Source organism: Nannobrachium achirus, assembly GCF_963921795.1.
Source record: "Nannobrachium achirus genome assembly, chromosome: 21".
Classification (NCBI taxonomy): domain Eukaryota; kingdom Metazoa; phylum Chordata; class Actinopteri; order Myctophiformes; family Myctophidae; genus Nannobrachium; species Nannobrachium achirus.
This window is the reverse complement of record NC_137828.1, coordinates 9,680,377-9,752,465: the sequence shown is the minus strand read 5'-3', so window position 1 is coordinate 9,752,465 and position 72,089 is coordinate 9,680,377. Positions and strand designations below refer to the sequence as shown.

At 43.4% G+C, this 72,089-nt stretch overlaps 2 protein-coding genes across 2 annotated transcripts in view; both read right to left on the bottom strand.

Annotated features, from left to right (window-relative positions):
- dnah5l (dynein, axonemal, heavy chain 5 like) overlaps window positions 1-13,738 on the bottom strand; it is a gene marked incomplete at both ends in the record, with an annotated part of 142,853 nt that extends 129,115 nt beyond the window's left edge. Inside the window, 6 exons of the mRNA XM_080752420.1 lie at window positions 2,914-3,000; window positions 3,634-3,708; window positions 6,207-6,395; window positions 8,131-8,234; window positions 9,320-9,611; window positions 13,700-13,738. Of these exons, the coding sequence (XP_080608546.1) occupies window positions 2,914-3,000; window positions 3,634-3,708; window positions 6,207-6,395; window positions 8,131-8,234; window positions 9,320-9,611; window positions 13,700-13,738 (786 nt within the window). The remainder of the gene's footprint in view (window positions 1-2,913; window positions 3,001-3,633; window positions 3,709-6,206; window positions 6,396-8,130; window positions 8,235-9,319; window positions 9,612-13,699) is intronic.
- Window positions 13,739-16,216: 2,478 nt separating this feature from the next.
- Window positions 16,217-43,368, bottom strand: galnt11 (UDP-N-acetyl-alpha-D-galactosamine:polypeptide N-acetylgalactosaminyltransferase 11 (GalNAc-T11)). The gene is made up of 12 exons (XM_080752439.1): window positions 43,256-43,368; window positions 34,619-34,890; window positions 33,075-33,198; window positions 30,278-30,444; window positions 25,957-26,085; window positions 24,979-25,222; window positions 23,123-23,240; window positions 22,571-22,723; window positions 21,309-21,515; window positions 20,247-20,351; window positions 19,480-19,617; window positions 16,217-17,953 (listed from the first exon to the last, which is right to left on the bottom strand). The coding sequence occupies exons 2-12, from the start codon at window positions 34,854-34,856 to the stop codon at window positions 17,822-17,824; spliced, it is 1,755 nt and encodes a 584-aa protein (XP_080608565.1). The 5' UTR covers window positions 34,857-34,890; window positions 43,256-43,368; the 3' UTR covers window positions 16,217-17,821.
- Window positions 43,369-72,089: the final 28,721 nt, after the last annotated feature.

The window sequence follows — 72,089 nt, the reverse complement described above, 5'->3', positions numbered from 1 at the left end:
CTTTTACGCAAGCTCAACTCTTTCAGGGTGAGCAAGCACATTATGGAAACGTTTTATAAGAACCTCATAGAGGGAATCTTAACCTTCAACATGGCAATGTGTGGTACGGTAATCTTAACATGCAATGTAGAGGCAAGCTGCAGAGAATAGTAAATCTGGCATAAAAAATCATAGGGAAAAAACAAAAACAATTAAGTTGTATCTACAATGAAGTGCTTTGGAAAAAAGCTGTCAAGATAATAAATTACCCCTCTCACCCACTTCATAGGGAGTTCAATTTACTTCCCTCTGGTAGACACTATAGAACAACTTGGGCAGAATGGGCACACCGTAGCCGTAATATTTTTTAAACATTCATTCATTCCAAATGCCATTAAGGCATTGAATGATGTCATGTCTCGTTGATGTGCCTGTTTCTTCACCTTATATGCCACTGTTGTCCTTCTTGTTGCCTTAAAGGACCAGGTCACCTCTGGGACAACCAGATCTTATTTTATTGTTGGGACACGAATCACACGATCAACACAATCCTGAATAATCTTTTGTGTTCAATCTGTGTTTTTAGATATGTTAGTATTTCATCATATGACCAGTTGTAGCATGCTGAAATCGGCTGAAATACTAAAATATCTAAAAACACAGATTGAACACAAAAAATAACTCAGGATTGTGTTGATCGTGTCCCACACAACAATAAAATAAGATCTGGTTGTCCCAGAGGTGACCATTAAGATGTTTTGTGTGTAAGTGCTTGTTGCTGTTTATCTGTCATTTTAATGTTGTCTAAATGTATATGAGACAAAAGACACATTTCCACACTGTGGACAATAAAACTAACTAACTAACTAACTAACTAACTAACTCTCCCTCTCTCTCTTTAAAAGAACACAGCAGTGAACAAGCATGTGATTAGACTCCAGAGACAATAGTGTGAATGGTAACCAGACACGGTTCATAGCATTAACACAACATTCCACAGGTGTGTTAAATTACCACCATGTATGTTCTGTGCCACGCTCATAATTTACACTTCTGAAATACGCTCTAGAGCAGGTGTGTAGGTTGCATACAATAGAAGGGGAAAACTTTAAAAACAAAAGGTGCACACTGCTCTGGCAAAGCATCACTTAGATTCGCATGGCAAGGTCATTATACACTAGTTTGGAATGTGTCATTCATACTGTACATCAGAAATAATCTATCCATTCATACATTGTCTTTATCCATTCATGAGTTGTCCTGACAGAACTGTAATAATCTAACTGTATTCTCCTTTTTATTCAACATAATTGAGTATGTGAGACAAATAACAGTATAAGTCCATATATATATTTTTTTGATATATATATTTTTGGATTTACCAGACTGTAAACCAAAAAACTAGTCATTTTTAATCTGTTAAATTGTTAATGCAATCCCCCCTCATTTTGTTTAATTGTCGGTAATGTTATTTTCTCCCTTTGTCTGCTGAATATTGCTTGTACGGACTTAAGGTGGTTGCACACTGCTGCGTTTTTCGTTGCGAAATGCGTTTTTCAGGGCAAGGAGAGAGAGAGAGATAGAGAGAGCAAGGGACCGAGTGGTGCGCGAAACGGGCGGCAGTGTGCAAACGTGACTGACATAACGTGAGGTTGAATTTTTTATTTGCGTGCTCCGAAATTCACTCCGATATTCGGCCCGAAAAACGCAGCAGTGTGCAACCACCTTTAGACTGTTGTTCCACAAACTGCTGGAGATATACTGTTTTTTTCCACTTTTCATAAGTATTATGTCTTATAATTCCTAACATATATGAGTTAAATAAAAAAAATCTAACCCAACAAAATGAGGGGGGGGGGGGGAAGTACATTAAGACTTTAAGAAATTAAAAACTTCTAGTTTGTGGTTTACAGTCTGGTAAATCAAAAAAATGTTTTTATCCAAAATTTTAAAATACGGACTGTTATTCGTCTCAGGTACTCAATTGTATTCATTCATTACATGTTTTGCTCTCTAGGTCCTGTAATATGTGACGGAGCGCTATGGTCAGGGACCGTCACTGATGTCCAGGCACAGTTTGGTATCTGGCAATGTTGTTTTTGACAGCACATTTTGATTTAGTTTTAGTCATAGTCTTTTGAATAAAATGTTTTAGTCATAATTTAGTCACTGGAAATCGAGCGCCTTCCTAGGAAGGTCCTCGATGCACGTCCCACTGGGAGGAGACCCCGTGGCAGACCTAAGACCAGATGGAAGGATTATATCTCCAGACTGGCCTGGGAACGCCTTGGTATACTCCCAGAGGGAGTGGAGGAAGTTGCGCAGGATAAGGAAATCTGGAAGTCTCAGTTGGAGCTGTTACCCCCGCGACCCGATTCCGGATAAGCGGTTGAAGATGGATGGATGGATGGATGGAAAAGTTTTAGTTTTAGTCTAATTTTAGTCGACTAAATATCATAAGATTTTAGGCGACTAAATCTACAGTTGATTTAGTCAACTGAAATGTATTTTGGCAGGCCTTGATGGCATGTAATGACTGATTTTACACTTGGTTGCGTGCTGAAAATAGCCGATCTACAAGCTCACAACTCGTCGCAGCGCGGCGCGTTGTGAGCTTGTAGATCTGCTATTTTCAGCACGCAACACCTGAGAGCAACCAAACATAAAATGACTCTCTACTCCACTAGTCCCTCCCTAACGTTTTAGTCTAGTTTTTATTTTGTTGACGAAATTGTCAATATATTTAGTCTTAGTTTTAGTCATCACAGCTTAGTTTTTATTTCGTTTTCGTCAGTGAAAAAAACGCAGTCGACAAACATTTTTCGTCATAGTTTTAGTCGATGAAATCAAAGCCGTCCAAGTAGGCCCTTTGTACCAGGACTATAAGACAGTGTTTCTCAAAGTGTTTTCACTGTTACAAACAGTCACTCTCACCTCTGAAGATCCAGTAGTCAGGAACAGTCTTTTGTGATGAGAGGTGGAGCCAACATCGATAACAGAGGGATGAGTGGAGGCCAGTGCCTACAAACATGAACGCACAATTTAATGTTTGACTGCATTATTTAACACAGTGGTTCTCAACCTGTGGGTCGGGACCCCCAGGGGGGTCCTCAAATTATTTGGGGTGGGTCTCCAGATGATTAACTTAATGTGCAACATTGTTTTTTCAACAAAACCAACATACAGTTTAAGTGTATAGAGGGTATATACACACATACAAGTGACAATTTAAGGACTTTTTAATACCTCTAAAATGACAAATTAAACATTGGCCAAATTGTCAATCATTAGAGGCAGAAATGCCGATCTACATGCTCACAACGCCTCGCGTTGCGAGGCGTTGTGAGCATGTAGATCTGTTATTTTCACAATAGAACCGTGATATTCAAAATCTAATGCCTCTTAGTGCTTGTCAGGATGGGGGGTCACCGGTTAAAATGTGATTATTTTGGCGGTCGCAGCCTGAAAAGGTTGAGAACCACTGATTTAACATAATAGTCAGTATTAATACTACAATGATGGTTTCATGAGAAAAAAAGCTAAGTCAGACAAATGCAAAACATCCAAAACCAAACCTATTGTGTTAATTTGCAGGACTTCACAAATGCCTACACAAGTCCCTTTTTCTCTGGACCCAGAAGTATAATATACTACCTGAGAGGACCCCTGGTAGAAGAACATGAGCTTCCTAGATCCGTCGGCAGCAAAGAAGTCATCAATGAGACTGAACTGGAAAACACAATCATAATCGATAAAATTACCAAACGTTTTTTAGAAAGTGAAATATCCCTTTAAAGGGGAAGACCACCCATGTTCAATGTTGAACTGTCATTAATATAAGTTATATTATATAACTTAGAGGAGTTGTGTGGAAATAGAAAAAAAGTTCCCCCCCTTCTGTGTTGCCTAGAACTGGAGGATTGATTTTGGGGTTTGTATTGTAAAGTACGACGGTGTGATGTCATCAAGTTGTACTTTACAATACAAACCCCAAAATCAATCCTCCAGATCTAGGCAACACAGAAGGGGGGGAACTTTATTTCTATTTCCACACAACTCCTCTAAGGTGTATTAATGACATAGTGTAGCGTCACGGCCGGGAGGCGAACCCGGGACCCCGATTTGCCAGATATGCATGCTGACCAGTCAGCCAAAGTGCCAGGCACGTTGGCGAGAGCCAACGCACATACCGTATAGCCTACAGTCGTCCCCTCTACCTGGAAGCGCGACCACGCGCGCCGGCCAGGATCTAAGATCGACTTTGAAACCGGGGGGTTCAAACGCAACTCAGGGGGGAACAGTCGTCGACTACTAGCCGGACAGGTCTACACCGCCGCCGGGGATGAATACTTCCCCTCTGTACCGCTGCCACCAATGTAGCGTCACGGCCGGGAGGCGAACCCGGGACCCCGATTTGCCAGGTATCCACGCTGACCAGTCAGCCAAAGTGTCAGGCACGTTGGCGAGAGCCAACGCACATACCGTATAGCCTACAGTAGTTCAATATTGAAAATGGGCGATCTTCCCCTTTAAATACAATTTTGGAGTATTTCCAATTTTCAATACTGTCTTTTACGTCTAAGTCGTCTATTCAGGGACGTGCTGGGCCCCTGATTTAGCCCGGGAAAAATAGTTGGAGAGGCCCTCATTGCGCGCTATAGAGCTGCTGCTACTCAAAGATTTGCCATTTCAGATCATGACAAGTGACAAGCCAGTGGGCCAATTACATGAGTTATATTTCGTCATTGTCGGTTGGAAACCTTGTATGTCCAAAACCTTTTGTTTTGTATTTATCATTTTAAAAATGATTTAAATTAGTGAAAACAGACGATCTACAAGCCTACCTACAAGCCCACCGCGAGGCGTTGTGTGCTTGTAGATCTGCTGTTTTCACAAATTTTGTGCAACGGCCTTGTATGATGAAGCAGGGCTTTGCTTTGCGAAAAATTTACAAATTTGAAACTTGAAGATACAAGGTTTCTGCCCGACAGTGACGATTTACTTTGTTGGCTGCCCAGCCCCCAAAATGGAACGATGGCCAACATTTTATTTTTACTTTTTTCCTAATGGCCGGCCTGGACCGGCCGGGAATGAACCGGCCGTTCGGGAGTTGTCCCGCTTTTCCCAATGGCCAGCACGTCCCTGCGTCTATTCCACCATATCTCAGAGGCAAAAATCGTACTTTTACTCCACTTCAATTATTTGAAGACTTCAGTTACTAGTTACTTTTTAAATTAGAAATATTATTACAAAACATACATTAACCACTTCAGCCCTATTTAAACTTTGGCTCTTCGAAAATAGCCAATCTACAAGCTCACAACTGTGAGCTTGTAGGTGTGCTATTTTCAAAAGATTTTAATACATTTTAGACATGATACCTTGTGAAATGGACATTCTGCATAATGAGTATGTTTACTTGTCTTTTGGTGCTTTAAGTATATTTTGATGCCAATACTTTTATACTGTTTCTCAAGTAAATTGTGATTATTGGACTTTTATTTGTAACAGAGTAGTTCTACATTGCAGTATTGATAATTTTACTACTTCTTCCACCATTGAAATTGAATTGATACATTACATTACAGTCAATCTGGGAACCCATCGTCAAAGAAGAAAGGGCGACACCTATCGGTCGGCCTCTCTTAGCGTAGCGTTCTCTGAGGCTGTTCTTGAGAGACTACATTACAGTAGATCCAAACAGAGTAGTGGTATACCTCAGGGGTTTTCAAAGTGGGTGACGGGGCACCCTGGGGTGCCGCGACGGCAGTCCAGGGGTGCCGCGAGATCATTTGTTAATATATGGAACAAAGTTATTTTCAGTCAGTTCTAACCAAAATGGTTATTATCTCAACGTTTTCCTCGCAACATAATCACTAAAATATCGTCACTGTCGGGCAGAAACCTTGTATCTCCAAGTTTCAAATGTGTACATCTTTTGGTAAAGCAAAGCCTGCTTCAAGACTGTCGCACAAAACTAGTGAAAACAGACGATCTACAAGCACACAATGCCTCGCGGTGCGAGGCGTTGTGTGCTTGTAGATCTGCTGTTTTCACTAGTTTAGTACATTTTATAGATGATAAATACAAAACGAACCGTTTTGGACAAGGTTTCCACCCGACAACGACGATATGCTATAAATATAAGGTGCTGGAAGTGAAAATTATAGTGAAAAATATTTATGGGGTGCCCTGAGACAAAAAAAGTTTGGGAACCCCTGGTATACCTTGTCGTCAGAGACCAGGGCGTCCTGGACCTCCGTCTCCCCCAGGGTCAAAGCGCCCAGCAGTTTGCTCAGCAGGTATTTGTGCCGTGCGTCCAGCGTGGCGCGTCGCTCCTCCCTCATGGCTCTGCTCTGCTTCGCCCTCATCATCCTCACCTCGTTGGAGAGCAGCACGCTCCTCTGACCCGACACCTGCAACCAACAATGTGGAATTATTTTATAAGCTCTGTACCATGAGATCTGCATGTACTGTATTTAGTCTTATGGCGCCACCTAGTGGCTTACCTGACATTTAAAGGTGTAGTCAGTGATAATGAAAGTGGCAGGGGTCATCTTGAGACTGTGGCATTTTATGAGTTCAGTAGTTTACAATCTAGGCATTTAGCAGACGTTCTTAATTCAGAGCGACTGTGGTTCTCACAACCTTTATTTTGACCATCCTAACTAAACATCATAACATAACTACACAGCCATACTCTACCCTGATTGGTCGAGGACTGGCTGGCCACCTCTGAAACCTGAATCTAGCTATGCTCGTAACACTGGCCATGGTGGAAGTCTTTATATGGTCAGCACACATTCTAGTGAGGAGCATGAATGGAAACTGTACCAATTATATTTTTATTTGAATGAAATACAATCACTAAATATACCTTTAAAACTGCATAGAAAAAGGTTGCTATAAATATTTTAATTCATCATTATTTACCATACTTAGAGAAGAGCAACCCCACACATAGCTTGTACAATCTAGATCTATGGTAGGGGTCTTCAACGTTTTCAGGCCAAGGACCCCTTAGCTGAGAGAGTTGAAGCAGGGACCCCCATTCCATATAGTTTCATCGTTTGACAGCACAATCATCAGTGTATTTTCGATTCATGTCAATTTTAGATATGTAACCACTTGAACCATTAATACTTAATAAACTTGACCTTTCACTCTGTACTTAGTGTGCTCTTTTTTCCCCTCTACACCAAAACTCTTTGCCGAAAATAGCCGATCTACAAGCTCACAACGCCTCGCAGTTTGTAGATCTGCTATTTTTCAACTTTCATTGAAATGAATAGGTGGAGGCAGTCCGCACTCTAGATATATAATATATATTATTATAATATTATTATAACTATGTGTTTAAATAACATCCAAAATGAGTTTGGAACAGCGTCTTTCATAGTTCTCTGTGTTAAGGTGTTAGGTCCATTTGTGTTATCTTTTTAGCATATTCTTTTCAACTGTACTGCCATACAAACTTGGTAATAATAATAATAATCTTTATTGTCCCTGAAGGGAAATTTGTCTTCACAGTCTGTTCAAACAAGAAACAACACATAGCCAAAAACAACACAAACATATCACATAGACAAGTCATCAGTACCCCACTGTACACAGAAAAGACCCGCTTAGCGACGGGGGCGATTGTTTAGCAGATTGTTAAGTGCAGCAATGGCTGAGGGGACAAAACTCCTTTTAAACCGAACTTTGTGCCACGCCAAGGTTCTGTATCTTCGCCCAGGTGGCATTAGGTCAAAGTGGCGATGCAGAGGATGGTCAGTGTCACTTGTTATTGAGAGAGCTAAGCGTGTAATGGCCTTATCGTTCATATCAGACAGTGTGGGTGTGGGAAGTCCAATGATCTTGGAAGCAATACGGGTAATACTGTAAAGTTTGTTTCTGTTAGGCATGGACAGTATGGTGAAGAAACATGCAGAGCAGTACAACAGAACAGGTTGTATAATGCTTTTGTACAGTAATAACAGAAGATGGGGGGCAACAGATAGTGATCTTAGTTTACGGATTACATGAAGTCTTTGCTGAAAACGTTTATGGATAGATGTAATGTGTTGATCAAACCTCAGTTTATTGTCCAAAGTGAGTCCAAGATATGTAAAGCTATCAACTTGTTTGACTGAATAGGTCACTACTCACAGTGGTGCAGGCGCTGTGGGAGGGACCAGCAACTGGAGAAGCCACTTGATTGGTGGTTCTAGAGTTCTGGCCTCCAATTCGCCGATGGCCCCTGGCAGTTTTCTCTGTTGATTGGAGCAGACACATCACATAAATTATTTTAGATGTATTATTGATCATAATAATCAGTGGTGTAAAGCAGGGGTCTTCAACGTTTTCAGGCCAAGGACCCCTTAGTTGAGAGAGAGATGAAGCAGGGACCCCCACAACCTGTTCATAGATTCCATATAGTTTCATTGTTTGAGAGCACAATCATCAGTGTATTTTGGTTTCATGTCAATTTGTGTTTTCAGATATTTAACCTCTTGAACTGTCAATACTTAATAAACGCCTCGCACTGTGAGGCGTTGTTAAGTTGTAGATCCCGGACCCCCTGTTGAAGACCCTTGGTGTAAAGTAACCAAGTACATTTACTCAAGTACTGTACTTGAGTAACTGATTAGGTGTGCGGTCTACATGTTATTAATTGTATTCTTTTTTAGATTAATATTCCTATGCATTTGTTGTATTGTTGTTGATGTACTGACATATTATCTTGCTTATCATATTGATAAGTCGCTTTGGATAATAAGCATCTGATAAATGCCTAAACTACGGCATAAACTACTTTTATTTCTTTGGACTTTAAGTACTTCCAGATTTGTACTTGTAACAGAGTACTTCTAAATTGCAGTATTGATACATTTACTTAAAGGAGCTATAGTCAACTTTTTCTTGAAAAACGGATACTAAAATAAAAATAATGTTTCGAAAATATTTTATAAAAAGAATAAGCTTTATATGTGTTTCAATTAAAAATGACCACAAAAAGCATAAAATAATGATAAAATAATCATTTTGGCCATTGTCGGGCCGACACTTTGTTTACATCCTAGTCTAACACTATCAAAGAATAGACTAGAATGTAAACAAAGTGTCAGCCCGACAATTGCCAAAATGATTATTTTATCATTATTTTACGCTTTTTGTGGTCATTTTTGAATAGAAACATAATATGAAGCTTATTTTTTTAATAAAATACTTTCCAAACATTATTTTTATTTTAGCATCCGTTTTTCAAGAAAAAGTTGACTATAGCTCCTTTAATAAAACATTTGAGTACTTTTTCCACCACTGATAATAATATAATACAGCATTACATTAGTAGTACCTGTGAGGTTGTTACTCAGAGGTGAGTGTTTAGTGGAGGTGCCGTCGAGTCCTCCCTCCTCCTTCCCCACATTCACCCCTCCAGGGCTCTCCTCCTGTCTCTCCTGCCCAGCATCAAGCCTCTCTTCTGGGACACGTGTGGCCCCCAGCTCCCCTGGCTGGAGGTCTGATGTGCCCGGCGGGGAGGGACTGGAGCCCTTCAGCCCAGGATCAGAGCTCTCCGCTGGGGGGACGCAGGACACGTCCTCTACCTCTGCAACCTCGTCCGGAGGCTGGGACTCCATAGCAGTAATCTGGGAAGAGAGAAGGAGGGGGCAGAGAGAACTTATTTGTGAAAAAAAAAATGTTTGAAAAGATTTGAGACATTTCGCCTACGATGACAAAATAGTGACGCCAGGGTGAAAGTAGTGTACAGGGAAATTCCTCTTCCCGAATACAATGTACTATATTCAGGGTTGCATTATGTCAGCATCGACTTTAGAACAAATATTTTTTATATTTAGAAACAACTGCACTGTAGGGCATTCACCAAATATTCGAATAATCGAATATCAAAGTCACTATTCGACGTTGTTCACAAAGTCGAATGTTCGCTTATTTTTTAAATAGTTTTCTCTTTAAAAAAATATATAGTTTATAAAGCTTGGCTAGATAGGAAGTCATAAGAATGAGTTGTCAATGCCCCTGGTGGATGAATTTGTTAATGCTCTATACCAGGGCTTCTCAAATCTTTTTAGGCCGTGACCCCCAAAATAAACATATTTGAATTGGGGACCCCCACCCTGACAAGCACTTGGAATTGTAGCTATTACATTTAATGTGATTCGGTTCCACAGATAGCAGATCTACATGCCCGAGGCGTTGTGAGCATGTAGATCGGCTATTTTCACAATGTTTGCCTCTTGCTTACTTAATATTTGACAGTTTGTCTATAGTCTTGTTGAATATTCGACTATTCGGATACTTTGAGGTTGAACAATTCGAATACTAAAAATCACTATTCGTGAATGCCCTACTGCACTGCTAATTATTCTTATTAGTATTATTACTAATATATTATTAATAATTGGAATAGAATAGGAATAGAATAGACTTACCTGGCCAAATGCAGTCTTTACTCTCTCTATTCTGTGTCTTTGTTTGACCTTCTCTCTCGCTCAGTGTGTGTAATGAATCTTAGTTACACATACACACAACTCAGTGTGTGTAATGAATCTTAGTTACACATACACACAACACTGATCAGCAACTAGACAATCAAAAAAGAAAAAAGAAACTCTCTCTGCCCCCCCCCCTCTCTCTCTCCACTGAGACTGTTGACAATGTTAACCTAGGCAACCATAGTTGGTGCTAATAGATTGACAATGCAGTGTGTGTGTGTGTGTGTGTGTGTGTGTGTGTGTGTGTGTGTGTGTGTGTGTGTAGGGGGTCAGTGACTCAGCAACTCTATATTAACAATACATCACTGTTTGTTTGTAAGCTATACGGTTTAACAAGACATCAAAAATGTGTATGATTTAAACTGTTTATTCTATATTTCTTATTATATTATCACATTAGCAATCAATTCTCCATGTTTAACTTACTCGTTTTCAATAGTAATGTACTGTGTAGCCTATGTATGTATGTATGTATCTCTATTCAGTATCCATCTCTCTCTGTCTCGTCTCATACATGGTTTAACATAATTTACACGTTTAAAATGCAGGCTTTAGAAGACACTCCTATCCAGAGACATATACAGGTGGAAGGTCAGACATGAAACCAAACACCAACAGAGAACCAAGACAATGAAATTATTGACAAAAGGAGTTTTATTAGAGTCAAAAATGGCAGTTCCGTGACCGTGGAAGCAAAGGTCCGTTTCTCAATGGATTTGGAGGGGATCTAGGAGGATTATTAAACACATTTGGCCGGGGTGTATTTTTTAAAATGGTGGGGAAAATGTTTGACAGCTAGGGTAATTTTCAGTCTCATTCACTTACTATATACACTATACTATTAAGGAAAAAATGACTCCCAAAAAAACTGCTTTAAGTGGGATGTGAGGGGTCAAACTAAGGGTTTTAAATTATTCTGAATCCATTGCAAGCATTTGTTTTGCATTCCTTGGGCTAAAAACGGACCCCAAAAGACTGTGAAAATTGATGACTCATCACTAAACCATAGTTTTGTTGGCCGTTTTTTAGCCCAAGGAATGTTTTTCATGCAAAACAAATGCTTGCAATGGATTCAGAATAATGATAAAAAAAAACTAGTTTGACCCCTCACATCCCACTTAAAGCAGATTTTTTGGGAGTCATTTTTTCCTTTATAGTATAGCGTATAGTAAGTGAATGAGACTGAACATTACCCTAGCTGTCAAACATTTTCCCGGCCATTTAAAAAAAGACACCCCGGCCAAATGTGTTTAATAATCCTCCTAGATGACAAATCCATTGAGAAACAGACCTTTGCTCCCGTGGTCACGGAACTGAAGTTTTTTTACCTAACTATTTTATCTATAGTGGATGATAAACTGAAACATTTTTTAAATATATATTTAAAATTTAGGCTAAACGTTACCTTGTTAACTTTTTATGAATTGTGGTGTTTTTTAACAAAGCCATTGCAATATGTTTTCTTTCTGCCGTGAATCTCTGATGTAAAGTTATGAATGAAACAATAAAGTGGAACATGAACTGCTGTACACAGAAATTCAGATGTAATAAGCTATAATCCATAACTTCCATGTCCTTCCTGGGATTCGAACCCGTGTTCCCCATGTGGAGTGCCAGAAATTCAACTGCTGAGCTAATTATAGAGAGCCCGTTTTGGAAGCGTATGAGTGGCGCTTTGAACTTCATGCAATACAATATTTAAACCGAAACACTACTAATGAATGTTAATACACAATATGACTTTAAAATCAGGTTCATCACGTTTATTCAAACATTGTCATTTTGATTAAAAGCAACACACAGTGTCATGTTTTTTTTTTTTTACGTTACTTGTTGAGAACCAATCAGAAAAACAAAACAAAACACAAATTCTGAGTTTTAACCGTTTGTCTCCTGGAGTTGAACATCTTGATTTTACGTCATCTCTGCAAGGACAAAGGTGGAATTTATAACTTATAAACTCACCGTCCCGGCAAAGTATGGGATCAGACCAGGGTACACAAGTCTTGCCCAAATATGGAGTTCCAAGTTGACATCATCAGTATCACATCGGTCAAGTCCAAATAATGGATTTTCAGTCGGCCTGACGGAGACCTTTCTAGTTAGATGTTAGATGTGATATTAATTAAATTAAATATCATACGGAAATGTAAATATCACAAAATGTCTCATTTTCCTGTTTGAATTTTGTAACCCTGTAAGACCCAAAAATAGAAATACTTGAAAAATCAGATGGTGTTGTAGGAGTCCTAATCAGAGGAAAATGTAAAGGTTTTATAGCCTAAATCATAAATCATGCTCCAATTTACATATGGGGGATATGCTTCACAATAATAACATATGTACATGTTCTAGACATTCTAATGATCACCAAAAAATATATATATTACAGGCATTTTACTTATGTTTTTGTGAGGGATAGCTTCGGTGAAAAAGTGAGATGTTGTCCGTCCAGACTCTGGACTCCAGAGATCTTGAAGTTGTGTGAATGTCAGCCTCTGTGGGGGGTATTTATATGCAAATATCGTGGCCAATGCCATTGTAATACTAAACAACAGGATCCAATGGTGATGTTTAGGTGGTAGGGGGAGCAAAAATAAAATCATTTAAACCTTTTTTTGGATAAAATACAAATGTTGTAATATTACAACAGTGGGTCTTACAGGGTTAAAGGGAAACTAGGCAAGTCAGTGTGTGGTTTAATTGATTAGAGAGATGGGGGAATTTAATTGATTAGAGAGATCACTAAAGAGCACTTGACACTTTTATGGCCCAATCAATCAACTCAGTGCACAACCCCAGTTTGAAGTTCAAAGGGAGCTTCCCCACACAGACTTCTCTGTCCCTGCAAATGGATGAATGTCAACATAAACAGTGGAACAAAACCAAAATACAACCAGAGGGATGTGTCTTTCTGCAGGGAAACACCCCAAAACAATAACATAGTGACTGATAAAGGGAAACGATTGCTAAAAAGTGTATTAAAATAGTCAAAGTTAAGGTTACCTAGTTTCCCTTTAACCACTTCATCATATGATAAAAAAAATGTGTTTGTTTTGAGCACCCGTCTCAAGGTGAATTATTTCTTTGGGGTAAAAGGACAACATCCCCTCCACTACATATTCATTTGCTTTGAACAGGAAATGTAATTTCCGGGAGAGGCTGGTTCACAAGGCCATTCAAGACCCAGACATGGTTTCAAATGGATGGATGAACTGCACCCAGAACTCATCTGTTGTTGCCAAGCTACACAGCTCCATGTTGAAAAAATAAATTGCCGAAAATGGTCATCCTGTACAACCAATCATCCAATAATAATTTGCTATTATCCTTTTTTTCTTTATTTTTTACATTGGAATAAGTTATGTTCTACAGGGGCCACAAGAAAGCTCTGCTAGAGCCGAATTTGGACCACGGGCCGCCAGTTGAATATCACTGATCTAAGAGCCCACACCTTGATGTGTCTTTAGCCTGTAGATGTGCTATTTTAACTATTTTTTGGAGTATTTTCACCCATAATGACAAGCCCGACAAAGGGAAGCCAGGTTGAAAGTGGGAGACAAAACAGTTAAAACGTGAGTTTAGGATAAAAAAACGACGAGGAAAACAAAAACTAAAACAGGATAAGTTCATGAGCTCATCACTAGTAGGGCCTGAAGACACTTCACTGTTCAGACACATTAAAAAGGTGCTATAAACAACATTCAGCCACTAGATGTCACTCTCAACACATCTGTAGCACAAGGTTCCTTAAAGGACAACTCCTCCCTAAAACACTTCTAGGCTCATTTTCCTACTTATATTGATCCCAAAAGACTGTCCATGGGGTCTATTAGGCAGAAATGCCCCTGTTGTCCAGTTTCCCCAGCAGAACCCAGCAGCTCTCATAGCATAGAGTGGAGCCTATAAGCCTATCGCTTTTACACTATTTGTTGTACACAAAAGTGTTTTTATTTTTCATGAATCTGGTACTAGTTGTCATTACAAACACATCCATGTCATCGTTGTCCCACACAAGCCCTCACACTCTGCTAAACAGATGTTATGCTTGAATGTGTTTTGCCACGTCCCGGAAAAGATACCCTGTGATTGGCCATTACAGTCACTTTGATTGGCACCTTTGCCGAATGCTCACCCCAAAACATGATTTATGAGATTGTGGTGGCTTGTGTGGGACAACCAAGGCATGGATGTGTTTGTAATGCCAACTAGTAAGACATTCATGAAAAAGAAAATCACTTTTGAACACAACAAATAGTGTAAAAGCGATAGGCTTATAGGCTCCACTCTATGCTATGACAGCTGCTGCATGGGTTCTGCTGGGGAAACTGGACAACAGGGGCATCTCTGCCTAATGGACCCCATGGACAGTCTTTATGGATCAATATAGGTAGGAAAATGAGCCTAGAAGTGTTTTAGGGAGGAGATGTCCTTTATTTCCCCGACTTGCATCTGTAAGGCAGCCATTATGCAGTTAGTTGTAGTGCGGCAGGCAGTCTCCAAGTGTCTCTTTAGGAGGGAAAAAAGCATCTTCTCCAACAAAAACGGCTGCCTTCAGTTTAAAGCAGAAATAAGCAGTTTTCTGCTGACATAAGCAGGAATCATGCAATTGCTTATTTTAAAAATAAATAGTAATTTTATTTTATTCAGGCGGCTAACAATGCTTCCTAAAGAAATGTTGTGTGTGTGACACTTCCTTGGGCTACAATCTGCCTCCAAAACTATTATTTTTATCTGTGAGAAGTTCTGTCATTGGTCGATTAAACTGGGTGCCCATCCAAAATAACAGACCAATCAGGACCGCCTCTTGTTCTTGTTCAGATTGGTTGACCTGTCTGTCAATCCTATTAGCCCCGGTCGGCTGGTTCATGCACCAATGAGCTGCTAATGACAGAGCTTCTTACAGATAAAATAATAGTTTTGGAGGCAGACTGCGGCTCCTAGAAGCGCCACAGAGACTAGATTTTTTTTAGGGAGCATTGTTAGCTGCCTGAATATAATAAGATAAAAATAAGCAATTGCATGATTCCTGCTTATGTCAGCAGAAAACTGCTTATTTATGCTTTAAATAGGTGAACAAAAACACCATTTGGATTGCATTGGATGCATTATTGTCTTTCTGTTATGAGACTACGTAAAAAGGTTATCAATATTGCCTTTAAAAATGATTTTCTCCAAATCAAACAAAACACGGCTGTACAAACAGGAAGCGATATCATCGCTACCACTTCCTTCCTTCCTTCTTCTGATAAAACATGATTGTCTCTCAAAGAAAAAACAAAAAAGGAGAAATTGATTTCCCCAAAAGGTCAAAGTTCACATGATCAGATACAGGACAGGGCTCTGTGACGTCCTCAACGTCAGGCCTCGTAGGGACAAGGTCCTGTGCGTGACTTCATCAGCGGCAGATCCATAGACATTAAAAGGTAGACACCACGTTGGATTCTGGGGCTACGTGTAATACGTCACCGCGGGTGCAATGTTGTAGAGCAGGGGTTCCCAAACTTTTGTTGTCTCAGGGCACCCATAAATATCTTTTTTCAATCCGAGGCACCCCTACATTGTAATTTTCACTCCCAGCACCTTATATTTATAGCACATCTTCGTTGTCGGGTGAAAGTCCAAAACCGTTCGTTTTGTATTTATCATCTATAAAATGTACTAATCTAGTGAAAACAGCAGATCTACAAGCACACAACGCCTCGCATCGCGAGGCGTTGTGTGCTTGTAGATCGGCTGTTTTCACTAGTTTTGTGTGACAGTCTTGTATGATGAAGCAGGGCTTTGCTTCACCAAAAGATGTACACATTTAAAACTTGGCGATACGAGGTTTCTGCCCGACAGTGACGATATTTTAGTGATTATGTTGCGAGGAAAACGTTGAGATAATAGGCATTTTGGTTAGAACTGACTGAAAATAACTTTGTACTTCAAGTTTAAAATACTAAATATTTGTTCAAGTGTCTAAATAAATTCCAAATATTATCAAATTATCTCACAGCACCCCTGCACTGCCGTCACAGCACCCCAGGGTGCCCCGTCACCCACTTTGAAAACCCCTGTTGTAGAGGGGAGCTCATAAGGGGCATGCGGAGCGGCTTGGTTTACATCGTCGCTGTCGGGAAGAAAACCTTGTATCTCTGAGTTTCAAATTTGTGTTTTTTTCCGTAAAGCAAAGCCCTGGTTCATCACACAAGACTAGACTTGCACAAAACTAGTGAAAATAGCTGATCTACAAGCAGAGAATCTTGTCTACAAGCACACAACACCTCGCGCTGCGAGGCGGCTATTTTCACTAGTTTAGATCATTTTTATAACGATAAATACAAAACGAACGGTTTTGGACATACCCGACAACAGCGATATGTTGGCTATATTTTCATGCACACTGGCTAAGCCAGTTGAGTGTCTAAATGGAAGTACCAGAATTTGGCAGGAGTACCGTTCAATTTACAAATATGTGTTGTGATTGGCTTAAAAAAAAAAGAAAGAAATCCGGGGGAAATACATACCACTGAAGTCCCGGAGATGAGAAATGGATGGGAACTAGGCAAATTTCTATGCGACTATGCAGTACAAGGGGATAATACAAATTTTGGTACCACCCGTAACATTTTTGGATTTTCTTCTTCGTACATGTCTCTAGTTTATATTTTGGTATGATAACCCTTTCTGGGAAGTAGCTTAATTGATGTTATCACCCGCTATAGTCGGTGTCCCATTAACTTTACATTACAGGGAAAAAAAGGTAAAAAAAAAACTGCTTTAAGTAGCATTATGAGGAGTCAAACTAGGGGTTTTTCATGATTCTGAATCCATTGCAAGCATCTGTTTTGCACAAAAAACATTCCTTGTGCTAAAAACGACGGTTTAGTGGTTTGAAAAAGGGATGAAAAGATTTGAGGGGGCCGTTTTAGCCCAAGGAATGTTTTTCGTGCAAAACAAATGCTTGCAATGGATTCAGAATCATGAAAAAAAACCCTAGTTTGACCACTCATATGCTACTTAAAGCAGATTATTTTTAGCTTTTTTCCCTGTAATGTAAGGTTAATGGGACACCGACTCTAACGGCTGATAACATCAATTAAGCTACTTCTCAGAAAGGGTTATCATACCAAAATATAAACTAGAGACATGTAGGAAGACACAAATGTAAAAAACTTACGGTCACCGTGGGTGGTACCAATTTGTGAAAATATCAGTATTATCCCCTGGTCTAAATATACGTAGCGCCCGCGAAGAAAGACGCATCGCCCCGACAAACTCCAGCGGCCAACGAGGTGTCTACGTGTCTGTGTCTACGCGCAGCCCTCAAGGAACGACGTTCAGTGACCTCATCCACGTCAGCCCTCCAGCTGCCACTGCTGTGCCTCCGAGCCGTCACAGATCGCCATGGCCACGTAGCCCTTGGCTCCCATTGGCTGAAGTACGGACAGGCACTGACCAACCGAAACCTGGTACAGACGATTAGACTTCTACAGCAGAGAGAGAGAGAGAGAGAGAGAGAGAGAGAGAGAGAGAGAGAGAGGCAGTGACGAAGCATGCTTGTTACAATGCTTTACCTCACTCTTTAGTAACAGTAAACGTTTAAAACAGGGATCTTTATAACACACCGTTCCAGCCGTCATCTTGGATTAGATTAAGATTGATTACGATTGGACTTTTAGGGTTTTTTGAGTGGCATCTATTGTTAACACATCTGGTCCCAACCCCGAGTTTCCCGAGTTTGGGACGTTTTTTAAGATTCTTTTTTTTTTTTTGTAATGACCTCCAAAAATGTACTTAGCATGATCGCGATTGCGAAATTGCATGTTTAACCTCCATAACAAACCCCATCTTTCAAACATGGCAGCCATGTTTGTTTACATAATGTAAAAAAACATAATGGCTGATATCTCATGAATGCCTTAACGGATTTCCAAGCGGATTTTTTTTGTTTGAAAGCTGTGGACAGCGTGCACACACGTGGTGCATGATCTAGGCATGGGAGTGCATGATCCGTGCACTATGAATTACATGGAAGTCTATGGAGACCATGGCATCTTGGACCTTCAAAGATATTTAATTGATTGCAACAAATGTGTTAATTATGTCTCCATTATGACCACGGACATGCTCTAAAAGCATGCAAAATATAGTATTTTCATTTTGTGAGGTCATTAAATAAAATATAAATATCTGGGTCCCAGATATAAAAAATATAGAAATACAATGGAGGTCTGTGGCCAAATGCATTGCAAACTAGGGGTCCTTGAAATGAAGAAAGAAGAAAAATGGAGGGATAAAAAAAAAATCATTGTGTTATCTGACTGGTTCTTTATCCATTTATGTGTTGGCTATTAAAAAAAAAATACAGATCTACAAGGGCTCCGCTGGAATTTTCACAGGGTTCCCACACATTTTTACCAATTAATTTCCAAAACCTTTCCAAAACTTTTCCAGAATATTCAACCCAATTTCCAGGACTATATAACAATAATTCAGCTCAATAACAAGTCGCTTACTCTTATGTGCAATATGCCTAAAGACAGGTAGTGTATGCCAGTGGTTCTCAACCTTTTCAGGCTGTGACCCCTGAAATAATCATATTTTAACTGGGGACCCGGCACCCTGACGAGCACTAAGAGTTGAGGAATTTTGTATAACACGTTTCTATAGTGAAAATAGACGATCTACATGCTCACAACGCCTCGCAATTGTGAGCATGTAGATCGGCTATTTTCACAATTTCTGCCTCTAATATTTGACAATTTGGCCAATGTTTAATTTGTCATTTCAGAGGTATTAACAAAATCAATAACCAAAGACAATGCAAAGCTATTTTTTCCAGGACCTTCCAGGACCCCTTGATCAATTCCAAAACCTTTCCAGTACTGGAAAAATATTTTTCTAATTTCAAAATATTCCCAGGAATTTCATGACCGTGGGAACCCTGTCCATTTATGTGTTGGCTATTAAAAATAAAATACAGATCTACAAGGGCTCCGCATCATCATCTCACCCCCAGGTTCCACTGCTGAGAGCCTCCAGATCCGTGACACTTCATCAGGCGAGGCGTGTCCGAGGAGCGCACCTCAGACACGTCCAGACACAACAAGCCTGCAAGAACCAACTCACTGTCCTCGTTGTAGGACCACACCTGCACGCACGCACGCACGCAGGCACGCACACACACACGCACACACACACGCACGCACGCACACACGCACACATTTGAAATGTTTATTTATGTCCACATAAGCAGAAGTACAAGAATGCCTCGTACAAAGGACATAAACAATATCAGTGCAGTCAGATAATTAGGAAAACTGCCAGTTACAAAGTGCAGAACATTGTTACATACAATACTGTTAGCATACATGTCAAGCACAGCAGACAACAATCATGGGTAAAGATAACAACGCCTCTCCAAATGGAGCGGCTTCCTATAATAGCTGATACAGAGCAGTACCTTGCTAATTGTTTGGCTCTCCTTTTGGGGAGGCCGGCCATTTGAAGGCCCCTCACAACCAGCTTGTGCACATGCCCTAGGCTCCCAAAGATAAAAACCAAAAGTTTACATCTGTAGCCTAGCTGTGCGATGGTCTGCTCCAGCTGATGATATTTTAACACTTTGGTTAAGAAAGCTCACTCTCGGAAACACTCGGCTGACGCCTCGTGTTTCCCAACGCCTCTCAGCCGGTGTATACTACCCCGGTAACCACTCGCCTCTTGTGGCTTATTGCTTTAATATATATATTTTTCCCATAACAATGCGCGTGCGCCCACCTGTTCCGGGTCCCGCGGGTCACATGATCTCAGCACCACAGCCCCTCCCTTCTGACTGGCTCTGCCCTGAGCCACCAAACAATGACCTGAGAACACATTCACTAACTACACACACACACACACGCAGGCACGCACTTTGAAGTTGCACATGGCAGATACGACAGATAACATAAATATACAAAGAAATTATATCATATCTTTATTTTATACTATCTTTATATCTTTATAACTTTATACTTAAAAAAATAACATTGATAGTGGAAATAGCGATCTACAAGCTCACAACGCGTCGCAATGTGACGCGTTGTGAGCTTTTAGATCTGCTGTTTCCACTATTTTTCAACATGGAAACGATGATGACGATTATGAAATATAATCGCGATTATGTCAAATAATGGTTATTAGACAATTATGTCAAAATTGTGACAGCCAGAGTTCCCACACATTTTTACCAATTAATTTCCAAAACTTTTCCAAATATTTCCCAGAATATTTAACCCAATTTCCAGGACTATATAACAATAATTCAGCTCAATAACAAGTCGCTTACTCCTATGCGCAATGCCCAAAGACAGGTAGTGTATGCCAGTGGTTCTCAACCTTTTCAGGCTGTGACCCCTGAAATAATCATATTTTAACTGGGGACCCGGCACCCTGACGAGCACTAAGAGTTGAGGAATTGTGTATAACACTGTTCTATTGTGAAAATAGCAGATCTACATGCTCACAACGCCTCGCGTTTTGCGAGGCGTTGTGAGCATGTAGATCTGCTATTTTCACAATTTCTGCCTCTAATATTTGACAATTTGGCCCATGTTTAATTTGTCATTTCAGAGGTATTAACAAAATCAATAACCAAAGACAATGCATAGCTATTTTTTTCCAGGACCTTCCAGGACCCCTTGATCAATTCCAAAACTTTTCCAGTACTGGAAAAATATTTTTCTAATTTCAAAATATTTCTAGGAATTTCATGACCGTGGGAACCCTGGACAGCCCTAATGGGAACAGATTAAAACACACGATTTTCTGAGACAGACAGACAGACAGACAGACAGGTACCCGGCCAGCCTGCAGGACGGCAGCTCGTCTCAGACTCTTGTTGAACTGCTGTCGCTGTATCTTGTCGCTGTGGGCCATCTCTGGGTAGACGGTCTCCAGGTACCACCGGAAGGAGTGGCACTTCAGCCGGTCCCGGAGCGCCACGCGCTCGCTGATGTCGCCGTAGTCCCGCCCACGCAGCTCCGGACGCAGAGACAGATACTGCTCCTGATTGGATGGACCCACAGCACAGACAGTAAAGTAATAATGCTCCTGATTGGACCCACAGCACAGACAGTAATTACCCCCCATTTAGCCCCCAATGCACTTTAGATTTTAACCACTCTAACCATTATTTTATTACTATTAAAACAAAATAAAAAGCAGGTATACAAGCTCACAAGCGAGCTTGTAGATCTGCTGTTTTTGAAAAAATTGTGAACATTTGTGCTAGTTTTTTTCGACCCGACAATGTTAAAAAAATGACCTTTCAGAGCTGGTAGTCGGCAGCCATCTTGGATCGGTTTAAAAACAAGTTAAATCATTAAATCAACATCAATTATGGATTCCTCAACCCCAAAAAGTCGCAAAAAAAGATTCCCCGCCCTTTTTAAAAATACACCCCGGCTAAATTTGTTTAATAATCCTCCTAGATGACAAATCCATTGAGAAACGGACCTTTGCTCTCCACGGTCACGGAAGTGCCATAAACGACCCAACTATATTATTACCAGTAAGACTCCCTAAATCGGGAGATAAGCGACCGTCAGGTCGCATGTTAAAACCGGCCTGATGGTGGCGCTAAATGGGACAGATCCATGTTGATGACATAACTGTAGATATACTGTGTACCGCTTTGCGTGATTTTAGGGTAAAATCTGTAGGAGCAGTGTCCAAAAATGTGATCAGCCTGATGGTGGTACTATATGGGACAGATCCATGTTTATGACATGAGTGTAGACATACTGTGTACCGATTTGCATGATTTTAGGGCAAACATTGTAGGAGCAGTGTCCATACACGTGTTTTGCAAGAATCGGCCTCATGGTGGCGCTAGAAGAGGGTCAAGTGAGACTTGATGGTGGAGGTTGTGGTTTGGCAGGCAAGGAGTGTGTATGCAAAATTTGGCATGGATCGGGGCAACGGTTGCTGAGATATGAGCAGGCAAAGGTTTGTCGTGTGACGTGTGACAGACGGACTGACGGACGGACAGCTGGTCGAGGTTTTGATAGTACCCGCAACTGCGACCTGACGGTCGCAATTATTATTCTGCACGTGTGTACCTTATATTCGTCCATCCAAACGTGCGCTAGCCGCAGTGAATTGTGGGCCATGGTGTCCTGGCCCCCCGGGGACCCGTACGGACGTCTCTTCCTGAAGATGTGACCCACTCTGGAGCATGGAACTATTAGCAGCTGCCCTCCACACATCCAGATCTGAGACACACAGAGGAGCTATTCATTCATCTATTAAACTATTAGCAGCTGCCCTCCACACATCCAGATCTGAGACACACAGAAGAACTATTCATTCATCTATTAAACTATTAGCAGCTGCCCTCCAGTCCACACATCCAGATCTGAGACACACAGAGGAACTATTAGCAGCTGGCCTCCACACATCCAGATCTGAGACACACAGAGGAACTATTCATTCATCTGAATCAATTGTTAAAATGTGTGTGTGTGTGTGTGTGTGTGTGTGTGTGTGTGTGTGTGCGTGCGTGCGTGCGTGCGTGCGTGCGTGCGTGCGTGCGTGCGTGCGTGCGTGCGTGCGTGCGTGCGTGCGTGCGTGCGTGCGTGCGTGCGTGTGGATTATAGAAGTGGTGGCATCACCCTGAAGGAAATCTCCAAGTTCTCTCCGCCCCAAATGTCCATCCCGGCGTCGTATTGGCCCAGCTCGTTGAAATACTTCCTGTTTATGGCAAACAGACCACCTGCCATGGTGGGAGACCTGGGAGTCACACAGGTAGAGACAGATAGACCATTAGAAAAGCAGGGGGCGCCCGCTGGCCTAGGGTTTTTACTACTTTTCATTGGTTCAATATTATTTTAACCAACACTCAGATGTAAAGGGTGTTCAATAGCCCTTATCAGGGTTCCCAGTTCCCACACAATTTTACCAATTAATTTCCCAAACTTTTCCAGAATATTTAACCCAATTTCTAGGACTATATAACAATAATTCAGCTCAATAACAGGTTGCTTACTCCTATGCGCAATGCCCAAAGACAGGCAGTGTATGCCAGTGGTTCTCAACCTTTTCAGGCTGTGACCCCCGAAATAATCATGTTTTAACTGGGGACCCGGCACCCTGACGAGCACTAAGAGTTGAGGAATTTTGTATAACACGGTTCTATTGTGAAAATAGCAGATCTACATGCTCACAACGCCTCGCGGCATGTAGATCGGCTATTTTCACAAGTTCTGCCTCTAATATTTGACAATTTGGCCCATGTTTAATTTGTCATTTCAGAGGTATTAACAAAATCAATAACCAAAGACAATGCATAGCTATTTTTTTCCAGGACCTTCCAGGACCCTTTTGATCAATTCCAAAACTTTTCCAGTACTGGAAAAATATTTTTTCTAATTTCAAAATATTTCCAGGAATTTCATGACCGTGGGAACCCTGCCTGATTTATATTATGCCAAAAATCAAAAACCTCGAAAATGGAGTTAAGAGGTTTTGGCACGACAGTGACGACGGTGTCCCCGTAGTCCAGCTGGGACACGAAGTCTGTGCATGCTCTAGTTACCCAGGGGCATAGTTCCGCCGATTTAAAATGACTCCAATACGGAACTAAAACTTCCTATTGTCTTCCTAATCCTATCCTAAGAATTGCTCTCCATTGGATCCCATTCATTTTCCCCTTTCGTGTTCTAACCTTAATTACAATTTTCATGAATACTTTATGGTTCCTATCGCTAATTAAAAATTGCCTTTCAATCACCATGATATGTGTTTTGTGAAAAAAATAAGGTCCCATTTATGTTAAAATTGATGATAAAGTTGCGGGGGGGCGTGGCCAACTAAACTGATACCAGCCGGCTGTGTTCTTCTTTGTGTGTTGTATTTCGGGAGGCTCCGACCCCATTCTCCCATGTATCCCTGCGGTTGCACGTGACCGTTGGCAGCCAATAGCCTCCTCTGGTGCCTTTACAATCTATGATGGCAACACCCATGCCAAGGACCCATATTGTGACATTTGCGCTGCATAGAAACCAATGGCTTCGCTTTGTCCATATCTTTTATTCAGTCTATGTAGGGCTGTCACGATATGACATTTTACATGACGATTAATTGTCACTCAAATAATTGCGATTAACGATTTAATTGTGTTTTTGTCGTTGATAATTACATTTCTGTTTGGCTTTTAGGCTTTGAAGTTGCACATGGTAGATATGACACATAACCTAAATATACAAAGAAATAATGGACATATTTGACAACTTTCTACTTAAAAAATAACATTGATAGTGGAAATAGCCGATCTACAAGCTCACAAAGCGTCGCGATGCGACGCGTTGTGAGCTTGTAGATCTGCTATTTCCACTATTTTTTACTTATATATGAAACATTTTCAACATTCACGATTATGACGATTATGAAAAATAATCGCGATTATGTAAAATAATTGCGATTAGACGATTATGTAATAATTGTGACAGCCCTAAGTCTATGTCGTTACCTGATGGGCAGCGTGGGGTCGCGGTCCAGCTGGTTCTGGGGCAGCGGCTCCCACTTGAAGTGCAGCCCCCAGTTGAAGCCCCCCCTGACCAGGGGGGAGGGGCTGTAGGCCAGCGTGTCGGCCGAGATGATGTCGATCACCGGACAGACGGCCGTCCGTCTGTCCTGCTGCAGGACGGACAGCAGAGGCTCCAGCCACGCCTGGTTCACCTCACAGTGGCTGTCCAGGAACACCAGGACCTCACCTACACACACACGCACACACACACACACACACACACACACACACACACACACGCACACACACACACGCACACGCACACAGTTTACAGTTTAGGCATTTAGCAGACGCTTTTAATCCAAAGCGACTTACAATAAGCAGATAAAACATCACAATAATAAACAAGATAATATGTCAGTACATCAATAGCAATATAACAAATGCAAATGAATATCTATCTAGAAAACAATATAATCAGTCAAGAAAAAAAGGTTCTAAAAACCTAAAAACAAATGCTAACTAGCTTCATGTATGGTCATTGAGTGTTTCAGTAGTGCTATGGGTTTAGGTGGAGTCTGAAGAGGTGAGTCTTCAGTCCACCACGAAAGCTAGCGAGTGAGTCTGTTGTTCTAAGTGCGACAGGGAGTTTATTCCACAACTTTGGGGCCAGGAGGGCAAACTGTCTCGGACGAGTGGATTTTTGCCCTGGGGTTTTTAGCGAGGGTTCTGTCAGCACACACAAACACTAGGGCAGGGGTCTTCAACAGGGGGCCCGGGACCCCTAGGGGGTCCTCAGAGTTACTACAGGGGGTCCTCCAAATGTTTTTGTGATAGAAGCGCTCCCCAATTCCCCTGGCGCGGCAGGGTGAGAGCGGAAACCAGGACTACAGGTTAGGTAGTTGGCACTGGGTGAGAAAATGGGTTGCAAAACCGTGGGATAATTTTTTATTTTTTTTTAAAGGAGGGGTGAGGTCTCACCGGTAGCATGAGAGGCTCCAATCATGCGTCCTCGGATGAGGCCTTCTCTCTTCTGGTTCCTCACCACCTTCACCAGGTTCTTCTGGAGGGACTGCTGCACATACCTGTCCAAGGTCTCCTTCAGGTCCTCTGACACACAGCACAGTACACAACAGTCAACAACAGTCAACGCGCGTGTGTGTTATTTGATTTTATATGAGTGAGTGAATTTCCCCACAAGCAAATTAGAATTTCCTTTTCCCCTACAAGATTGTTTGAGTTTGTTTTATGATTAAAGGAGTAGTTCACCCCAAAAATGACTTTTTTTCTATTGATTACTCATGCCATGGAGAGTAGAGTTCAATAATATTTTTAGTTTTTTGTCGCATTCCTAAGACAAAAATTTGATAACAATAAATTTACCCCCATTCTTACCGGATGGGGACCCATTTCGATACGGGTCCCCATCCGGAATCAATGAATGGAGGTAAATTTACTCGAACCAATTTTGTCTTGAATGTCACATTCCTAAGACAAAATTTGGTTCGAGTAAATTTACCCCCATTCATTTTACAGGTTTTGTAACAATTTGGAAGAATTGTATAAATATTCAACCTTATTTGTCGAATGTTTAAAGCAATTATGACATGCTGTTTTTTCATGTCTTTGTCCTGGTCCTTAAAACGTGTATTAAAATGTTAAAACTGAAAACTCCACTCCAGTGAGCCATTGCATGTGTTTCTCTCTCTCTGTTCTGTTGCATTTAAATGGTAAAACATGGTGAATTGGAACGATACAAACAGTGCAAAGTAACAAGTAATGGTTAATTGGAACGATACAAACAGTGCAAAGTAACAAGTAATGGTTAATTGGAACGATGCAAACACAGTGGAAAGTTACCAGAAAAGGTGATACAATCACACCCTCCCCCTGGACGATGATGCGTTCGTCCAGAGACCAACCAATGAACTCACTTTTCTGAGCCTAAGTATTCAAAAAAATAAACTACAGATTACAGAAAAAAAATTAAAAAATCACACCCGTGTGAAGTGGAGCTGTGTGTGTGTGTGTGTGTGTGTGTGTGTGTGTGTGTGTGTGGATCATGTGTACCGATTTTTGTGACATTTGAAGAAAATATGTAGGAAAAGGAGGAAAAAGGGTGTTTTGGAGAAAATTCAAGATGGCGGAAAATCTATCATGGCACAAATGGGCGTGGCCTATATGGGGAGATGCGTCATGACCCAAGGAATCCAGGGAAAAAATATTTTTAATTTTCCGACCTACGGTTCAAGAGTTACAGGCCAAAACGTAAAGTGGGGTGTTATGGCGCCACCATGCGGCCAAATGACACAATTATTTTTTATTTAATCCTTGAAATCATTATGAACCTCCTCTCCAAGTCTTGAAACTCTAGCCCCTATGGTTTGCGAGAGACAAATAATTGAATGTGAGTTTTTGCGATTCCCATTATAAGTCAATGGGGAAAATTAATTCACTAATAAATTAATATCAATTAAACTATTGAACCTTTCTCTTAGCAAGTTACTAGCCCACGATTCCCGAGTAAGCCGGTCGATTTGACATATGGCGCGAGTGTGTGGTGGCAAAACTGTGGGACTAGTAGCGTGCCGAAGTTTAGGAAGTTTCACACAGCTCCAAAAAACTCTGAATGTTGAAAGTTCCATTTTTTGGGGTGTAATTGAGGTCAGGAAACATAAAAAAAAAAAAGCATAAAAAAATTAATGTCATGACCTTTATGATCTAATCGTGTCTACATTACAATAGTTCCAAATATCTGCCACTGTCAGGCAGAAACCTTGAATCTCCAAGTTTCAAATTTGTACGTTTTTTTCACAAGGTAAAGCCCTGCTTCATTAGCCTGGTTCAGACCCTGAATCGCTAGCCACACCCCTTTAAAATTGTGTTTGGGCGATGCAGGGCACAGATATAAAGAGCTAGATGCCTCGTTCGCCTCTGCAGTTCATTGGAGCGACGTGCAACAGTTGTAGTCCGGACATCCTGGAAAAACTAAGGGAACGCTGTCAGTCAAAGTGACTACTGGCCAATCACAGCGCGACTTTTCCGGGACTTATCCAAGGACTATAATTCAATTCAACAGAGCCAGTTCTGATGTTGCGCGGCTCAGCTGTTCTTACAGGCTGCGTACGTAAAGACCCGCCCCCACCTACCTCTGATTGGCCTAGCAACTTCCCTATGTGTGACGCACGTGGAAGCAATGCACACGTGATTCCCTTAGTCTCTCGATGCACATGCATCAGAGTCGAAGGAGGCGTCTACCTTTCTATGTCTATGATTCAGGGAGTCTGGTGTTGCTCTCGCTGAAGAGGTTTTCCTCGTTTGGAAATCCGTACGACGAATCAGCGTTGTGAATCAGCGTCTTGTGATCAGTGTGGGTGGGGTTTTCCCTGAACTCATGTGCGATTCGCCGCCGCCGGACCCGACGGTGCGAGGCGTTGTGTGCTTGAAGATCGGCTGTTTTCACTAGTTTAAATCATTCTTAAAATGATAAACGCAAAACAAAGAGTTTTGGACATAAAAGGTTTCCACCCGACAACGACGATATATATATTTTTGAGCGGTGGTCACACCGTCTCCTATACGTGGCCGTGTGTGTGGGAATGCGTGCGTGTCTGTCTGTCTGTGTATGTAGCCTGCAATACCTTTTCTGACCACACATGTTAAAGGAGTAGTTCACCCCCAAAATGACTTTTTTTCTATTGATTTCTCATGCCATGGAGAGTAGAGTTCAATAATATTTTTTGGTTTTTGTCACATTTCTAAGACAAAAATTTGATTTGAGTAAATTTACCCCCATTGATTCCGGATGGTGACCCGTTTCGAAACGGGTCACCATCCGAAATGAATGGGGGTAAATTTATTGTTATCACATTTATGTCTTAGGAATGTGACAAAAAACTACAAATATTATTGAACTCTACTCTCCATGGCATGAGTAATCAATAGAAAAAAAGTCATTTTGGGGGTGAACTACTCCTTTAAGGTAGGGGCGCTGTTGTTCAGGCCAGGCCATAGGGCCAGGCACACTTACGCACGCACACACGCACACACACACACACACACACACACACACACACACACACACACACACACACACACACACACACACACACACACACACACACACACACACACACACACACACACGCAGCCTCCACCGCTCAGTTCACACGAGTGTGATTTTTTTAAACATTTTGGGCACAACGAGGCGCCCACTCTCCCCGTTACCTGAGTGTGTCAGTGTGTGTACACACCCAGCTCCCCGTTACCTGAGTGTGTCAGTGTGTGTACACACCCAGCTCGTTGTGGTGTTACTTGAGTGTGTCAGTGTGTGTACACACCCATCTCTCTGTGGTGTTACCTGAGTGTGTCAGTGTGAGTACACACCCAGCTCGTTGTGGTGTTACCTGAGTGTGTCAGTGTGTGTACACACCCATCTCTCTGTGGTGTTACCTGAGTGTGTCAGTGTGTGTACACACCCAGCTCCCTGTTACCTGAGTGTGTCAGTGTGTGTACACACCCAGCTCGCTGTGGTGTTACCTGAGTGTGTCAGTGTGTGTACACACCCAGCTCCCTGTTACCTGAGTGTGTCAGTGTGTGTACAAACCCAGCTCGTTGTGGTGTTACCTGAGTGTGTCAGTGTGTGTACACACCCAGGTCGTTGTGGTGTTACCTGAGTGTGTCAGTGTGTGTACACACCCAGCTCGTTGTGGTGTTACCTGAGTGTGTCAGTGTGTGTACACACCCAGCTCGTTGTGGTGTTACCTGAGTGTGTCAGTGTGTGTACACACCCAGCTCGTTGTGGTGTTACCTGAGTGTGTCAGTGTGTGTACACACCCAGCTCGTGTGGTGTTACCTGAGTGTGTCAGTGTGTGTACACACCCAGCTCGTGTGGTGTTACCTGAGTGTGTCAGTGTGTGTACACACCCAGCTCGCTGTGTGTTACCTGAGTGTGTCAGTGTGTGTACACACCCAGCTCTCTGTGGTGTTACCTGAGTGTGTCAGTGTGTGTACACACCCAGCTCCCCGTTACCTGAGTGTGTCAGTGTGTGTACACACCCAGCTCGTTGTGGTGTTACCTGAGTGTGTCAGTGTGTGTACACACCCAGCTCCTACCTGAGTGTGTCAGTGTGTGTACACACCCAGCTCTCTGTGGTGTTACCTGAGTGTGTCAGTGTGTGTACACACCCAGCTCCTACCTGAGTGTGTCAGTGTGTGTACACACCCAGCTCTCTGTGGTGTTACCTGAGTGTGTCAGTGTGTGTACACACCCATCTCGTAGTGTGTCAGTGTGTGTACACACCCAGCTCGCTGTGGTCGTCCACCAGGATGACTTCGTGCAGCAGGTAGGCGGGCGTGCGGTCCACCACGCTGTGGACGGTGCGCAGCAGGGCCGACAGCGCCTCGTTGAAGAAGCAGATCACTACGCTCACAGAAGGTAGTCCCTCCGGGTACACTCTGCCCCTACACCTGCACACACAGACACAAACACATTTTAATTATTTTATTGGATTACGATTAGAGACATAAATCATCAAAATCCAATAGTAATAAGAGGCAATGCAGTACAGTACAAATGATCATGTTCACAAATAATGTCCTTGATTCCCTATGCTATAGGGCAGATCATGAAACACATAAACTATGGATATAGATGGCACCGTCTTTTCCAAATAAAGTGACTGCCAATGATGGCAGACACAGAACTTAGCCAATTGTTTTGCTGCTTTTTTTTGCCAGTCCAGCAAGTTGGAGTCCTCTCACACACATGGAATGAACATGCCCCAGGCTACCAAATATCAAAATGATAATTTTACAATTATAACCACAAGCAGAGATGGCATTTGCAAGGGGCTGATATTTTGACCATTTATAGCTAAAGCAGGTGTCCATGTACATGGGTTCCCACACACACACACAGACACACAGACACACACACACGCACACACGCAAACGCACACACACACACACACACATTAGGTGTCTTTTATTTTGAAGTGATCCCAGCAGTTAGTAGATTGCCGCGATTTCCTCCCATAGGCGGGCGCTTTTATTCTGAAGAGTCAAAGTGAAAAACGTGCAACGTTCCGTGCGACTTTACATATTTCCGGTGTCACATTACAAGTCTTGCGACTCAACATGGATCATGGCTGCCGACTCCCGACGAGTGTTTATGTTGCTATTTTGCCGTGAAAGAATTGGGTTTTGGGATAAAAAAAAATGTTTGGAGATAGAGGCTTCTTTGCAGCAAGATGAATGAGACTCAACGGAGGATTTTCGCTGCGTGTGCACGTCTTTGCCCAATGGTAAGTGATGCGCGAGTGTAGCGTCACACATGGAGTCCCTAGACAGTACTGTAAGGATTAATAATAAACATGTTATACTGTATATTTACTGATGATCTTCAGGATAGGCACATTACCGCCCTTCTTTTATATCCCGATGATCTTCAGGATAGGCATTAAAGTGTTAACAATATCTGACTTAACTTACCCACTGCCCCATGACAAGTTTGACGAGTTTTGGAGACTTTGATCGCTGCGATGTGGTTCCCATTTCACCTTATAAAAAGCACTTCCGCTCTGGTACCGGAAACTGATCCGTTTCCGTATCTGGGAGGGCGGGACTAAGTGTTCCTCAACGGCCGCATCTGGTTTTCATTTGTTTACGGAGAAAACATGGACGCTCGTAGCTCCGAGACGGCTCAATGGATTTCGCTCAGTTTTTTTATTTTTTTATTTTGTAACCGCGAAGGTGCGCTACGTAAAAGGTAAGAAAACTTCAGCAGTGAAGTGGAAAAGACGCTTTTTAAACCCTGCAGCCAATGAGTTATTAATCACATAAGTAAAATATCAAAGCTCTTTTCTTTGGCTTGATAATTACAGCAGGTGTTGTGTGCTTGTAGATCTGCTGTTTTCACTAGTTTAGTGCATTTTATAGATGATAAATACAAAACAAACGGTTTTGGACATACAAGGTTTCCACCCGACAACGATGATATGCTATAAATATCAGGAGCTGGGAGTGAAAATTATAATGTAGGGGTGCCTCAGATTAAAAAAATATTTATGGGGTGCCCTGAGACAAAAATGTTTGGGAACCCCTGGATTACAGAATATAGGCGTGTGTGTAGTCTTGTGCTTGAAACCCAACAGGCCCGCATGGATGCAGATTTTCTACCGCTCGGATGCACAGAGGCTCCACTCGCGCACGCGAAGATTCTTTTCTGCTGCAGGCGAAAAATGAAGTGAGCCGTGCCTTTTGAAGAGTTTAATTTCATTTAGCTATATGAACTAGAGCAGGGGTCTTCAACAGGGAGTCCAGGTCCTCAGAGTTACTACAGGGGGTCCTCCAAATCTTTGTGACTTTTTTATGTTAAGCACTTGTACCCTTGTGTCCATATTCTGAGAACTTTAGCCAAAAATAGCAGATCTACAAGCTCAAAACGCCGCGTTGTGAGCTTGTAGATCGGCTATTTTGGGCAAAGAGGTTTAGTGTAGAGGGGAAAAAGAGCAGACCTAAGTACAGAGTGAAAGGTCAAGTTTATTAACTCATTCGCTGCCTTTTCAAAATGGCACCAGGATGCCAAAGCATGTAATTTCTAGTGCACGGATCATGCACGCCCATGCCTAGATCATGCACCATGCACCGCTTGGAAATCCGTTCAGGCATTCATGAGATAGAAGCCATTATGTTCTCTGCCATGTTTGAAAGATGTGGTTGGTATGGGGGTTAAACATACAATTTTGCGATTGCGATCATGCCTACTACATTGTTGGAGGTCCAATTTTCTTTTTTGAAAAAAAACTATTCGATTTTTTTTTTCTTTTTTTTTCAAAATGTCTGCCAACTCAGGAAGCTCGGGCCCTGGCGGCCTCTAACAACTGTAATAACTCGGGAAACTCAGGAGGGGGCAGCAAATGAGTTAAGTATTGACGGTTCAAGTGGTTAAATATCTCAAAACATTAATTGACATGAATTCAAAATACACTGATGATTTTGCTGTCAAACAATGAAATTATATTGAATCTACGAAAAGGCTGAGGGGGTGTCTGTGTGTGTGTGTGTGTGTCTGTGCGCGCACGCACACACAGTCTTACTGTGAGTCTCTGGTGTCTGGTAGCTGTCTGTGTGATCCCAGTCTGTTGGAGATGAGAACATTGAAGGCGTGTTTGTGATAACCCTGATCTCTGACCTGCTGGTCTGATGCTGTATAGATCATACCTGGAGGGGAGGAAGAAAGAAAAGGTTATTTCCGAGCGTTCATACAAACACAATTCACCCTTTGTCAAGTCCCGCCCCTTGTCCGGCCCCTCTTCACACCCATCGGTTTCTGTGTCTTGGTGGGACATTCGGTGGGACACTCCATCCACTACCATTTTAATTCAGTTACTTTGCATTGTTATTCTGTGTGTTCAATTCTAATTTCAAACTTGGTTTCAGTCAAATGGAGCTGCTCAGTGGCAGTATAGTGACTCAGCATGTTTTTAAATGTTTTTATTTCTCCAAAACATATGTTTTAGCAACTTCAACATAAAAAAGGTGGAACCAGGGCGGGACAAGGCAGATAGAGCCTGCTGATTGGTCAGTCAGGGACCAACCAGAAGGCTAACAAAGGGTGAATTGACCTGTGCTTGGGGAAGGGAAGCAAGGCGGGGACGGTGAGTACTACAGGAGCTGTCCCGGTGGCTATTATGGAATGCGTAGGAGACGGTGGGGGAAGGAGCGCTTGTTTTCCGTTCACCAGCGTCGGCTGGTTAGCTACTCACCAGCGTCAGGGTTACTGAGGTTAGGGTTGGGATTTGGGTTAGGTTTAGGCATAGAGGTTAACATTCACCCGCACGGTCCAAGTGACCACAGCCGAGCGCTCCCGACCTCCGCTCCAGCCAATCACAAGCCGCACCTTCTAATTTATCCAACCCCGTCTCCTACGGATATCGTGTCCCGGTCAGAGGCACAGTTCCGCCAATTTAAAATGATTCCAATACGGAACGAAAACTTCCTATGATTGGCCGCTAGTTGCGCTGTTTCCCCCCCCCCCCCCCCGGCCGATCGCAAAAAGAATTGTTCTCCATTGGACCCCATTAATTTTCCCCTTTCGTTTTCTAACCTTAATTAACACTTTCATACATACTTTATGGTTCCTATCGCTAGTTAAAAATTGCCTTTCAATCACGATGATATGCGTTTTGTGAAAATAAGGTCCCATTTATGTTAAAATTGATGATAAAGTTGCGGGGGGCGTGGCCAACTAAACTGATACCAGCCGGCTGTGTTCTTCTTCGTGTGCTGTATTTCGGGAGGCTCCGACCACATTCTCGCATGTATCCCTGCGGTTGCACGTGACCGTTGGCAGCCAATAGCATCCTCTGGTGCCTTTACAATCTATGATGGCGACACCCATGCCAAGGACCCATATTGTGTCATTTGCGCTGCATAGAAACCAATGGCTTCGCTTTGTCCATATCTTTTATACAGTCTATGGTCCCGGTGGGAGCTCCTCACTGGCAGTTGAGCCAATAGGATACAACAGCAGTGACGACAGACAGAGATGTGTGTAGGGAGGGATTAACAGGCATAACGACTACATTGGGGAGAAAAAGTGATAAAAAGCAAAAAGCAAAAATAAAAAAAGGTCACTAACCCATCTCAGGGGACAGCTCTGCTCCCTTGTTGGCCCCCGGAGCCCTTCGGCCCGCCCTCTGAGGGACCTTAGTGATTGGCTGCTGCTGGTGGAAGGGTCCATTGTTGCGGGGGAACAGGGGGGTGCGGAGGCGGGCGGGGTCGCTCGCCAGGTTGAAGTAGAGGAAGAGGAGGAAGGACCAGGTGACCGAGGTGAAGAGGCAACCATAGAAGAAATACCTCCATGTTGCACCGGTCATGGTGGGCGAGAGAGCATCGTCTTACATTACACAGCTAGAGAGAGAGAGAGAGACTATTCAATTTGTATAAATAACAATTTTTTGGGGGGGTTGGAGATTTTCGTCAGTGTCGCTCAAAAATGCAAAAAAAAAGCATATCTAACAGCTTGCAAACATTATGCAATGCTTTGTGAGCTTGGAGATCGCCCGTTTCCGGTATTTTGGAGGGACACCGTTCTACAACACAGAATGAAATACTGAAATAGGGCTCAAGGCGTCATTCCCACCGGACACCATAAAGATAACAATATGTTGGCGTTCAGATCAATTATGACAGCTTCATCGTTGTGGTGTGGAGTCTGTGGACGCTGCCATCCACTTCAATTGAAATGGATATTTTTATTGTTATCTTTCTTTACCGTTATCGCACCCAGTGGGAAAGGGCCTTAAAGCTGGTTGCACACTGCTGAATTTTTATTTATTTTTTTCATTGCGTTTTGGAGTCAAGGAGAGAGAGAGAGGAGCGAGAGAGAGAGCAAGGGACGCAGTGGCTGTAGCTGTAATTGTGACACGCTGATGCCGTAATGGGGTCCACCCTATGTTCCCCAGGTTCTATGTTCCCCAGGTTCCATGTTCCCCAGGTTCCATGTTCCCCAGGTTCTATGTTCCCCAGGTTCTATGTTCCCCAGGTTCTATGTTCCCCAGGTTCCATGTTCCCCAGGTTCCATGTTCCCCAGGTTCCATGTTCCCCAGGTTCTATGTTCCCCAGGTTCTATATGTTCCCCAGGTTCTATGTTCCCCAGGTTCTATATGTTCCCCAGGTTCTATGTTCCCCAGGTTCTATGTTCCCCGGGTTCCATGTTCCCCAGGTTCTATGTTCCCCAGGTTCTATGTTCCCCAGGTTCTATGTTCCCCAGGTTCTATATGTTCCCCAGGTTCTATGTTCCCCAGGTTCTATATGTTCCCCAGGTTCTATGTTCCCCAGGTTCTGTTCCCCGGGTTCCATGTTCCCCAGGTTCTATGTTCCCCAGGTTCTATGTTCCCCGGGTTCCATGTTCCCCAGGTTCTATGTTCCCCAGGTTCTATGTTCCCCAGGTTCCATGTTCCCCAGGTTCTATGTTCCCCACCCACCCTACCCCAAAAAGGTTTTATGTTCCCCAGGTTCTATGTATGTTCCCCACCTCCATCCCAAAAAGGTTCTATGTTCCCCAGGTTCTATGTTCCCCACCTCCACCCCAAAAAGGTTCTATGTTCCCCAGTTTCTATGTATGTTCCCCACCTCCACCCCAAAAAGGTTCTATGTTCCCCAGGTTCTATGTTCCCCACCTCCACCCCAAAAAGGTTCTATGTTCCCCAGTTTCTATGTATGTTCCCCACCTCCACCCCAAAAAGGTTCTATGTTCCCCAGGTTCTATGTTCCCCACCTCCACCCCAAAAAGGCTCTATGTTCCCCAGGTTCTATGTTCCCCACCTCCGGCTCCAACCCAAAAAGGTTCTATGTTCCCCAGGTTCTATGTTCCCCACCCACCCTACCCCAAAAAAGGTTCTATGTTCCCCACTCAACCAAAAAAAATGATCTACTGTATGTTCTCAACTCAAAGGCAGGAAATGGTGGGACATCCGGGCACTAAGAACATGTGGGCAATCCTAATTTAGGTGCCCATTTGCCCAGGTGCCCTCATGTCCCTACAGTGCCCAGATGTCTCCACCCCTAAGTGCCCACTCGTCTAGGTGCCCACTCGTCCAAATGCCCACATGTCCCTAGTGCCCAGATGTCCACGTGCCCACTCATCCAGATGCCCAGTCATAACAAAAGTATGGTGCCCAGATGTCACTAGTGCCCCCTGTCCCACTAGTATTCTTAATTTCTCCCCATTATTGTGTGTTTAGAGTTTTATTAATAATTAGAAATGAATGTTTTCTGCATTTTTGGATGAGCAGGGAACCTTTTTTGTGGGGGTAAGTGGGGAACATAGAACCTGGGGAACACAGAACCTGGGGAACATAGGTACGGTCCCGCTGTAATAAACACTCTGACAATATTCAAGTCGAGCAACTATTTTGACTATTGTTTGATCATTCGATTAATTTTAAAAGCAATAGAATGAAAGCTAGGAAAATAATGAACAGTTGCTTTCAGCCCAACTCACATTCACTGACAGATGAGTAGACCACACACACACGCACGCACACACGCACACACGAGTAGACCGCACGCACACCAAAGCTGCTGACCTAGCTGACATCGTTACAACACAAAACACAGCAGAAACTGTTAAACCAAGTTAACAGTCAGTGTCAATAATTCACCGGGTGTACACATCTTGATGATCCTTGCACTCCTTAATATCGGCTGGTTGCAATGTCACTGAACTCGTAATATCTGAACATAATGATACTGCTGTTTTTAGACAGAGTAGAAAATAAATTGCGCTATTTTATCGTGAGCATTAGTGAGGATCAATTACACAGTATATGAAGATAGGTTGAAAAGTGGTGATGTCGTCCTTTAAGTGGATAACATAACCTAGGATTTCCAATTGGCCAACGGTCCGTGCACATCACCAGCTCAGTGGTCTTGTGCTTAGAGGGTGTGCCCTTTAGGATTAAGTTTAAGATTTTATTGTTTGTTTTTAAATCTTTTCATGGATTAGCCCCAACTTATATTTCTGATCTCCTCGAATTGTATGTCCCCAAAAGGACATTGAGATCAGCAGGCAAGCTGCAACTGGTGGTCCCTAGATCCAATGTAGTACATAGGGGTGATCGAGCCTTCTCTGTAGCTGCCCCTAAGCTCTGGAATGAACTCCCCCTCACGATCAAACTGGCACCCTCACTCTGTTTTTAAAACCCGTCTTAAAACACATTTTTATTCCCAAGCTTTTAATCCAGAGTGAGTCTTATCTGTGTTTGTATTTGAGTTTCTATTTTATGCCTATCTGTGTTTTTATGTTTATCTTTGTCTTTATTGTTTTTATTTCTGATTTGCTGTGATTATTGTAAAGCACTTTGGTCAACTTTGTTGTTTTTAAATGTGCTCTATAAATAAAGTTGGATTGGATTGGAGACTGCAGAGTTCAATAGTTCAATCCCCTGCTTGGCATGCAGCATTGATGATGGTTGGACTGTCTGGGAGTAATACTGTAAGTCCCTCCCTGGCTGCGACACACTAGAGTCATGTCCTTGTACACCAAGCTGCAGGAAACAGGAGATAGCCTCCTGATACTTAGGCCATAGTGCTCGGGTTACTAAGAACAGTCTGCTCTGTGCACATCAACAGGTGTGATGTCAGTCGATTATGTCTGTCTTGTTTGTTTTTGGAGAAGAATGAAGGCAACATATCGCCGCTGTCGGGTGGAAACCTCCTATCTCCAAGTTTCAAATGTGAACGTTCTTTCGCAAAGTAAAGCCCTGCTTCATCATACAAGGCCGTCGCACAAAAGTAGTGAAAACAGCAGATCTACAAGCACACAACGCCTCGCGGTGCGAGGCGTTGTGTGCTTGCAGATCGGCTGTTTTCACTAGTTTGAATCATTTTTAAAATGACAAATGCAAAACGAACGGTTTTGGACATACATGGTTTCCACCCGACACCGACGATATATTCACTAAAGGTGATGAGAGACACAGTGCAGGGATGGAGAAACTGGCCATGTAGTGCAACAGCAACAACAACTTGTCCTTGAATGTGGATCAAACTAAAGAGATGGTCATTAGAGACCCCAGTGTGCACACCCCAATTACCAACGGCACTGCTGTGGAAATGGTTCCTGGAGGTGAACTTTGCTGATGATGACATGAAGTCGTCTACAAACAGCTCTCACCAAGAAAGCCTATGGGGGTTCCACACTACGCGCAGTCACCGCCTCCTAGCAATTCATTTTCAATGGGAGGCGGGCGGCTATTTTGGGCGCGCAGCGAAGTTTTGGGGCAGCGAGGCGAGTGGGCGCGGTCCCGTGAAATCCCCCGCGAGCGCGCTCGTTTGTGCATGCGTACGCGGGCGGTGAGAGATGGATTGGGGTCATCTTTGTGAAATACCACGCGGCGTTTACTCACTGAGCGAGTATTTGCGTCTCACCGCGGTGCGGCCACCGCTGATCCTAGCGGCAGCCCCAACTCAACCGCCTGTAGTGTGGAGGGCACCTTAGACTTCTAGCGGAGACTGAAGTTAAGTGAAACTGAAGTGGAAAGCGAATTCCCCTTCCTCTATTATGACAACATTCTATAGATGAACCATTGAGAGCATCCTGACAAACTGCATGGAAACTGTACGGACTGGCGATCACAAGTCCCTAGACTAGAGGATACTGTACTATAGTGAGAGCAGCGGAGAGGACCACAGGTGTGTGTGTGTGTGTGTGTGTGTGTGTGTGTGTGTGTGTGTCCCCCAATACCTGACATATACACAGACCAATGTGTCAGAAAGGCCATGAGCATAATGACCGACTCCTCCCACCCTTCCCACCATCTTTTTGAACTCCTGCCATCTGGTAGTAAGAGCTTAAGCCCATTTTCCACTGGCCCAACACCACACCACTCCACACCACACCGCCCACTTGTGCCAGGTTTTCCACTACAAGGACCTGGGTTGAGTGGTGTGAAAGTGGTACTAAACATGGTACTAAAAAGTATCCAATCTAGAGTAGGTCTGAGCTAGGCCAAACAGGGCCAAACACTTCATAATGACTGATCACTCACTGACTTTTCATTTAGACCACCAGGATATAGTTGTAATACACGGTAATAGATTCTATTGTGTTATAACCACTTTTATAATCTATTATAGTGTATTATAATTATCATAGTAATACATTAATACTTTATAGTGTATTATAATCACAGTGATACTCCATTATAGTGTATTATACTTTAGGATAGTTGTAATAAAAGTTTATGTTGTATTATAATCACAGTTAAAATGGTCAATTTGTTTCTTACCGGTAGGGTTACTTTTGTGTAATGGAAAAGGTAGATCGTATGATGCGGTGCGGTGTGGTGTGGTGTGGTGTTAAAGCTGCAGTCGAAAAGGGGCTTTAGAGGTACCAGCAGCTGTCCAACCGTTTCCTGTTCCTCCCCCGAACCATCAGAACCCTGAACGCTCGCCACATACCGCCCCAAAAACAGCATGTTGAGAGATAGCACTTATCCATCTCTCAAAATGATAGATACAGTATGCTGCGTCTATCTATAATGCACTTTGAATGAATCAGCACTCGCACTGGCATCAAACCGACCAGGAAAATGAAGTGGCCTCAACATAAAATGTATTTTATTTTCTAAATATATGCCTATAAAATATATCTTCAGGCCCCATTTATTTCTTTTTTCTTTTTTTTTTTCTTTATAATTTTTATCCCACAATTTTGTAACCCATTTTCACCCAGTGCCAAATGCCGATGTAATCCTGGGCTCTGCTCTCCCTCTGCCACGCCTGGGGAGACAACGGACAAACCTCATGCTTCCTTCAATGCATGAGTAGTCCAAGTTGTTTATTTTCACCTGACAGGGGGGATTTCCCCGGGATGGACATAGCACGTGGAAGGAACACGTTATTCCAACCAGTTCCTTTCCCCTCCATCAGGCGCCCCAGCTGGCCAGGGGGAGGCATTAGAGACCAGGATTACTGCATGTTTTTGTGAGGGTATCAACCCTAGGAGATACAGGGAGAACATGCAAACTCCACACAGAAAGGCCCTATCGCCGACCCCACCTAGGGTGTGGGCGCTGATGATGCGGAGGGAGAAACACGCCCCCCAGCACCCACAGCGTCCCCCGGCGGGAATCGAACCCAGGACCTTCTAGCTGTGAGGTGAAGCGCTAACCACTGCGCCACCGTGCCCCCTTCAGACCCCATTTAGACTGCAGTCAGATCTAGCCTAAATGTGATTTATTTCTCAAATCCGATCTTTTGGCCCGATTGTTCACACTGCATTTGCAAGTTACATGCCCAGATGGGATCTGTGCTCAGACTGATTTTAACAACGTCAACCTCAAAGCCGCCCTGCGTCGACACTTCTTTGGTTACCGTGGTAACGAAGTAGGCGTCATGACTGTTCTCTCTTTGTGTTTTCCTCTGCAGATAGGACCTTGAGAACCAGGGACGTGCTGGGCCCCTGATTCAGCCTGGGAAAAAGAGTTGTAGAGGCCCTCATTGCACGCTATAGAGAGAGATCTCTCTCTCTCTATAGCGCTGCTGCTACTCAAAGATTTGCCATTTCAGATGACAAGCCAGTGGGCCAATTACATGAGTTATATTTTGTCGTTGTCGGGTGGAAACCTTGTATGTCCAAAACCGTTTGTTTTGAATTTATCATTTTAAAAATGATTTAAACTAGTGAAAACAGCCGATCTACAAGCACACAACGCCTTGCGGTGCGAGGCGTTGTGTGCTTGTAGATCTGCTGTTTTCACTACTTTTGTGCGACAGCCTTGTATGATTTGCCAAAGAACGTACAAATGGAGATACGAGGTTTCCACCCGACAACGACGATATACTGTACTAGTGTTGTTGCTGCTCTTATACCACCATTATTACTGGGGTTGGTGGGGGCCTGACAGTAGCCCCCCGCGGGCCGCAAATGGCCCGCTGGCCGCCTATTGGGGAACCCTGTCATACAGTATATTGCCTTAGGCATCGCATCCCCCCAAAGTGCTAGAAGACGTTGAATTTCTCAGTCTGAATGCAATTCTCAAAATGCAATTCAAAATGCAATTCTCGCACTCTGTAATGACATCAGTGGCGCTCAGGTCGTGCTGCAAGTTACGTTTTGGACAGTTTGATATGTGATGTGGGTGGTTCCATCAGGTTACTGCTTTCAGACTCATTTAGAAATCAGATTTGATTCAACCCAGGGAGGAGGATTGAATCCACAGATGTTGCTCCCCTGTATGCCTAGTGTGTATTGTGGAAGTGACAAAATAATTCTGTAATATTGTGGCAGCATGCATGAACACGCGCTTTTGCACGTACACGACTGGATCAGCCTGTTAGACATCCCTACAATGAATGACTCCTATCAGAATATAGCTATTTGACACTTTAGACCCCCTTTAAGTTTTGACAGAATGTGTTCAGGAGAGTAAGACGATCACTGTGACAGTTAAAACACAGGGAACCACTTTCACTCTGTAACAGGAACCTAATCATTAGTCTCTAGTGCTCTCTCTCTCACACACACACACACACACACACACACACACACACACACACACACACACACACACACACACACACACACACACACACACACACACACACACGTTCACCCCCCGAGTTTGATCTGCATTAGGCCCCGGACCCCCATTTGATACCAGGTTTATCCGTGGGACCCCAATTTAAACACTGCAAAATCCTCTGTGTCAATGAATGAACTCTTGTCCAATTGAAACCAAATGGAACCTTGTTTCCATTTGTGAACTCAAAGTTATAGACTGTAGTCTGCAATTCTCCTTTAAGTGATTCAAATTTATTTTGATGCTGTATCAACACATTTTGCTGAAGACCCCCTGGAACCCCCTCGAGGACCCCCTTTGAGAACCACTGTATAGTCTACACCCGTTAACTACAAATTGACTGATGGAACTACAACTATAAATGCCTTACTGATACAAATAGCCTACACATGGACCGATGAACTACACATTGACTGATGACTAATGTCAGAAGTTGAACTAAAAGTACATCACAGACAGACAAGACCTCTAAAGACATCACCCATTGAACTACAGATAGGGTTCCTGTGTAAATAAGCCGAAAAGCTTACAAGGATCTCCTTTTAAGTTGACCTTGTACCAGTGAACTGTACTGTCATGAAGCTACCTTTTCCTATGCAACCTTCTAATTAAGTCTTCAATCAATCAATCAATCAATCATCAATAGACAGAACTACAAATGCATGACTTATGATGGAGCACCAGCTGCTTGCATCAAAAGGGCCATTTTGTAGTTTTTTGTGACAGGGAGTCACGTGTCTCAATAATCAATAACCAATATTATTAATCAGTCATTGGAACAGCTCAGCACATTCACTTGTTGGCTGGCTACTTTAGCTCAGTAAGCTAACGTTAGCTACACATAATCAGGGGATGGGTTTACACCGATATGGGTTACCCTAAATAATTCTGTGACCACGAGTTCAGTGGGGTAAAAATATGTTTTTGGTAAAAGCTTGATTGGACTCGGTTGTATATAATTGATTTAATTTTCATAACCCTGTAATACTAAATCACGCTCACAGTTTTCCATTGTGGGGGGAAAAATAATTAAATAGCGGTAACACAATTGGATAGGTCACCGATGTAAACGTAACACAGAAGCGTTAAAAATACCAATGAACCAAACCTAAAGCCGCATAAATGCCTTAACATTCAATCATTAACTGATCGGACTGATTCGGGATCAATAACACCCCCTAGCTTACCTTTAGACCTCCATTTCCCCCAAGTAACACCAAATAAATCCTTTTACGTTTGTCACGAGACATAAACGTTGTGCAGGAGCGACGCACCAGCTCATATTTACATGGAACTGTCTGTCTGCGATGCGTTCAGGAAGCCTGGGAAATCTAGAATCGCTAACGGTCACCGTCTCAATAATGCGAGTGTTTGTTTTTTGATTGAAGAGTTTATTAGCAGTTTGCATTTTTTTGCAATAGAAAAGAGTACAATTTCATGACAGCACAAATCACTGGTACAAGGTCAACTAAAAGGAGATCCTCAGAGATGGGCAGTATTTGAAATAAATGTATTTGAAATACTTTTTTGTATTTTGTCATTTGTATTTGGGGGGTCCTCTGTGTTCCCCAGGTTCTATGTTCCCCACTTCCCCCCAAAAAAGGTTCTATGTTCCCCGTCCAACCAAAAAAAAGGATCTGTATGTTCCCCACCAAAAAAAAGTATAGGCTATGTTCCCAACTCAAATGCAGGACATTGTGTGACATCTGGGCACTAAGAACATGTGGGTAATCCTAATTTAGGTGCCCAGTTGCCCAGATGTCTCCACTCTCCACCCTATAAGTGCCCACTCGTTTAGGTACCCACTCGTCCAAATGCCCACTCGTCCATCCATATGCCCAGTCATAACAAAAGTATGGTGTCCAGATGTCCCTAGTAGTGCCCCCCTGTCCCACTAGTAGACCTATTCGTATTGATTGAAGACTTTATTAGAAGTTTGCATAGGAAAAGGTACAGTTTCATGACGGTACAGTTCACTGGTACAAGGTCTACTAAAAGGAGATCCATGAAAAGACTAAGCTTATTTCCACTGGAAACCATTGAAGTATCTCATATAACATTGAATGACAGACAGATAGAACACAGTACTATGCAGTAGATATGTAAAGAAAAACAAAACAAAGACAGTAATTCTTAAACAAACAGTATATACAAAGAAGGGGCAGGGGAGGGTAGGGTTGGGGCTAGGTTCATTATTACCAGTTGCGAACGGCTGCTGCCTGTAAGTGGCTTTTCAGGGCAATTTTAAAGGATGCAAGTGATCCACACTCCTTTATGGCCTTCGGTAAGGCTTTCCACATTTTGGTGGTATAGCAGAAAAAAGAGTTTGACCCTTTGTTGGTTTTGACTCTGGGTTGAAAGTGATCTGTGGCGCTGCCTCTGGTGTTGTAATTATGGACATCCTTAATGTTTATAAAGTATTTTGACAGGTACTTGGGTATCATAGTGGTGTAGTGTATCTTGTACACCAGGCCCATTGCAAGCTGCTGTACTCTGTCATCTACTCTGAGCCACCCCACTCTTAATTGGTGAGTAGCGGTGAGGTGAGTCTGATAGGGAAGGCTAAGCAGGACCCTAATTAGTTTATTTTGGGCTGTTTGGAGTTTAGTTTTCAGGGCTTGTGGGGCGTCACGATACCATACGTGGACTCCGTAGTCAAAGAGGGGCTGGATTATTGCACCAGCTATGGTCTTCAGTGTGTTAAAATTGACCATCGGGGCTATCCTCTGTAGGAAACGAGTTCGTTGGTTGATTTTATTTATTACTTTAGAAGTCATCTTTTCACTGGAAAGATTAGCTTCCAGGATACATCCTAAGTAAGAGATTTCGTTTTTTCGTGTTATGACCTTGTCACCCACTTTGATTGTGAAGTTATCGACCTTTTTGAGGTTATGATTTGTTCCAAAGAGGATGGACTCCGTTTTTCCCAGGTGAATTGATAATTTGTTGTCGTTAAGCCATGTGCAGATCTTACTTAGTTCAGAGTTAAGTGTCTTCTCAACCTGCAAGTGGTCCTTGCCCGAGACTAGGAGAGCCGAGTCATCCGCGAACAGGAACAGGTTGCAGTCACAAGCAGATGCCATGTCGTTCACGTATATTAGGAACAACAGAGGCCCCAGTATGCTACCTTGAGGAACACCACAGCTTACTGGGAGGGGGGGGGACATGGTACCGTTAATCTCCACCACCTGTTCCCTCCCCACCAGGTAAGATTGCATCCAACTCACTGCTGCGCTGTCAAGACCGATGGCTTTTAGTTTCTCAATCAGAATAGAATGATTTACGGTATCAAATGCCTTCTGGAGGTCCATCATGACCATGCCGCTATATTTGCCGTCATCCGCTTCGCGTTTGATTTGGTCAGTCAAATAGAGAAGGCATGTGTCGGTGGAATGAGATTTTCTGAATCCAGATTGGAACTCGTAAATCAGATTATTCTCATCGAGATATCTTGCAATCTGTTCGTAGACTATTTTCTCCATGACTTTGGATATGGAGCTGAGAATGGAAACGGGACGGTAGTTTCCAGGGTCTAGTTTGCTACCTTTTTTATGCAGGGGGGTTACTTTTGCTAGTTTGAAGTCCTGTGGGACATGACCCTGTTCGATGGAAAGGTTAATTATGTGGGTAATGATTGGAGCAATGGTGGCGGCTGAATCTCTGAGAAATCTAGCTGGAATTTTATCAAGGCCAGTGGCCTTGTGCTGAGGTAGGGCGCTCAGTTTTTTAAACACTTCATCAGTTGTCACTGTGGCAAGTTTAAAACTGTCTTTTATGACACCCAGTTTATTGTAGTATTTCTTAACAAAATTTATACCATACCGCCCAGATGGGGCGACCAGTCTTTCAACCAGTGAATGGGCCATGGTGGTAAAGGTTTTGTTAAGATGGGTAGCTACTTCACATTTGTCAGAAATGAGAGCGGCGTCCGTTTTGATGTTTATGCTGTGGCATATGTTTTTAGATTTTAAGCCTAATTGGTTGTTAAGCAACTTCCATAGGTCTCGTGGTTTATTTTTGTATTCGTCGATTTTGGTGTCGATGTAGTCTTTTTGGGCGGATCTACATAGTGCGATCGTCTGGTTTCTGAGTTTCTTGCACTGAGCAGTAAGATGTTTGATTTGGATATTGAGGTCAGGGTTGAATTTTTTCCTAAGCTTTTTGCAACACTTACGTTTTTCATCGTACTTTTTGTCTCTGAGTTTAGCTGATTCGGCTATATCTGAGTTATACCATGGCTCTTGGCGGGCTTTAACCCTGGTGGTTTGCAAGGGGGCCGTGTCGTCTAGAGCATTGGTCAATTTGGTTTTAAAACCACACCATGCTCCTTCGACATTTGTACAATTCAGTTCAGAAGAAAAGTCAGTATTCGCTAGTGTGTGATTTAATGCCTCACTGGAGTAGTTTTTGAGGCTTCAGCTACCACTGTTTTGTGACCACTAGCCTTGGGTTTGTGTATTTTACGCGTACAGTAGATCATGTAATGATCACTAAGACCGCATACAATAGCCCCGCTAGCGGTGACTTTGGATTTGTCTGTGGTTACGATGAGATCTATGAGGGTTTGGGAGTGCTCCGTCACCCTGGTAGGTACGGTAACGAGCTGAGTGAGACCATCGTACATAATTTCTCGTACATGTAATTATCGTACATAATTTCTCCCCATTATTGTGTGTTTTGAGTTGTTATTAATAATTAGAAATTAATGTTTCCTGCATTTTTGGATGAGTGGGGAACATAGAACCTTTTTTAAGTTGAGCAGGGGAAAATGGAACCTTTTTTTGTGGGGGTAAAGTGGGGAACATAGAACCTGGGGATAGGACCCTTTTTGGGTAAGTGGGGAACATAGAACCTTTTCTGTGGGGGTAAATGGGGAACATAGAACCTGGGGAACATAGAACCTTTTTTGTGGGGGTAAATGGGGAACATAGAACCTGGGGAACATAGAACCTGAGGAACATAGGTACAGTCCCGTATTTGGCTGGGATGGAAAAAAATGGATGTAATTTGTATCAAAATACTTTCAGGTCTAGTATTTAATATAGGCCTATTTGAAATACAAAATACTTTTTTAATTTAATTTTATTCCACACAAATTGGGTATATGCACTGCACATACACCATTTTGTTCTACTTCCGGGTGTCTTTCGACTTCCTTCACAGGTGTTACCGATGATACTAATGAAGGCTCTGTTCCATTCTGGTCAAACAGAGTCAGGGTGCTGATATTGTGCATGTTGGCTCACTGGAAACACTCTGCTACACCAGTAGGTCTCAATGTGGCCTTGAGTGGGTTCCAAATGTCACCATACAGGTGTGTACAGTAGCCTAAACAAAATTGAAAGTATTTTCAAAGTAGGCCTACTGAGATGTACAGAAGTAGTAAAAGTAGACAACATTTCTGTCTGTTTTGTTTCTTTGTACAATGAAAAAGGTCTTATACTGTACTTTTGATACTTATTGTACTTTTACTTTTGATATGTAAATAGATTTTAACACCAGATACCTTATGTGAACTGCAACACTTTGACCCACGTAATTTTTTTATGGAAGATTTTAACTTTTACAATAGTGAAATATCGGTAAGATATCTGTACTTTTACTCAAGTAATGCCTTTGCCCTGTTAAACGTGTAAGAAATCATGAAGCAGTTGCACCTTTGTTACATGGCAGCTGGACGGCTACCTTCGCACCATAAAAGTAATTAAAATAATAAATATTTGGAATCTGGAATGGGGCCACAAGAAAGCTCCCCAGGGGCCGGATTTGGCCCACGGGCCGCCAGTTGATTATCACTGCCTTAGAAGATGGTTAGTGGCACCTTTGGAAAAAATGTTCACAGGACAGTTGTTGTCCTGTCCAGTAGGTTATATACCCGATTATTGTTGGGAGTTCATTCCTAAGCTATTCTCTCTGATGTTATCGATGAACCAAGCATGTTGTTACATTTCTGCAATTAGCTATAAATCCCATACAAATCTAAATTTGTAAATTAAGTGATTATGAGAAGGGGAGACATTTGAAGGTGGAAAAACTAGGCTAGATACTTGCAGAGCCAGAACCATTAGTGATTTTTCTTGTAAGTTTTTAGACAAGTGAACAACTGCTTGACCTTGATTAGTATTCGCATACATACAGTCTGGTGGGCTACAGGCTTCAATTATATTACTGTAGGCAGCAAGATGTCCCTGTCTATAGCAATACACCAATACTACCAGCAGAGAGCAGTCTAACTTCACATTGATGGATATAGTCTACTGTAGGTCAAGATACACATAGCCTGATTTCAGACTCTGCACTGGAGCCCGAGTCTGACATTGTCCCATTGACAAGAGATTTCAAAGGGGAGGGATTTGAAATTTGAAATTCCCAATCACAAGAAATCTGGTGGGAGGATGTTGTGTGTGTTAATCTATTGCTATGCAATTTTTTTTACCAGCAAAGTTCAAAGATTTTCATGAGCCGATCTGCAAGCTCACAATGCACCGCATTGCATCACGTTGCGAGCTTTTTCCTTTTGTAGATTGGTTCACTACATTTGAGATTCCTAGAGAGTGGTTAATTCATATTGTACTTTATCCCCAGAAATGTAGAGGAGTCAAAAGTACAACAGTCAACAAGGCACAGTACTCAAGTAAAAGTACAAGCTTGCATGTGTGCAGGGACGTGCTGGCCATTGGGAAAAGCGGGACAACTCCCGAACGGCCGGTTCATTCCTGGCCGGTCCAGGGCGGCCATTAGGAAAACATTAAAAATAAAATGTCGGCCTTCGTTCCATTTTGAGGGCTGGGCGGCCAACAAAGTAAATCGTCACTGTCGGGCAGAAACCTTGTATCTCCAAGTTTCAGATTTATACCTTTTTTCGCAAAGCAAAGCCCTGCTTCATCATATAAGGCCGTTCCACAAAAGTAGTGAAAACAGCAGATCTACAAGTGTGTGCTTGTAGATCGTCTGTTTTCACTAGTTTAAATCATTTTTAAAATGATAAATACAAAACAAACGGTTTTGGACAACGACGAAATATAACTCATGTACAGTAATTGGCCCACTGGCTTGTCCCTTGTCATGATCTGAAATGGCAAATCTTTGAGTAGCAGCAGCGCTATAGAGAGAGATCTCTCTCGCGCGCAATGAGGGCCTCTCCAACTCTTTTTCCCGGGCTGAATCAGGGGCCCAGCACGCCCCTGCATATGTGTCAGACTTTTCCCGCATTGGAGGAGTACAACCCACCCACACACCCCAACAGCCCAGGGTACGGAACATGTGTGCTCCCAACAGCGACACAGAATGTATGACACCACAGCTATTTCTGTCTGGGCATGCTAACGGCCTAGCAATGTCACCGCGGCGGGATGTCTGCATTCTGACAGCCAGGGACGTCACAAGGGGTAGGAAAGTGGGACTGAGTTACTAGGGCCCAAGGTGGAGGGGGGCCCTATAGTAACTTTAGCTATTGAAAAATAGCAGATATACAAGCTCACAGCGCGGCACCGAGTGCCGCGCTGCGAGCTTGTAGATCTGCTATTTTTGAAAAGTCGTAAAAATGTGTGCAAAACTTTGAATATGTATTTTTTAAGCGAACATTTGCAACTCAAATTTCGGCTTCCGGGGAGGGGTCCCTGGAACTAAATATTTTGAGATGGGGGTCTAGCTGTGGCCAAATACATATCATCTTGGGGGTCCTTCACATGAAAACGTTTGAGCACCACTGACATAGAAACATAAGTTTCTTGCACACATTTCCACGATTTTTCAAAAATAGCAGAAGTGCCGCGCTGTGAGCTTGTATATCTGCTATTTTTCAATAGTTAACATTCATGGGGGGCCCGCAGTGAATCCTTGTACCCAGGGCCCAGAATTTGGTGTGACGCCCCTGCTGACAGCCAAGATACCAGCACTGCAAACCACAGTGCAACCAGTTGTGGAAGGGTATTATTCAGATATTTTACCCAAACTTCACCCATATATAATCAATCTTCATATCATTCAGTGGTTTTCAACCTTTTTCACATCAAGGCCCATTATTTATTTGGCATTTGAGCCAGGGACCACCATTTGATGAGATTTTGCCTCTTAGGCTGGACTCACACATATGCGTGAAACATCTTCTCCGTATCGTCTGAGAATGGCCACTGGGAACGCCGTACTAATGCATTGTCAATGGAAGGTTGTTTGGTTTTTTGTCGTTGCCGTGTCTCTAGCTCAACCACAGCCTGTCTTTTGGCCAAGAGACACGGCAACGACAAAACACCAAACAACCTTCCATTGACAATGCATTAGTACTGCGCCCCCAGTGGCCATTCTCAGACGATACGGAGTAGATGTTTCACGCAAATGTCTGTACGGCGCCTCAGACCCAAAACGTCCAATATTTAGTTGTCGTTGGATAATAATGTTGAAAATGTGTGAACTATTCCTTTAAGCCTCAATTCACCATTCGTTCATAGAGTGTTCTGTGAGTTCTACTGCTGGCCAATAACAAAATAGGGGCCGCTGCTCAGAGCATGCAGGACAAGTTGATATATCGACTCCCGAGATAAGGGAAGGCTAGAATTCTCCAGCGGGCAGACAACTTATAGTAAGGGGAACATAAGAAAATCTGCGAAGTAAATCGTTACCAAGAAATTTCTTCACCAATGTGTTTCTAAAGGTGTGTAATAATATGTACTAAAAGGTTGAAATTCAACTCCCGGGGGAACCTCATAAAAAATTATTTGTGTTTATGTCCCATTAAATTTACTATACAGGAAAAAATACAAAAATTAAATATGCTTTAAGTAACATGTGAGGGGTCAAACTAGGGGTTTTTCATGATGCTGAATCCATTGCAAGCATTTGGTTTGCACGAAAACATTCCGTGGGCTACAAATGGCACCTACAAAATGGTGAAAATGATGATTAAACACTAAACCATTGTTTTGTGGGTCCGTTTTTAGCCCAAGGAATGTTTTTCATGCAAAACAAATGCTTGCAATGGATTCAGCATCATGAAAAACCCCTAGTTTGACTCCTCACATGCTACTTAAAGCAGATTTAGTTTTTGTATTTTTTTCCTGTATAGTAAAGTTAATGAGACAGAAACACAAATCAGTTTTTTTTATGAGGTTTCCCCCGGGAGTTGAATTTCAACCTTTTAGTACATATTATTACACACCTTTAGAAACACATTGGTGAAGAAATTTCTTGTATTTCTTCGCGATTTACTTCGCAGATTGGTCAAATATCTTATAAAATCCCCTTACTATTAGTTGGCTGGACGCTGAGTGGAGCAACCTTACGTTGCAAAATATCAGGCTTGTATTCTGTTTTACTTTCATGCATTTGCTGTTCATATCACTCTCTGTCTCCCTATCACTGTCTGTCTGTCTGTCTGTCTGTCTGTCTGTCTGTCTGTCTGTCTGTCTGTCTGTCTGTCTGTCTGTCTGTCTGTCTGTCTGTCTGTCTGTCTAAATTGTGGGCGATGAAAAGCGTAAAAAAGGCATTAAAGGAGTAGTTCACGCCCAAAATGTTTGAGACTTTAGTAAATGTACCATGAATAAATTGTAAAGGTAAATTGACTATAATATAAGAGGGGGGCACAGTGGTGCAAAGGGGGCACAGTGGTGCAGTGGTTAGCACTTCGCCTCACAGTGACAAGGTCCTGGGTTCGATTCCCGCCGGGGGAAGCTGTGGGTGCTGGGGGCGTGTTCCTCCACCCGCGTCATCAGCACCCACACCCTAGGTGGGGTTGGCGATAGGGCCTCTCTGTGGTGAGTTTGCATGTTCTCCCCGTGTCTCCTTGGGCACAGGCCCTCACACAAAAACATGCAGTAGTCCTGGTTTCTATACTACCTCCCCCTAGCCAGCCGGGTGCTCACCAATGTCCCCTGGCGTGGCAGGGGGAGAGCGGAAACCAGGACTACAGGTTAGGTAGTCACCGGGTGAAAAAAAATGGGTTACAAAAACCGTGGTATAAAAATAAATAAAAAAATGACTATAATCAAATTATTGTCTTAGGAATGCGACAAAAAAACTAAAGATATTGAACTCAAGCCTTCATTGAGTAATCAATAGGGAAAAAAAACATTTTGGGGTGAACTACTCCTTTAAGTACCGTAGTTAAAAGAACATGGTTACAGATATTTACATAATATATGTACATAACAAAACCTTTATGCTCCAACAGTGACAGGCTACAGCCTTCAGCTTCTTTGAATATTATCAACAAAGGCGCTCTGACCATTTCGGTGTGTACGTGTTCTGTGCTCTTTGGCAAATGACAAAGCCTGGCCTGATTCCGCTGGTCCGCTGGTCCTCTGTAACAGAATGTGAGTGGGTGGGAGAGGCTTGAACGTGCTGTAAAGGTCCAGTCTCTCTCTCTCTCTCTCTCTCTCTCTCTCTCTCTCTCTCTCTCTCCCTCTCAGGGGCGTCAATTGGATATGGCAAGGGTATGCAGCTGCCATACCCTGGGTCCAGGGGGAAAATAAAAGTTACTTTTAAATATAAATCCATGAATGTCTCTTTGTCTATCTGTTCTGGTTATTGTGTTGTTAAATTACAGTAAAATAACTACAAATGCAAAATGAAATTTTACAAAATGGTCACTTGACAAAATGGTATATTCCCAGGTCAGCTGCACAGGTGCAATGCATTATTGTTAATTGTGGCACGTGCCAAGTCTAGCTGCACTTGAACAACCATTCCAGGCTGCCATATCCAGCCCAAGAAACCGTAGAAACAGGGTAAAAATGTAATGTACTTCTTAAAATAAATGTACTGTATCATGCCTGTTGCTAAGGTATGGCAACATGACTGGTGTCTTGCACGTGCGCCTTTGCGCGCGTGCAAGACACCAGTCATGTTGCCATACCTTAGCTTTTTCTGAACTGACGCCACTGCTCTCTCTCTCTCTCTCTCTCTCTCTCTCTCTCTCTCTCTCTCTCTCTCTCTCTCTCTCTCCACAAAACACAAGACAGGCTTGCACGGGGCCCACGCACCACAGACAGCGCACACGCAGCAACACACACTTGAATTCATTAGAGGACGAGTGGTGAATGTGGCATGCCATCGAGGATGGCACAGTGTTCTGTTATGGGACCGTGAGTGGGAGGACATAATGGATCACTCATTCATTCATTTATTAATTTAATCCTTTATTCCACCTGTCCATTTGTTCTACTGGAGGAACTTAGTGGGACACTGGGACATGTCTATCTGTCTTTGACCCCTAAGGACCTTCCAGGGAGAGTGCTCATGTGCGTCTTGCGGTGACACGCTCCCTAGTCTTTTCTTCTTCTCTGAGCTGCTTTTTTTGTTAGTTTTTTCGCACTGATTTTTTACTTTGCACTATTAGGTTGTGTTGGTAGTTTCTGAGTATTCTGCTTTGTTTAACAATGTCAGTGAGATACTTGTTGCACTAACTAGCATTGACTGTTACGGTCTCTTTTTGTAAGTCAATTTATGTATAGACTATATACTTATATATTATTCGCCCCCTCTATTGATGCACCTTTTCTTTATTGGTACTGTACTGCTCTTTTTTTTTCTTTTACTCTTATCTATCTTTTGTCTTACTTCTCTGTAACTTTGTAAATACTGTATACTGCTATGCTACAACTGGACAACTGAATTTCCCCCTTGGGATATTAAAGGTATCTATCTATCTGTCTGTCTGTCTGTCTGTCTGTCTGTCTGTCTGTCTGTCTGTCTGTCTGTCTGTCTGTCTGTCTGTCTGTCTGTCTGTTCCACCTCCTTCTAGTTGTGGTCTGTAAATCCCTATATCTGCTGCATCCCCAGTCAATGCAGAGTGAAGATGTTTGTCCTACCGATAAACATCAACAAATCCAAACTGGAGGGCTGCAAGAGACACGGTCACCCCCGTCCTTTTCATATACTGGGGGTCCTAAGACAGGCTATTAGGCCCTATAGTATAACTTTAGCTATTGAAAAATAGCAGATAGAGATATACAAGCTCTATGCGAGCTTGTAGATCTGCTATTTTTGAAAAGTCGTAAAAATTTGTGCAAATCTTTGAATATGTATTTTTTAAGCAAACATTTGTAACTAAAATTTCGGCTTCCACGGAGGGGTCCCTGGAAGTTAAATATTTTGAGATGGGGGGTCTAGCTGTGGCCAAATACATATCATCTTGGGGGTCCTTCACATGAAAACGTTTGAGCACCACTGACTTAGAAACATAAGTTTCTTGCACACATTTTTCAAAAATAGCAGAAGTGCCGTGCTGTGAGCTTGTATATCTGCTATTTTTCAATAGTTAACATTCATGGGGGGGTCCTAAGACAGGCTATTAGGGGAACGGGAGCAAGAACTTGGCTTCACTATTACTCCAAAAAGGTCTACAAGACACTCTGCGGAAACCCTGACAGACCTGGACTATGCTGATGGAACCTGCTTGCTATCTAATCAAGTAGAACTTGCACAGGAGCGCTTAACCAGAGTGTAGTTAAAGGTGATACACAATGCATTTAAAAAGTATTTATGTCATATTGTTTATGTCCCAAAAACGTTTTTCAAAAGGTTTGAGGCTAAATTACCACTCCTGAATAGAGAGCCTCTCATTTGTGAATGGCTCTCAGAGCATTTTCAGCTGTCAATCTTTTTGAAAAAAAAAAAAAAAAAAAAAACGTCCGTTTATGACGTCACAAACGGCAGCAAATCTGGACGGCCTGTTTTGAGAACCCGTGGGATGCTTTTAACCTCCACCTTCCCAAAACCAGAGAAAGACACAACGGTCTGAAATGGGACTTTGTGAGGATAGAAGGTGCTAGTGGGACCCCAAAAAAAGGTTTTAAAATAGGAAAAGTGAATTTTCATGGTGTATCACCTTTAAGAGTGTGCCACGGTTGGGGCACGGTGGCGCAGTGGGTTCGATCGTGGGTCCTGGGTTTAGATTCCCGCCGGGGGACGCTGTGGGTGTTGGGGGCATGTTTCTGTGTTGGGGGCATGCCTTTCTGTGTGGAGTTTGCATGTTCTCCCCATGTCTCCTAGGGTTGATACCCTCACAAAAAACATGCAGTAATCCTGGTCCCAATAATGCCTCCCCCTGGCCAGCCGGGGCGCTTGATGGAGGGGAAAGGAACTGGTTGGACTAACGTGAACCTTCCACCTGCTACGTCCCTCCCGGGGAAATCCCCCCTGTCAGGTGAAAAGATTGAAGGAAGCATGAGGTCAGTCCGTTGTCTCCCCAGGCGCGGCAGAGGGATAGCAGAGCCCAGGATTACGTAGGCAATTGGCACTGGGTGAAAATGGGTTGCAAAATCGTGGGATAAAAAAAAAGAAAAAAGAGTGTGATCTTCTGGAGCGCAGTGTGTCAGAGGAGGTCCAGGCGGATTCAGGTTCATGGAGTTGCTCTGACCTGAGAGATGACCCACGAGTAGGGATGGGACCATATCGTTATCGTTTATCGTGATAAAAGACACTCACAATAATCGTCTCGTGGAGAATTACGTTTATCGTGAAATTGTCCTCCGTCATGCACCGGGATCAAGTCACCTTTTATTTGCCGAGCTGCATATCTGGTACCATTTAAACCCTCTATAATTGGTCAAACTGACCTGAAAATAGTCTTCTTTTTTTTTACTCTCGACCACATCTCTGCCAAGAAATAGCCGATCTACACGGTCACAACACGATGCGTTGTGAGCTTGTAGATCAGTGATTTTTGGGTGAAATGTTCCGCCCCAGGATTATGGATTTCGGGGATATTTAGTGTGGTTTCCAATTGGACCTTTCTAGTTTGATTATTGCGATGATAATAATATCGTAAATCACAGTTGACATGACATTTTCATATCGTCCCATCCCTACCCACGAGCCTCTGAGCTGCGTCTCTAACTCCAGTCCCCGTCTGTGGCTCTTGCAGAGGAGGAGCCCTGGCGTCTCCTGACGCTAGAGATGCTGAGAGAGACATTCTACGGAGGACTTGTGCCTCGAGGAGTGAGAGGGTTTATGGGAAGCTGTTTTGGGACACATAATTTGCTTAAGTTCTGGGATATTTGGGCTTCCATTGCCGTTCTGTTTTGTATTTCTTTATGTGGAGCACAAACAGACTCGACTCTACAAGCTCTCAATGCATTATGTGTAGTGTAGCTTTTTTTTTGCAGTTTTTGAAGAGGTGAAAACCGCTTCCAATGAATGGCTTTGTGTGTATCACGCCCATATATGGTCATTTCAGTCCAGAATGAACAGGCTTTTTCAAAAACAGAATGTCCGTTTAATTACCATATATGGTGATCTCAGTCCAGAATGAACAGGGTTTTTCAAAAACACAAAGTATGTTACCTCATGTCCATATATGGTCACTCCAGGCCAGAATGAACAGGTTTTTCCTGTCCCGTACGTGTAAAATATCAGTCCAGAATGAATAGGCTTTTTCAAAAAGCAAAATGTCGATGTCCCTCCCGGTTAGATGAATGGATACTTTGATTGGTCAAAGCTTCACATGATAATTTGGCCTTCAGGGTTTAAAAAATGTAGTAAGCCACAAATACATTCAGAATAGAGGTTTTATCTGTCCACCGCTTCACTTCGAACCGAGGTTTGATTTTCAACTGATCGTTGCTTATTTTCCGTGTTAATGTCAGTCATGGCTAAAAGTTCGCACCTGATGTTGTGTGGAAGCACCGACGACTCGAGACGGTACCGAATAAAATGTATCTTGCATAATGTCTTCAGACTAGGACTTAAATCTAAGACGCGCAAATACAGTAAACGTCCTTCGCTTCCTCCGATGGTGATGCGATGTCCCACCATGTTACAGCCCATAATCCTAGACGTGCCTTTCACCCTGGTCCAAACCTCTTTCCATGAGAAGGTCTCTGGATTGAATGTCCACAAATCTTTTAAGTGCCGCTCACCTCTGTAGCCACCAACAGGGACGTGCTGGGCCCCTGATTCAGCCTGGGAAAAAGAGTTGTAGAGGCCCTCATTGTGCGCTATCGAGCGAAATCTCTCTCTATAGCACTGCTGCTACTCAAAGATTTGCCATTTCAGATCATGATAAGTGACAACAAGCCAGTGGGCCAATTACTGTACACATGAGTTATATTTTGTCGTTGTCGGGTGGAAACCTTGTATGTCCAAAACCGTTTGTTTTGTATTTATCATTTTAAAAATGATTTAAACTAGTGAAAACAGACGATCTACAAGCACACAACGCCTCGCACCGCGAGGCGTTGTGTGCTTGTAGATCGGCTGTTTTCACTACTTTTGTGCAACGGCCTTATGATGAAGCAGGGCTTTGCTTTGCAAAAAAATGTACAAATTTGAAACTTGGAGATAGGAGGTTTCTGCCCGACAGTGATTTACTTTGTTGGCCGCCCAGCCCCCAAAATGGAACAAAGGCCGACATTTTATTTTAAATAATTTCCTAATGGCCGGCCTGCACCTGCCAGGAATGAACCGGCCGTTCGGGAGTTGTCCCGCTTTTCCAAATGGCCAGCACATCCCTGGCCACCAACTATGTACAGCTGTCCATGGTAGGTAAAGGCTGAATGACACGTTCTTCTGGACGACCCTGTGCAGAAGGCGTCGCCAGCCAGCAGTCGGTCTCTGTGTCAAACACGCTGATATCGTAGTCACAGCTCCTCACTGAGCCCCCAAATACAAACATCTTTTTCCCGACGATGGTGGCAGAGTGACCTGATGGGACGGGCGATGTAATGTGTCTGCTTTTAATTAAAGACCAGACCATTGTGGTGATGTCCAACTTATAGATACCTCTAAATAAATAGATATCGTCAATCTGTCCACTAACTTCTGTCCTCATTCCTCCATAGACATTAATGATCTCCCCCAAGACACAGGCTGAGTGGCCGGCCCTTGCCTCTGGAACGGTTCCAGAAGTCCTGGGCTTGAACCATCTGTGGGTGTCGACATCAAATCCATAAAGAACATCGTAGTATCGATCATGTGATATGGAGTAGTATCGATCAAGCAAATTGTGGTATTGATCATAATATCTACATCCGCCCCAGAGGTAGACAGTGTCTTCTACCACCACAGCAGTGTGTCCCCAGCGCATGGGAGGAACCTCATGGTGATCTTCTCCTCCAGTGGTTACTGATGGTAACTTCTTCCGGCCTAAAGACACAGTGTTGAAGACGTGAACCTCCATCTTCTTGTCACCCTTGTCTCCTCCAAAGGAGTACACCTGGTGTCCCACCGCTACAGAAGCATGATGCTGTTCACCTTTTCTCTGACACACCACCCAGCAAAACATTTCTCACGGAAGGAACCCCGATTAAATGACTTTACCCCCCTCTTTTGTGTCCTGCTGTTTATAGTGTTAATGCGAAACTCCACCAGTTATATAGTTCAGTGGCCGACACATGATGTAAAGTTTGACCAATCCACAAAGCCGATGGGACGGGTCGGCCAATCAGGGAGCCAGGTGCTCCCTAATATGGTAAATTGATCACCATGGCAACGGCAGCCCAGGCAGCACTGCACAGCAGACAGTCTGTTCAGAAGTGTTGAGTGGGATTCGAACCCGGGGTCTACCGCATAGGAAGGGATACTAAAGCCAAACACCTTGGCCACTATAGCCCGAAGGGGAATTCCAATGGGGGAGACATTAGCCAAGACGGAAATAGCAAGACATGCCATCTCCCCTTTTACTTCCCGTAGCTGTGTGAAGCAGGTGGCCACCTGAGGCCGCACTCAGACTGGAACGTTCTGTGTTCAGTGCGAGTCTGTTCCGTTTGGAAAGTCTGTTCCAAAAAAGAATACATTTCCCACAATGCTTTGCGGACGTGGGCCGTCCAGCGAGAGGCGGAAGTGTAAGTGGATTTCGAGCGTGTAGTCTTTTTGGAGTTGGCGTCGGTGGACAGTACTGCTGCTGCTTGGTGACACCTGTTGGGCAAAATGTTGTTTAGAGGACGCAAAAGGGCGCTTGTATTGGCGGTGTTGGTGGCGAGGAGAAGGAGAAGGAGGGAGAAGCGGCTTGAAATGGCCAGGAGAACGAGGGAAGAGGAGAGACAGCGCGATGATCACTGCAGACCGAAGGCTCAACGCACTGTAGTGTAGTGGACTACAAGTGTGCTCTGCCCAGTTTCGCCGCAGAACGGTGGTTCTCTCCTATTGGTTGGCAGCTGAACCCTGCCTTCTGTCTCATCAAGTGCAGCTTGTCTGCTCCCCAGTGCTCGCCTACAACTGTCTCTGTGCGAGTCGTGAGCAAGTTGGACGCAACCACACAACACCACACGACTCGCACTCGACTTCAAACCACTCGACTCCCATCCGGAATGCATTGCGCTGTGCCTGCCCCCCGCCTCCCCCACACGACACACACTCGTTTTTGTGCCTTTAGGTCTGTAGCCGGCGTTAGAAGACCAGAAGCAGTTTTATTATTTCCAATGGAAGAGTGAAGGTGAACATGAAGGTGAACCAGTCTTTAACTCCATGGTTACTGGACTTACAGAAGCAGAGAAATAGAAGTTTCTGTGGGGAAAAAAAAGATAAACAGGAAGTAGATGGAGCGGTGCTTTTTGCATGACGTCATTTTACATGTTTCGTTTTCTGCTGTGATTAAATCTTTTGAGCGGTGGTAAACCGCTCCTAAGAGTGGCGGTGCGTGTGTCTGTAGCCTTTTTCCTCAGCGTTTTGCCATAGCAAAACGTGTGTGTGTAGCATAGCCTGTACATCCTAGACTCAAATCCTAGTCTGAAGATGTTATGCAAGCACGACCACCGCTCACTTCACATTGGGTGTGATTTTTTTTTTAGAATGTTCTATTCAATTATGCAATAAAAGGCAAAACCCGTGATTTTTGGGATAGGCACCATGAAAATAACCACCCGGAAATCTTTGGGATAGGCACCAAATGAGTTAACCGACGCGTCAAGCTTGTCATGGGCAATGGGAGACATCAAAGAGTTTGACGTGTGGGCACGTCGTTGGCATCCAACGTGTTGTTAAGAAATCAGATATTAGTTTCTCAGCCATGCTGTAAACTACCGCTAAACAACCTGCGGACAGCTCACCCACAACTGAGGAGATTCTTCATGCCTGGCGCTAAAATGTAAACAGGAAACAGAGGGCCGTCAAGCAACTGAGCGGATTGGGAAATCACGCAGCCCTCAATGCAGGTGTCAAGAAGCTGGTCAGACAGACATTTGTTAAATGAATAGTTAAATATGGTGGCGAAACTGTGTAGTATCAGTGATGTCAGCATGCAGATGGTTAGACAGACATTCACCAAACTATTAGTTATATATATATATATATGTGTGTCCCAGGGACGTGCTGGCCATTGGGAAAAGCGGGACAACTCCCGAACGGCCGGTTCATTATCGGTCGGTCCAGGCCGGGCCATTAGGAAAAAATGAAACTGTTTGCACAAAAGTAAAAATTTTACTGTTTGCACAAAAAGTAGTGAAAACAGCAGATCTACAAGCACACAACGCCTCGCACCGCTAGGCGCTGTGTGCTTGTAGATCGGCTGTTTTGACTAGTTTAAATAAATAAAAATCTTTGGACATACACAGTGGCGAAACTAGCCCCCGGTGTGCCCCGATGCGAGATTTTCACCAAGTGCCCCACAACAACAACAACAACAACAACAACAACAACAACAACAACAACAACCACCTTTTTTCTACAGCGCGAATGCGGGACACCAGGCTCCAACAGAAGACATCTACACACTCGCCATCTAATTCATGACAATATGTAGCCCAACCAAGTAGTGTCTCACTGTCTCCATCTCTCTCTGGTGCTAATGAACTCTTCCCTATGACACTCCAACACAACAACTCTGACATTAGTCTTCACACTACAAACATCACCACGCCGTTTTTCCAAAACAGCATTATAAATATCATCCATTAAGACAACTAGGCCTACATTAATGACAGCACACAGTTTAATTGACAGTGATGCATCACTGCAAACCAGCATTATTTATATTAATTACTTAACTCACCTGCTAAAGTAAGGTGGATGACAACAACAAGACCAGTTGGGCACGTTTTGTTCCATATTCCACAGTGTCTTGGTTTTAGAGAGCATGGCAAATATTAACTGTTCCCCAAAGTCGTGTGTTGAAACTTTATATTCCATAATGCCCGAGAGTGTTGTTTTTACTTCATAAGTTCAGAACGTCTCTTCAGCCTGTGTTCCGTCAGCAGCACTAAGGGGCCCTGTCATAGCTTCCTGTCATACCAGTGGACATTTCAAAACAAGAGTCATTGTATTGGATATTTGTAAAGTGATCATTCAACACATGTTTTATTTTGAAATGGTAGTAGCCTACTACAGGAAATAGATGCAACAGATCAGGACAGAAGCGGCTCCGTCTGTATACATTGTTATTATTAGATTATTTATTTTTTCTCCTCCACCTGCGTGTGCCTCTGGACGTCACGGGCCCTAATGCGCATGCGTCGGCTGCGTCAGCGGTAGTTACGCCCCTGAATACATGTGCATATCATATGGAAACTAGAAAATATTGTTCCTTCGAAACAATTGTGGGCTCGCTTCAAGCCAGAAAACAATGTCTATAAAAGTACAAAATGTCAAGATCGCAGGCAGTGCTCTCTTTGACGTTACTGAAATTAGCTGCATGCATGATTTGAGGCATTTTGTTCCAAAAATGTGTTATGCAAAAGTTGACCCGCTGGTGGCGCTATAACAGGCCAATGTGAGAAGGGAGGCATCTGTTCCTTGACCTAGTGGGAATGTGCTTGCAAGATTTCACGCATATCGCAGGCTGTATTCATGAATTAATTAAAAAATAAAGTGTGCATGCGTGTGTGCGTGCGTGAATGAATGAATAAATAATAAAGTGTGCGTGCGTGCGTGCGTGCGTGCGTGCGTGCGTGCGTGTGTGCGTGCGTGCACGTGCGTTCGCACGCACGCACGCACGCACGCACGCACGCACGCACGCACGCACGCACGCACACGTGTGTGCACGTGCACTTTATTTATTTATTCATTCATTCATTGAATGAATGCGTTCGTGGAACGAATGCTCACTACGGTCATCTGTATTTTTTAAGCCCTGGGAAACCCACCTTAACGCCCTCATTAGCATAATGTATGCAAGCATAATGTATGCGCAACACGCCCACACGCATTTCCAAACCATGCACCAGCCCCAATTTTCATACGTCGACTAAGCTCCTCCCCTTCATTTACATACGGTCGTCTGCATTTTTTACGTGCTGGGAAACCCACCTTAACGCCCTCATTAGCATAATGTATGCGAGCATAATGTATGCGAACCATACCCAAACGCATTTCCAAACCATGCCCCGCCCCCAATTTGCATACGTCGACTAAGCTCCTCCCCTTCATTTACATACGGTCATCTACATTTTTTACGCGCTGGGAAACCTACCTTAACACCCTCATTAGCATAATGTATGCGAGCATAATGTCTGCAAACCACGCCCACACGCATTTCCAAACCATGCCCCGCCCCCAATTTGCATACGTCGCCTATGCTCCTCCCCTTCATTTACATACGGTCGTCTGCATATTTTACGCGCTGGGAAACGCCACTTAACAGCCTCATTAGCATAATTTATGCGAACCACACCCACACACATTTCCAAACCATGCCCCGCCCCCAATTTGCATACGTCGCCTATGCTCCTCCCCTTCATTTACATACGGTCGTCTGCATATTTTACGCGCTGGGAAACGCCACTTAACAGCCTCATTAGCATAATTTATGCGAACCACACCCACACACATTTCCAAACCATGCACCGCCCCCAATTTTCATAAGTCGACTAAGCTCCTCCCCTTCATTTACATACGGTCGTCTGCATTTTTTACGCGCTGGGAAACCCACCTTAACGCCCTCATTAGCATAATGTATGCGAGCATAATGTCTGCGAACCACGCCCACACGCATTTCCAAACCATGCCCCGCCCCCAATTTGCATACGTCGCCTATGCTCCTCCCCTTCATTTACATACGGTCGTCTGCATATTTTACGCGCTGGGAAACGCCACTTAACAGCCTCATTAGCATAATTTATGCGAACCACACCCACACACATTTCCAAACCATGCACCGCCCCCAATTTTCATACGTCGACTAAGCTCCTCCCCTTCATTTACATACGGTCGTCTGCATTTTTTACGCGCTGGGAAACCCACCTTAACGCCCTCATTAGCATAATGTATGCGAGCATAATGTCTGCAAACCACGCCCACACGCATTTCCAAACCATGCCCCGCCCCCAATTTGCATACGTCGCCTATGCTCCTCCCCTTCATTTACATACGGTCGTCTGCATATTTTACGCGCTGGGAAACGCCACTTAACAGCCTCATTAGCATAATTTATGCGAACCACACCCACACACATTTCCAAACCATGCACCGCCCCCAATTTTCATACGTCGACTAAGCTCCTCCCCTTCATTTACATACGGTCGTCTGCATTTTTTACGCGCTGGGAAACCCACCTTAACGCCCTCATTAGCATAATGTATGCGAGCATAATGTCTGCGAACCACGCCCACACGCATTTCCAAACCATGCCCCGCCCCCAATTTGCATACGTCGCCTATGCTCCTCCCCTTCATTTACATACGGTCGTCTGCATATTTTACGCGCTGGGAAACGCCACTTAACAGCCTCATTAGCATAATTTATGCGAACCACACCCACACACATTTCCAAACCATGCACCGCCCCCAATTTTCATACGTCGACTAAGCTCCTCCCCTTCATTTACATACGGTCGTCTGCATTTTTTACGCGCTGGGAAACCCACCTTAACGCCCTCATTAGCATAATGTATGCGAGCATAATGTCTGCAAACCACGCCCACACGCATTTCCAAACCATGCCCCGCCCCCAATTTGCATACGTCGCCTATGCTCCTCCCCTTCATTTACATACGGTCGTCTGCATATTTTACGCGCTGGGAAACGCCACTTAACAGCCTCATTAGCATAATTTATGCGAACCACACCCACACACATTTCCAAACCATGCACCGCCCCCAATTTTCATAAGTCGACTAAGCTCCTCCCCTTCATTTACATACGGTCGTCTGCATTTTTTACGCGCTGGGAAACCCACCTTAACGCCCTCATTAGCATAATGTATGCGAGCATAATGTCTGCAAACCACGCCCACACGCATTTCCAAACCATGCCCCGCCCCCAATTTGCATACGTCGCCTATGCTCCTCCCCTTCATTTACATACGGTCGTCTGCATATTTTACGCGCTGGGAAACGCCACTTAACAGCCTCATTAGCATAATTTATGCGAACCACACCCACACACATTTCCAAACCATGCACCGCCCCCAATTTTCATACGTCGACTAAGCTCCTCCCCTTCATTTACATACGGTCGTCTGCATTTTTTACGCGCTGGGAAACCCACCTTAACGCCCTCATTAGCATAATGTATGCGAGCATAATGTCTGCAAACCACGCCCACACGCATTTCCAAACCATGCCCCGCCCCCAATTTGCATACGTCGCCTATGCTCCTCCCCTTCATTTACATACGGTCGTCTGCATTTTTTACGCGCTGGGAAACCCACCTTAACGCCCTCATTAGCATAATGTATGCGAGCATAATGTATGCGAACCATACCCAAACGCATTTCCAAACCATGCCCCGCCCCCAATTTGCATACGTCGACTAAGCTCCTCCCCTTCATTTACATACGGTCGTCTAAATTTTTTACGCACTGGGAAACGCCACTTAACAGCCTCATTTACATAATTAATGCAGACCACACCCCGACCTCATTTACATAATTAATGCAGCCTCATTTACATAATAATCAGGCTCGCCGCCCCGCACGCGATGACACCCTCGGGGACCCCCGCTATTTAATTATGTATTTATTTAGAAGGAAGGAAGGAAGGAAGGAAGGAAGGAAGGAAAGAAGGAAAGAAGGAAAGAAAGAAAGAAAGAAAGAAAATTAATTTGCCTAAATTTACGGGGTTCTTAACGAGGAGGCAGTTAATTAATTAATTAATTGAGGCGCACACGCACGCACGCACCACGCCCACACGCATTTCCAAACCATGCCCCGCCCCCCCATTTGCATAAGTCGGCTTAATTTACATAATTAATGCGTGCGACGCCCACAAAACTCATTACGTTAGGCCCACTCGTTAAGTCAGAGTCCTCCCTCTTGTTGAAACCACGCCCACTCGTTAATAGCAGATCTACAAGCTCACAACGCGTCTTGATGCGACGCGTTGTGAGCTTGTAGTTGAAACCACGCCCACTCATTAAGTTCGACTCCACCCCTTGTATTTGCGTGTAATTACCCCGTCAGCGCGGTGACGAGAACGCTTGTCATGCGGCCTCATTTACAGGAAGGAAGGAAGGAAGGAAGGAAGAAAGAAAGAAAAAATTTGCCTAAATGTGTGGGGTTCTTAACGAGGAGGCAGTAATTACGCACGCACGCACGCACGCACGCACGCACGCATGCACGCACGCGCGCACACACACACACACACACACACACACACACACACACACACACACACACACACACACATACTTTCTTTGTTTATTTATTTATTTATTCATGTGTTCGTTCATTCATTATATATTTATTTATTTATTTAAATACTCTGTTGCTAGTATCCACAACTTTCCAACATCCCATAATGCATTGCGCAGAAGTTGGATGGAGCTTCCGTGAGCTTGTATGTGGTATTTAATACCAGTAACACGAGAAGCCAGAAAGCGAGTTTGGAGACGGTAGCACGCTGCAAACCGGAGTTATGGCTCTTTAAAGCCCAGCCGATCGATAGGCAGACGCCTGGGGGGGGCGGAGTCCAGGGGCGGAAATAAATAAATAATTAATTACATAAATAATCAGTCTCGGAAACAGTCAGGAAATAAATAAATAAATAAATAATCAGTCTCGGAAACATAGTCGGGAAATAAATAAATAAATAATCAGTCTCGGAAACATAGTCGGGAAATAAATAATTAAACCAGTAAGACTCCCTAATATATACTGACTGCGTAGCGATTTGCGTGATTTTAGGGCAAAATCTGTAGGAGTAGTGTCCAAAAATGGGTTTAAAAAAATCGGCCTGAAGGTGGCGCTACATGGGACAGATCCATGTTGATGACATGAGCGTAGAGCAAGTGTGTACCGATTTGTGTGATTTTAGGGCAAGATTTGTAGGAGCAGTGTCCAGAATGAGTTTTGGCCTCATGGTGGCGCTAGAAGAGGAGGGCCATGTGAGAATCGTAGTTTGGCAGGCAAGGACTGTGTGTGCCAAATTTGGCACGGATCGGGAAAGCGGTTGCAGAGATATGAGCAGGGCAAAAGTGTGACGGACAGACAGACAGCCGGTCGAGGTTTCGATAGTAACTGCGACCCGACGGTCGCAATTTATCAGTCAGTGGCGGCGCAGTTGGGCCTGGTGTGGAGACAGGGAAATAATTCATTCAATAAATAAAGCTCCTTTTAGTTGAGCTTGTACCAGTGAACTGTACTGTCATGAAACTTGTCGTAAAGTCTTCAATCAATCACTCGATAAAGGGGTCAATACAAACCCACATTTACCCAAAACAGCTGATCCACAAGCCCACATGCAGCCTTGTAGATCGGCTGTTTTTATTGTTTTATTTTTTAAATTGTTTCCCCCTGACTTAGTCTTTTCTAGGATCACCTTTTAGTTGACCTTGTACCAGTGAACTGTACTGGCAATGACACTGTACCTATGACAGTCCTATATCAATAATTCGTTCATTCATGAATGACTTCCCTGTGGAAATAAGCCAAAAACATTACTGGGATCTCCTTTTAGTTGAGCTTGTACCAAATCATGTTTATTACGTATCTATCTATCTTCCTATCAATAGGTCACATGCATTCACATTGCACTGAACGCACGCAAGCACGCACGCACGCACGCCCGCTCAGCAGCTGGCTTTTTTTCTTTTTTTCTTTTTTTTCACAGAGCTCCAGACTCAGACACCGAGGTCTCGGAGGGCACCCAAGCCGGACTGCGTGCTCTGGCAGCGGCCGCGAAGCGGCCGCGGCCGCCCCAACCCACTGGAGCTAGGTAGAGTCTGGTGAAATAAAACCTATCAGTAGGTCCCCATCAACAGATGTCGCTGTAGCCAAGGAATTCACACCCAGCCTGCTCGCCTGACCAGGAAGTCCAACCAGTCTGTGTTGGAGAAACAACTAACTGCTGCTGCTGCCTCAAGGTAGGAATATAACAGGGTTAAACTGCTCCACGTTGTCACAGTAATCATTGCTATAGAGTGCTTGTTCAGTAACAGTGTTAAACGGCTCTATATTGTGACAGGAATCCTTCCCACCGAGTGTTTGTTCACTAACAGTGTTACAGTGTGATATGAAAGAATCCACATGAGGGCAGTGTTTCCATTCTCAACTCACTGAGTTGAACAGAGGGCGGAACCCAATGCAATAACAAGTCCTACTATTTAGAAAGGAGTCACGTCAATGTCAGCATTTTTTTCTCTCTCTCTCTTTTTGGCAACATTTTTTAAATCATTTTTTTAAATCATTTCACAATGTAAAAACAAAAATCATTTTGAGAAAAATGTAATGACCTATACACAGTATCTATAGGCTGTGTCTGTGTATATTCTGAGTGTAGATGTTGTTGTACTTTAACCACTTAAGCCCTGTGTCAGGGGTTCCCAAACTTTTTTGTCTCAGGGCACCCCATGAATATTTTTTTAATCCGAGGCACCCCTACATTATAATTTTCACTCCCAGCACCTTATATTTATAGCATATAGTCGTTGTCGGGTGGAAATCTTGTATGTCCAAAACCGTTTTGTATTTATCATCTATAAAATGTACCTCCGAGGCATTGTGTGCTTGTAGATCGGCTGTTTTCACTAGTTTAAATCATTTTAAAAATGATAAATACAAAACAAACGGTTTTGGACATGCATGGTTTCCACCCGAAAACAACGAAATATAACTCATGTAATTGGCCCACTGGCTTGTCACTTGTCATGATCTGAAATGGCAAATCTTTGAGTAGCAGCAGCGCTATGGAGAGCGATCTCTCTCTATAGCACGCAATGAGGGCCTCTACAACTCTTTTTCCCGGGCTGAATCAGGGGCCCAGCACGCCCCTGCATATGTGTCAGACTTTTCCCGCATTGGAGGAGTACAACCCACCCACACACCCCAACAGCCCAGGGTACGGAACATGTGTGCTCCCAACAGCGACACAGAATGTATGACACCACAGCTATTTCTGTCTGGGCATGCTAACGGCCTAGCAATGTCACCGCGGCGGGATGCCTGCATTCTGACAGCCAGGGACGTCACAAGGGGTAGGAAAGTGGGACTGAGTTACTAGGGCCCAAGGTGGAGGGGGGCCCTATAGTAACTTTAGCTATTGAAAAATAGCAGATATACAAGCTCACAGCGCGGCACCGAGTGCCGCGCTGCGAGCTTGTAGATCTGCTATTTTTGAAAAGTCGTAAAAATGTGTGCAAAACTTTGAATATGTATTTTTTAAGCGAACATTTGCAACTCAAATTTCGGCTTCCGGGGAGGGGTCCCTGGAACTAAATATTTTGAGATGGGGGTCTAGCTGTGGCCAAATACATATCATCTTGGGGGTCCTTCACATGAAAACGTTTGAGCACCACTGACATAGAAACATAAGTTTCTTGCACACATTTCCACGATTTTTCAAAAATAGCAGAAGTGCCGCGCTGTGAGCTTGTATATCTGCTATTTTTCAATAGTTAACATTCATGGGGGGCCCGCAGTGAATCCTTGTACCCAGGGCCCAGAATTTGGTGTGACGCCCCTGCTGACAGCCAAGATACCAGCACTGCAAACCACAGTGCAACCAGTTGTGGAAGGGTATTATTCAGATATTTTACCCAAACTTCACCCATATATAATCAATCTTCATATCATTCAGTGGTTTTCAACCTTTTTCACATCAAGGCCCATTATTTATTTGGCATTTGAGCCAGGGACCACCATTTGATGAGATTTTGCCTCTTAGGCTGGACTCACACATATGCGTGAAACATCTTCTCCGTATCGTCTGAGAATGGCCACTGGGGGCGCCGTACTAATGCATTGTCAATGGAAGGTTGTTTGGTTTTTTGTCGTTGCCGTGTCTCTAGCTCAACCACAGCCTGTCTTTTGGCCAAGAGACACGGCAACGACAAAACACCAAACAACCTTCCATTGACAATGCATTAGTACTGCGCCCCCAGTGGCCATTCTCAGACGATACGGAGAAGATGGTCAAATATCTTATAAAATCCCCTTAGGCTACTATTAGTTGGCTGGACGCTGAGTGGAGCAACCTTACGTTGCAAAATATCAGGCTTGTATTCTGTTTTACTTTCATGCATTTGCTGTTCACATCTCTCTCTGTCTCCCTATCACTGTCTGTCTGTCTGTCTGTCTGTCTGTCTGTCTGTCTGTCTGTCTGTCTGTCTGTCTGTCTGTCTGTCTGTCTGTCTGTCTAAATTGTGGGCGATGAAAAGCGTAAAAAGGCTTTAAAGGAGTAGTTCACGCCCAAAATGTTTGAGACTTTAGTAAATGTACCATAAATAAATTGCAAAGGTAAATTGACTATAATCAAATTATTGTCTTAGGAATGCAACAAAAAAAACGAAAGATATTGAACTCAAGCCTCCATTGAGTAATCAATAGAAAGGAAAAAAAATAATTTTGGGGTGAACTACTCCTTTAAGTACCATAGTTAAAAGAACATGGTTACAGATATTTACATTATATATGTACATAACAAAACCTTTGTGCTCCAACAGTGACAGGCTACAGCCTTCAGCTTCTTTGAATATTATCAACAAAGGCGCTCTGACCATTTCGGTGTGTACGTGTTCTGTGCTCTTTGGCAAATGACAAAGCCTGGCCTGATTCCGCTGGTCCGCTGGTCCTCTGTAACAGAATGTGAGTGGGTGGGAGAGGCTTGAACGTGCTGTAAAGGTCCAGTCTCTCTCTCTCTCTCTCTCTCTCTCTCTCTCTCTCTCTCTCTCTCTCTCTCTCTCTCTCTCTCTCTCTCTCCACAAAACACAAGACAGGCTTGCGCGGGGCCCACGCATGCACCACAGCGCACACGCAGCAACACACACTTGAATTCATTAGAGGACGAGTGGTGAATGTGGCATGCCATCGAGGATGGCACAGTGTTCTGTTATGGGACCGTGAGTGGGAGGACATAATGGATCACTCATTCATTCATTTATTAATTTAATCCTTTATTCCACCTGTCCATTTGTTCTACTGGAGGAACTTAGTGGGACACTGGGACATGTCTATCTGTCTTTGACCCCTAAGGACCTTCCAGGGAGAGTGCTCATGTGCGTCTTGCGGTGACACGCTCCCTAGTCTTTTCTTCTTCTCTGAGCTGCTTTTTTTGTTAGTTTTTTCGCACTGATTTTTTACTTTGCACTATTAGGTTGTGTTGGTAGTTTCTGAGTATTCTGCTTTGTTTAACAATGTCAGTGAGATACTTGTTGCACTAACTAGCATTGACTGTTACGGTCTCTTTTTGTAAGTCAATTTATGTATAGACTATATACTTATATATTATTCGCCCCCTCTATTGATGCACCTTTTCTTTATTGGTACTGTACTGCTCTTTTTTTTTCTTTTACTCTTATCTATCTTTTGTCTTACTTCTCTGTAACTTTGTAAATACTGTATACTGCTATGCTACAACTGGACAACTGAATTTCCCCCTTGGGATATTAAAGGTATCTATCTATCTGTCTGTCTGTCTGTCTGTCTGTCTGTCTGTCTGTCTGTCTGTCTGTCTGTCTGTCTGTCTGTTCCACCTCCTTCTAGTTGTGGTCTGTAAATCCCTATATCTGCTGCATCCCCAGTCAATGCAGAGTGAAGATGTTTGTCCTACCGATAAACATCAACAAATCCAAACTGGAGGGCTGCAAGAGACACGCTCACCCCCGTCCTTTTCATATACTGGGGGTCCTAAGACAGGCTATTAGGCCCTATAGTATAACTTTAGCTATTGAAAAATAGCAGATAGAGATATACAAGCTCTATGCGAGCTTGTAGATCTGCTATTTTTGAAAAGTCGTAAAAATGTGTGCAAATCTTTGAATATGTATTTTTTAAGCAAACATTTGTAACTAAAATTTCGGCTTCCACGGAGGGGTCCCTGGAACTAAATATTTTGAGATGGGGGGTCTAGCTGTGGCCAAATACATATCATCTTGGGGGTCCTTCACATGAAAACGTTTGAGCACCACTGACTTAGAAACATAAGTTTCTTGCACACATTTTTCAAAAATAGCAGAAGTGCCGTGCTGTGAGCTTGTATATCTGCTATTTTTCAATAGTTAACATTCATGGGGGGGTCCTAAGACAGGCTATTAGGGGAACGGGAGCAAGAACTTGGCTTCACTATTACTCCAAAAAGGTCTACAAGACACTCTGCGGAAACCCTGACAGACCTGGACTATGCTGATGGCATTCAATCCGACTTTTTCACCATTTCTCAGACGTTTGAATGCAGAGAATATGCACTGGGTATCCACGGAGGAGTATCCTCCGTGGATACTTTGAAGTACGCATGCGCCGATATCTCTCGCCTTGAATATTAGTCCCCTCAGGGGAATCGAACCCAAACCGTGGGTTTGTTGCATCCGTGCTCTACTGACTGAGCTAATGAACGGATGAAGTGACTCCTTTTTTGTGCATTTATCTATGACGTGGATATCTATGACGTGGATAGTGGGGTAGATGTTGATAGTGAGGGACTGAATATTTACTATTCTGTCCATAACGGCACATAACTCGGTAACGCGGCTGAGTGGGATTGGGCGCCGTTCGCACCGCTCGTCGCGGCAACTCGGCTCGCTAGCGCTCGCCTCGGTGGCGACTCACGGGGCTCATCGGCGCCCAATACCGCGCCGCTCCGTCGGGGTCAGTGGCGTGGAGCATTACACTGGGGAACAGAGCACACTTGGCATCTGGTTCGAGGCTGGGAGTCACCTCAGGTTTTATTTTTGCGCTCCTCTGAGGTTGACCACTAGATGTCGACATTTTACTACTAATATCTCT

Bases quoted from the DNA above. Each gene is read 5' to 3' on its own strand.
- galnt11 (XM_080752439.1), bottom strand. From the start codon at position 34,856: ATGACCGGTGCAACATGGAGGTATTTCTTCTATGGTTGCCTCTTCACC. The intron at 26,086-30,277 runs GTGTGTACACAC...GCTGTGTGTCAG, and splicing joins GGACGACCACAGCGAGCTGG to AGGACCTGAAGGAGACCTTG. The intron at 19,618-20,246 runs GTGGGCGCACGC...GCGTGCGTGCAG, and splicing joins ACCCGCGGGACCCGGAACAG to GTGTGGTCCTACAACGAGGA.